The sequence below is a fragment of the Ceratotherium simum genome, chromosome 17 (assembly GCF_057802395.1).
Source record: "Ceratotherium simum simum isolate JZ-2026a chromosome 17, ASM5780239v1, whole genome shotgun sequence".
NCBI classification, from domain to species: domain Eukaryota; kingdom Metazoa; phylum Chordata; class Mammalia; order Perissodactyla; family Rhinocerotidae; genus Ceratotherium; species Ceratotherium simum.
The window spans coordinates 61,457,699-61,529,787 of NC_141916.1; the positions used below are offsets into that span (position 1 = coordinate 61,457,699).

Genomic DNA, 72,089 nt, shown 5'->3' on the forward strand with positions numbered 1-72,089 from the left:
AATCTTCTTTGAATGTTTGGTAGAATTCTCCAGAGAGCCATCAGGTCCTGAACTTTTATTTTTTGGGAGGTTTTTGATTACTGTTTCAACCTATTTACTTGTTTTTTTTTTTTTTTTTAAGGAAGATCAGCCCTGAGCTAACATCCATGCCAATCTTTCTCTTTTTGCTGAGGAAGACCAGCTCTGAGCTAACATCTATTGCCAATCCTCCTCCTTTTTTTCCCAAAGCCCCAGCAGATAGTTGTATGTCATAGTTGCACATCCTTCTAGTTGCTGTATGTGGGACGCCGCCTCAGCATGGCCGGAGAAGCAGTGCATCGGTGCACACCCGGGATCCAAACGCGGACTGCCAGTAGCGGAGTGTGCGCACTTAACTGCTAAGCCACGGGACCGGCCCCTCAATCTCTTTATTTGTGATTGGTCTATTCAGATTCTCTATTTCTTTTTTTTTTTTTTAATTTTTATTTATTTATTTATTTATTTTTCCCCTAAAGCCCCAGGCGATAGTTGTATGTCATAGTTGCACATTCTTCTAGTTGCTGTATGTGGGACGCGGCCCCAGCATGGCCGGAGAAGCAGTGCGTCGGTGCGCGCCCGGGATCCGAACCCGGGCCGCCTGCATCAGAGCGCATGCACTTAACCGCTAAGCCACGGGGCCGGCCCTCTATTTCTTCTTGATTCAGTTTTGGGAGGTTGTATGAGTCTAACAATTTATCCATTTCTTCTAGATTATCCAATTTGTTGGCATACAGTTTTTCCTAGTATTCTCTTATAATCCTTTGTATTTCTGTGGCATCTGTTGTAATTTCTCCTCTTTCATTTCTCATTTTATTTATTTGAGCCTTCTCTCTTTTTTTCCCTAATGAGTCTGGCTAAGGGTTTGTTAATTTTGTTTATCTTCTCAAAGAACCAGCTCTTTGTTTCATTGATCCTTTCTACTGTGATTTTTCTTTCAATTTCATTTATTTCTGCTCTGATTTTTTTTATTACCCTCCTTCTGCTGACTTTGGGCTTTGTTTTCTCTTCCTTTTCTAATTCTGTTAGGTGTAGTTTAAGATTGCTTATTTGGGATTTTTCTTTTTTGTTAAGGTGGGCCTGTATTACTATGAATTCCCCTCTCACGACCACTTTTGCTGCGTCCCATATGAGTTGGCATGACGTATTTTCATTTTCATTTTTCTCCAGATATTTTTTGATTTATCGTTTAATTTCTTCATTGGTTGCTCAGTAGCATGTTGTTTAGTCTCCACATCTTTGTCACTTTCCCAGCTTTTTTCTTGTAGTTGATTTCTAGTTTCATAGCATTTTGGTCAGAAAAGATGCTTGTTATGATTTTAATATTCTTAAATTTATAGAGGCTTGCCCTCTTTCCCAACATATGGTCTATCCTTGAGAATGTTCCCTGCACGCTTGAGAAGAAGGTATAATCTGCTGTGTTTGGATGGAGTGCTCTCTATATATCTATTAAGTCCATCTTGTCTGGTTTTTCATTTAAGTCTACCATTTCCCTATTGACTTTCTGTCTGGATTATCTATCCAGTGATGTAAGTGGGGTGTTAAGATCCCCTACTATTGTTTTGTTGTTGTTAATATCTCCTTTTAGGTTTTTATTTTTAAATAATTTATTTTTATTCATTTATTTATTTTTGTGAGGAAGCTCAGCCCTGAGCTAACATCTGATGCTAATCCTACTCTTTTTTCTGAGGAAGCTTGGCTCTGAGCTAACATCTGTGCCCCTCTTCCTCTACTTTATATGGGACACCTCCACAGCATGGCTCGACAAGCAGTGCGTCAGGGCACACCCGGGATCTGAACTGGCAAACCCTGGGCCGCCGCAGCGGAGTGCATGCACTTAACTGCTTGTGCCACCAGGCTGGCCCCTCCTTTTAGGTTTTTTAATAGTTGTTTTATGTACTTTGGTGCTCCTTTGTTGGGTGCATATATATTTATAAGTGTTATGTCATCTTGGTGGGGTGTCCCCTTATCATTTTATATTGCCCATCTTTTTCTCTCATTACCTGTTTCATCTTGAAGTCTACTTTGTCTGATATAAGTATGGCAATACCTGCTTTCTTTTGTTTGTCAATAGCTTGTAGTATGGTCTTCCATCCTTTCAATCTGATCTTGTGTTTGTCTTCAGAGCTGAGATGTGTTTCCTGGAGGCAGCATATTGTTGGGTCTTGTTTTTAATCCATCCCTCCACTCTTTGTCTTTTGATTGGATAATTCAATCCTTTTACATTTAGAGTGATTATTGATATATGAGGGCTTAATGTTGCTATTTTATTGCTCATTTTCCAGTTCTTCTGCATTTCCTTCGTTTCTTGTCCCATGTATTTCAGACTAACAATTCAGTTTGGTAGTTCTATATGATGGTTTTCTCTTTATTTATCATACGTGTCTATGTTCTGGTTTTTTGTTTAGTGGTTACCATGAGGTTTGTATAAAAAATCTCGCAGATGAGATAGTCCATTTTCTGTTGGCCTCTTATTTCCTTAGACTAAGTCGATTCCATACGTTTTCTCTTCCCCTTCTAAGTTATTATTGTCTCAACTTGTTCCTTCTTGTGTTGTGAGTTTGTGGTTAAAGTGATAAGATTATATTTATTTTTGGTGTTTTTCTTCCCTTTATCTTTGATGTTATAATTAAGTGTTTGCTAACCTATTCTGATAGAGAGCTGCAATTTTTGTATCCCCTTTCTCTCTTTTTTTCCTCAGGCATGAGGGGCTTCTTGCGTATTTCTTGTAATGGGGATCTTGTGGCAATGAACTCCCTTAGCTTTTGTTTATCTGGAAAAGTTATTATTTCTCCATCATATCCGAAGGATATTTTCACTGGATAGAGTATTCTTGGCTGAAAGTTTTTGTCTTTCAGAACTTTGAATATATCATTCCACTCTCTCCTAGCCTGTAAGGTTTCTGCTGAGAAATCTGCTGAAAGCCTGAGAGAAATTCCTTTGTATGTTATTTTATTTTTTTTGTCTTGTTACCCTTAATATTTTTTCTTTGTCATTCACTTTTGCCAGCTTTACTACTATATGCCGTGGAGAGTGTCTTTTCATGTTGATATATTTAGGAGACCTATTGATTTCATTCACTTGTATTTCCAGCTCCTTTCCTAGGAGTGGGAATTTCTCAGCTATTATTTCTTTGAATAAGCTCTCTGCTCCTTTTTCTCTTTCTTCTCCCTCTGGAATACCTATAACGCTTATGTTGCATTTCCTAATTAAGTCGGATATTTCTTGGAGAATTTCTTCATTTACTTTTAGCCTTAGTTCTCTCTCCTCCTCCAAATGGAGCATTTCTGCATTCCTATCTTCAATATTGCTAATTCTTTCTTGCGTATTGTCAGCTCTGTTCTTTACGATTCCAGATTTTTCTTTATCTCCTCCATTGTGTTTTTCATCTCCAACATTTCTGATTGGTTTTTCTTTATAGTTTGAATCTCTTGTGAAGAAGTTACCGATTTCATTGACTTGTCTATCTGTATTTTCTTGTGGTTTGTTGAGCTTTTTTATGATAGCTATCTTGAATTCTCTGTCATTTAGGCTATAAATTTCTGTGCCTTCAGGATTGATTTCGGGGTACTTGTCATTTTCCTTCTGGTCTGGAGATTTCATATATTTTTGCATACTGTTTGTTTCTCCTCATGCTGATAATATCTGCTCACAGCTTCCACCTGCTGCCACTCAGGGGGGGTCAAGAGCTGTGTATTCTAAGCATGCCACCATCTGTGGATGCTCTGGCTGACTGGCTGAGCTGAAGCACAGGGCAGGAGGAGGGGTGCTTTCTTTTGCCTGCCTGATCCTGGGTGCTTCTCACTCTTCCCTCAGTATCTACTTTCCTGGGGTGCTAGCTTGAATGAAGACACCCCCACAACAGTTCATTGCCCTCCATATGGGAATTTCCCATTGGCTATGAGGGAATGTGGAGAGTGATAGTGTTCCCGAGGAGGGCTTCTCCTCCCCCCACCTGAGAGCCGCATAGTCCCAGTCCTGGGGTTGCTGCCACTGGGGATGGAAAGGAGTTCGCCTTACCTCCTTCCACTTCCTCCAGGGGTACCAGCACCTCCACTTTCAGATGTAAGGCTGTGTGGGTCTCTCAGATGTCTTTTGTGTTGTGTGAGTGTTCTTTGTTGGTATATGAATGTCCTTTTTGTTGTATCCTGTGGGGGGGAGTCTAAGGGGAAAGCTCACTCCACCATGATGATGACATTACTCTTTCAATTATTTTTTACATTAAAAATATTTGAAACTTTAAAATTACAGAAAAGTTGCAAGTACAGTACAAAAATTTTTTCTTGAACTATTTGAGGGTAAATTTTTCATGATGCATTTCCCCCTAATACCTTAGTATGAAATTACTACTACCTAATCCTCAGACCACATTCAAATGCACCAGTTGCCTCAATATTGTCCTTGATAGCAAAAGGATCCAGTTGTAATTATCTCTTTTGTCTGGAACAGTTTCTCAATCCTTTCTTTGATTTCCATGACCTTGATGCTTTTGAAGATTACAGGCCAGCCATTCTGTAGAATGTTCTTCAATTTGGGTTAATCGGATGTTTTCTCATGAATGGATTCAGGTCCTGCATTTTTGATAGGACTATCACAGAAGTGATGCTGTGTTCTTTTCATTTCATCCTAACAGATGGCACATAATTTCAATTTTCCCATCACTGATGGTGTCCACCGCTAATGTGAAAGTACTTCTTTTCTCCTTTGTAATTAATATTTACATTATAATGTAAGATTACATATATGTAATATTATTAGTAATAATATATATTTTGTGGGAAAGTACTTTGAAATTGTGTAAATATTCTATTCCTCATGAAACTTTGAATTTATTCAATTATTTATTTTTATTGGTATGGACTACGGTTTCCTATTTTATTTAATGGGTTATAACCTGTTACTATTATTATTTATTTTGATGCTCAAATTGTTTCAGATTTGGCCAATGGGAGCACTTTTCATGCTGGCTTCCATGTCCTTTTGACATGTACCCATCCTTCTTTGAGCATTTCCTTACTTTCTGGCAGAACAAGATGTCCTAGGTTACTCTGGTTCCTTTTATTAGAGAATGGTAATTAGAAGCAAAGATCTGGGTGCTAGATGTACTCATTGCTATTGAGATGTCACTACTTCCAGGCCCTCTCAGTGGACAGAGTTAGGGAATATATGTATGCATACACACATTTTCCTCTGTATTTATTTATCTATCTCCATATACACACTGAAAATCATGAATCCACACTAATAACTCCAATCCCAAATCAACATTACAGGGTTCATTCTTTCTTTATTTCTTTGCAACTCCCTTCTCTGACAGTGACAAACTTGGTTCCAATTATCCTTAATATATTTACTTATTTATTTGATCACTCCCCCGTATGTAACCAATCTCTCATCTCCAACAGGGTCCTCTCCTGCATGGACACCCTCCTGACCCTGTCTATGCTCCAACACCACATATTGCACCACCCTGCCACATAGACATCCTCCTCAAATCACTTGGGCTTTGATGCTTAGGTCAGGCTGCACTTCTCCCACGTGAATGTTCTCCTCACCCTATTTAGGTTCTGACACCCACGCTTGGCAGCCCTCCTGGGCTGACACCCTCCTTACCATGCTTGGGGTATGATACTCTGTGCTGGGCTCTCTCCTCAACCATGTGTGGACACCTTTTTCATTCTACTTGGGGACTAACACCTTTGCTCAGGCAACTCCTCTATGTGGATGCACTTCTTATCCTGCATGGGTTCCAACACCCTGCTCTGGGTTACTGTGGAACCCTACTGCACAGATACCTACTTTGCTCGGCCCACTGAATTGTTTAGGAAGGTAAGGTAAGGAAAGGGAAGGGGAAAAGAAAGGGCCCTCATAATAATTGTGATGGATCCTTACATTACGTAGCCCAGTCTCCAGCCCCAAGATTGGTCCTTATCCATTCCACACTGGGATAGCAATGCCAATTATTTTTTCCACTGCATTCCTAAGATTTAAATAGAATGAGCTTATTGACTGGAAATAGCCATCTGCTAACAATCACTGGGAGCAAATACAACTTGTTCCCTAGAATTCTACTGACTTGAAATACTTAGCAAACTGTATAAAATTTTGCAACATCCTTTCCCCATTCCCCTCACTTCAGAGTTTATGAGGTTCCTGTTTATCCACAAGACTTAATAGATATATGATGTTGGTTATACAACTGATTGGTCAGCAAATATATGGAGGACCTACTCTGTGCTCACCATTATGTACCTGTGTAAACACCATGTTGTATACACTCAAAGTTCCAGAGAGAATGTGTGGTGCTGTGCACTATACTGCTTTCTATTCAGTTTGCAAGGAAAGGGGAGCCTTAGCTTATGTGAGAGGGTATGCATGCATTCGTGCACATGGAGGTATGTGGTTTAGCATGTACATATGTGTCTATTCTCATGCTTCTAACACACACATCCACACATATTATGAACACATATATCTTCACACCATGAGAGTTTGAACAAAATATGTACCTTGATGGAGATGGTGTCAAGATGGTGGCGTAGGCAGACTCTGAACTCACCTCCTCCCATGGACACAGAGAATTTACAACTATTCTTGGAACAATTACCCCTAAGAAGGAATTGAAAACTGGATATAAAGAACTCCCACAACAAGTGATAGTGTTGACTGAGGTGGAAGAGGCAGAAATTCCTTTCTGGAGAGAAAAAAGCCACCTTCTAGCAGTGAGCCTTCACAGCTGGCTGGGAGCAACCTTAAGGTGTGAAGCCTTCCCTGGAGGAGTGAGGGATCTGAGCGGGGGAGCCTTACCACAACAAGCAGCTTTTGGACTCAGCACAACTGAGATAAGTGTCATAATATCTGGCTTTGCTGGCTATTAACTACAATGGGGAATACCGCCAGAAAAGCTATCAGATGTGAGGGGAAAAAAAACCCCCTGCTCTTAAAGGGCCTATGCATAAATTCACCCATTTTGGAAAGCAACCTAAAATCACCAGAAAGAAAGGTGCACAATCCTTTGGTGAAAAGAGATTCACCTGATAGGCTCTGGGTGCATCTCGGTGAGAGGTGAGACCTCCCAGAGACTGAGACATGGCAGCAGCCATTATTGTGACCTGGTACAGATGTGCTGACACAGACACTGGCAGATGCCATTGGAGTTCTTCCTCTGGCCTGTTAGTGCAGAGGTCTGCCCCACCCATTGAGCACTGATTTAATCCAGCTCATCCAGGGCAGGCAGCCTGCCCTAAGGGTTGGCCTCATCCAAAAGCAAGCCCTCGGGCAACTTGTGGGCCTGTGTATGCAGGGTGCCTAGATCCTCTACAGCCGGGCATGTGGGTCCACATCTGCAGGGCAGGGCATGCACGAGGGGTGGGACAGCATTGGTTCAGTGTGTGGGGCCTCTACATCAGGGTGACTGGGTCTGCTTCAGTGGGTTGGGGCACACACACGGGGCAGGACTGTGTTGATGGGGTGGGTGGCCCTGTGGGCAGTGGGGCCTATCAGCTGCAGCAGACTTGTGCTCCTCAAACAGCCACATAGGGGATTGGCCCCACCTTCCAAAGCCTGAAACAACTGGGTGCTCCCATCCCTGGGGTTGGCCCCACTCAGCTGCAACCCTGAGAGAGCTGACAACAGCCTTGCAGGCCAGAGGCCCCTGAGCCTACCAACTAGCCATGCTGGGGGCCTACTCACTTAACAGAAAAACTGCAACAGGAATGTGCTATTAGACCCTGCAGCCAATTGTGCTGGGGGGTCCCCACACCCAATGAAGTGACTGAAAGGACAATAGCAGTCACATGCAGCTGAGCATTACAACCAGACAGCCTAGCCTCCCTGGGCACCTGCAGCAAGAGCAACCCTGCCACAACAGAAGGACACATGTAGCTCACACAGAGGACACTCCTGGAGCATTTGGAACTGGTGAGAGGGAAGTACACTGCTGGGCATCATAAGGCATCTCTTACATAAGGCCACCTCTCCAAGATCGGGAGGATGACCTACTTAATACATAGATATAAGCACAGAGAAAGAGGCAAAATGAGGAGACAACATGGAAACAGGACAAAACCCCAAAAAGAGAACTAAAAAAATCAGAAATAAACAATCTACCTGACAAAGAGTTCAAAAAGTCATAAGAATGCTCACTGATCTTGGGAGAAGGATGGATGAACTCAGTGAGAACTTCAACAAAGAATTGGAAAATATAAAAAAGAACCAATCAGAAATGAAGAATACAATACTGGAAAAGAAAAATTTACTAGAGGGACTCAATAGCAGAGTAGATGATACAGAAGAACAGATCAGTGAGCTGGACGAAAGACTAGAGGAAATCACCCAAGCTGAACAGATAAAAGAAAAAAGAATTAAAAAGAACAAGGATAGTCTAAGGGACCTCTGGGACAACATCAAGTGCACTAACATCCATAGTATAGGTGTCCCAGAAGAAGAGAGCGACAAAGGGGCAGAGAATCTAATTGAAGAAATAATAGCATAAAACTTTCCTAACCTAAGGAAGGAAACAGACATCCAGGTACAGGAAGCACAGAGAACACCAAACAAGATAAACCCAAAGAGGCCCACACCAAGACACATTATAATTAAAATGTCAACAATTAAAGATAAAGAGAGAATTCTAAAAGCTGCAAGAAAAAGGCAACAAGTTACATACAAAGGAAACCCCATAGACTATCAGATGACTTCTCAGCAGAAACTGTATAGGCTAGAAGGGAGTGGCATGATACATTTAAAGTGCTGAAAGGAAAAAAACCTACAGCCAAGAATACTCTTGACGGCAAGGTTATCATTCAGAGTGGAAGGAGAGATACAGAGTTTCCCAGACAAGCATAAACTAAAGGAGTTTATCACCAGGAAACCAGCTTTACAAGAAGTGCTAAAGGGACTTATTTAAGTGGAAAAGAGAAGACCACAAATAGGAACAAGAAAATTATCAAAAAAAAAAAAAAAGCAATAAAATCACTGGTAAAGGCACATATACAGGAATGGCAACAGATCAACCACTTATGAAGCTAATATGAATGTCAAAAGACAAAAGTACTAAAATTATCTATTTCCATGATAAAAGGGCAACAGACACACATGCACCAAAAAAAGGGTCAGATATGATATCAAAAAAATAAAATGTGGGAGGAGAAGAGTAAAAGAGTAGAGCTTCTAGACAGAGGTCAAAGTAAAGAGACCATCAACATAATATAGATTGCTATATAGGTAGGTTATTATATATGAACCTCATGGTAATTACAAACCAGAAACCCGTAATAAATACACAAAAAACTAAGAGAAAGGAACCAAAACATAATACTAAAGAAAGCCATCAAACCACAAGGGAAGAGAGCGAGAGAAGAAGAAAGGAACAGAGAAGAACTACTAAAACTCCCAGAAAAAAAGTAACAAAATGGCACTAAGTACATTCTTATCAATAGCTACTTTAAACATCAATGGACTAAATGCTCCAATCAAAAGGCAGAGGGTGGCCGATTGGATAAAAAAACAAGACCCATATATATGCTGCATGCAAGAGATACACTTCAGACTTAAAGACACTCACAAACTGAAAGTGAAGGGACGGAAAAAGATACTCCATGCAAATGGCAATGAAAAGCAAGCTGGGGTAGCAATACTTATCGCATACAAAACAGACTTTACAACAAAAACTGTAACAAGAGACAAAGAAGGGCACTACATAATGATTAAGGGAACAATCCAACAACAGGATATAACACTTGTAAATATCTATGCACACAACTTAGGAGTAGCTAGATATATAAAACAATTATTAACAGACATAAAGGAGAAATAGACAATAATACAATAATAGTAGCGGACTTGAACACTCCACATACACCAATGGATAGATCATCTAAACAGAAGATCAATAAGGAAACATTGGCCTTAAATGACACATTAGACCAGTTGGACTTAGAAGATATATACAGAACATTCCATCCAAAAACCACAGACTACACATTGTTTTCAAATGCACATGGAACATTCTCCAGGATAGATCACATATTAGGCCCTAAAACAAGTCTCAATAAATTTAAGAAGATTGAGATAATACCAAGTATCTTTTCTGACCACAATGGTGTGAAAATAGAAATCAACTACAGGAATAAAATCATAAAAGCCACAAATATGTGGAAATTAAACAAAACGCTACTGAACAATGATTGGGTCAATGAAGAAATCAAAAGATAAATAAAAAAATACCTGGAGACAAATAAAAATGAAAATACAACATGCCAACCTTTATAGGATACAGCAAAGCAATTCTAAGAGGGAAGTTTATAGCAAATACAGGCCTACCTCAACAAACAAGAAAATTCTCAAATAAACAATCTAACAGTGCACCTAAAGGAACTGGAAAAAGAACAACAAACAAAGCTCAAAATCAGTAGAAGTAAGGGTATAACAAAAAATAGAGCAGAAGTAAATGAAATAGAGACTAAAAAAACAATAGAAAAATCAATGAAACTAAGAGCTGGCTCTTTGAAAAGATAAACAAAATTGACAAGCCTTTAGCTAGACTCACCACGAAAAAAAGAGAGAAGGCTCAAATAAATAAAATCAGAAGAGAAAGAGGAGAAATTACAACAGACACCTCAGAAATACAAAAGATTATAAGAGAATACTATGAAAAGTTATATGCCAATAAATTGGATAATCTAGGAGAAATGGGTAAAGTCTTAGAATTATACAACTTTCCAAAACTGAATCAAGAAGAAATAGAGAATTTGAATTGACCAATCGCCAGTAAGGAGATCGAAACAGTAATCAAAAATCTCCCCAAAAATAAAAATCCACGACCAGATGGCTTCCCTGGTGAATTCTACCCAACATTCAAAGAAGACATAATACCTATCCTTCTCAAACTCTTCCAAAAAATTGAAGAGGCAGGGAAGCTATCTAACTCACTCTACAAAGCCAACGTTACCCTGATACCAAAACCAGACAAGGACAACACAAGAAAAGAAAATTACAAGCCAATATCACTGATGAACATTGATGCAAAAATCCTTAACAAAATACTAGCAAATTGCATAAAACAATACATTAAAAAGATTATACACCATGATCAAGTGGGATTTATTCCAGGGATGCAGGGATGGTTCAACATTCACAAATCAATCAACGTGATACACCACTTTAATAAAATGAAGAATAAAAATCACATGATCATCTCAATAGATGCAGAGAAAGCATTTGACAAGATACAGCATCCATTTACGATAAAAACTCTGAATAAAATGGGTATAGGAGGAAAGTACCTCAACATAATAAAGTTCATGTATGACAAACCCACAGCTAATATCATTCTCAATGGAGGAAAACTGAAAGCTATCCCTGTAAGAACAAGAACCAGACAAGGATGCTCACTTTCACCACTCTTATTTAATATAGTATTGGAAGTCGTAGCCAGAGCAATCAGGCAAGAAAAAGAAATAAAAGGGATCCAAATTGGAAAGGAAGAGGTGAAACTGTCACTATTTGCAGATGACATGATTTTTTTTTTATTGATGTTTTAATGGTTTCTAACATTGTGAAATTTTGGGTTGTACATTTTTGTTTGTCCATCACCATATATATGACTCCCTTCACCCCTTGTGCCCACCCCTCACCTCCCACCCCCCACCCCCACTGCCTCTGGTAACCACAGTCCAGTTTTCTCTGTCCATGTGTTGGTTTATATTCCACATATGAGTGAGATCATACAGTGTTTGTCTTTCTGGCTTATTTCACTTAACATAATACACTCCAGGCCCATCCATGTTGTTGCAAATGGGACGATTTTGTCTTTTTTTATGGCTGAGTAGTATTCCATTGTATATATATACCACATTTTCTTAATCCAATCGTCTGTCAAGGGACACTTAGGTTGCTTCCACTTCTTGGCTATGGTGAATAGTGCTGCAATGAACATAGGGGTGCATAAGCCTCTTTGGATTGTTGATTTCAGGTGCGTTGGATAGATTCCCAGTAGTGGGATGGCTGGATCATAGGGCATCTCTATTTTTAATTCTTTGAGGAATCTCCATACCGTTTTCCATAGAGGCTGCACCAATTTGCATTCCCACCAGCTGTGTATGAGGGTTCCTGTTTCTCCACATCCTCTCCAACATTTGTTGTTTTTTGTCTTGGTGATTATAGCCATTCTAACAGGGGTGAGGTGGTATCTTAGTGTTGTTTTGATTTGCATTTCCCTGATGATTAGTGATGCTGAGCATCTTTTCATGTGCCTATTGGCCATCTGTATATCTTCCTTGGAGAAGTGTCTGTTCATTTCCTCTGCCCATTTTTTGATCGGGTTGTTTGTTTTTTTGTTGTTCAATTGTGTGAGTTCTTTATATATTATGGAGATCAACCCCTTGTCAGATGTATGTTTTGCAAATATTCTCTCCCAGCTGGTTGGTTGTCTGTTCATCTTGATTCTGGTTTCATTTGTCTTATAAAAGCTCTTTAATCTGATAAAGTCCCACTTGTTTATTTTTTCTTTAGTTTCCCTAGTCTGGGTAGGCAGCAGATGACATGATTTTATACATAGAAAACCCTAAAGAATCCACCAAAAAACTTTTAGAAATAATAAATGAATATGGTAAAGTTGCAGGGTACAAAGTCAACATATAAAAATCAGTTGAATTTCTAGGGGCCGGCCTCATGGTGAAGTGGTTAAGTGCGCGCCCTCCGCTGCTGGTGGCCCGGGTTTGGATCCCGGGTGTGCACTGACGCACTGCTTGTCTGGCCATGCTGTGCTGGCCTCCCACATAAAGTGGAGAAAGATCGGCACAGATGTTGGCTCAGGGCCAGTCTTCCTCAGCAAAAAAGAGGAGGATTGGCATGGATGTTAGCTCAGGGCCGATCTTCCTCACACACACACACAAAAATCAGTTTAATTCTATACACTAACAACGAAGTAGCAGAAAGAGAAATTAAGAATACGGTCCCATTTACAATCACAACAAAAAGAATAAAATACCTAGGAATAAATTTAATCAAGGAGGTGAAAGACCTATACACTGAAAACTGCAAAACATTATTGAAAGAAACTGAAGGAGACATAAAGAAATGGAAAGATATTCCAGGCTCATGGATTAGAACAATAAACATAATTAAAATGTCCATATTACCTAAAGCAATCTACAGATTCAATGCAATCCCAATCAGAAACCCAAGGACATTCTTCATGGAAATAGAACAAAGAATCCTGAAATTTATATGGAACGACAAAAGACCCTGAATAGCCAAAGCAATCCTGAGAAAAAAGAACAAAGCTGGAGGCATCACAATCCCTGACTTCAAAATATACTACAAAGCTATTGTAATCAAAACAGTATGGTACTGGCACAAAAACAGACACACAGATCAATGGAACAGAATTGAGAGCCCAGAAACAAACCCACACATCTATGGACAGCTAATGTTTGACAAGGGAGCCAAGAACATACAATGGAGAAAGAAAAGTCTTCTCAATAAATGGTGCTGGGAAAACTGGACTGCCACATGGAAAAGAATGAAAGTAGACCATTATCTTACACCATACACAAAAATTAACTCAAAATGGATTAAAGACTTGACTCTAAGACCTGAAACCAAGAAACTTCTGGAAGAAAACATAGGCAGTACACTCTTCGACATAGGTCTTAGGAGCATATTTTCAAGTACCATGTCTGACGGGGCAAGGGAAACAATAGAAAAAATAAACAAATGGGACTACATCAAACTAAAAAGCTTCTGCACAGCAAAGGAAACCATCAACAAAATGAAAACACAACCTAACAACTGGGAAAAGATATTTGCAAATCATATATCTGATAAGAGGGTAACATCCAAAATATGTAAAGAACTCATACATCTCAACAACAAACAACCCAATTAAAAAATGGGCAAAAGATCTGAACATTTCTCCAATGAAGATATACAGATGGCCAACAGGCACATGAAAAGATGTTCAACATCACTAATTATCACGGAAATGCAAATCAAAATGACAATAAGATATCACCTCATTGTAGTTTCAACTCCCGTCAGAATGGTTATAATTAACAAGACAAGAAATTACAAGTGTTGGAGAGGATGTGGAGAGAAAGGAATTCTCATACACTGCTGGTGGGAGTGCAAACTGGTGCAGCCACTGTGGAAAAGAGTATGGAGATTCCTCAAAAAATTAAGAACTACCATCCATTCCAGCTGTTCCAATGCTGGGTATTTATCCAGAGAACGAGAAAACACGAATATGTAAAGATATATGCACCCCCATGTTCACAATTATTCACAATAGCCAAGACTTGGAAGCAACCTAAGTGTCCATCAAGGGAAGAATGGATAAGGAAGATGTGGTATATATACACAATGGAATACTACTCAGCCATAAAAAGGATGAAATCTGGCCATTTGTGACAACATGGATGGACCTTGAGGGTATTATGCTAATCGAAATAAGTCAGAGGGAGAAAGTCAAATACCGTGTGATCTCACTCATAAACAGAAGATAACAACAACAACAAACAAACACATAGAGACAGAGATAGGATTGGTGGTTACCAGAGGGGAACCACGGAGGGAGGAGGGTGAAAGGGGTGAATTGGCACACGCTTATAGGGATGGGCTGTAATTAGTCTTTGGGTGGTGAACACAATGTAATCTACACAGAAATTGAAATCTAATGATGTAACCTGAAATTTACATAACATTATAAACCAACGTTACCAGAAGGAAAAAAACCAATATGCACCTTTTAAAAAAAAATTTTTTTTTTGAGCAAGATTGGCCCTGAGCCAATCTATTGCCAATCTTTCTCTTTTTCCTTTTTTTCTCCCCAAAGCCCCAGTATGTAGTTGCATATCCTAGTTATAGGTCCTTCTAGGTCTTCTATGTGGGGCTCCACCCCAGCATGGCTCAATGAGTGGTAAGTCTGCGCCCAGGATCAGAACTGGGGAACCCCAGCCGCAAGACAGAATGTGTGAACTTAACTGCTATGCCACCAGGCGGCCCCGAGAATATGTGCCTTCTTGCACACCATACCAGCGCCTCAGTGAGATCCTGGAAGCTTTGGGTTTCTGGAGCCTCTCACTCCTGAAGCCTCTCACCCTCACCTGTGGCCGCTGGATGGCTTTCAGAAAGGATGAGCACTTGTGAAGAGATTTCATTCTGCTTCCCAAATTTACCATTGTCCAGCAGCTGGAATCTGAGGCCTCTGGCAGATAACCCTTCTGTCCCACCCCACTGCCCCACTATACATGAAATACATTCTAAAGAGGCAACAAGCATTTCATGTGTGCGTGTTATAGATCCTTTAACTTTATATGTATTATCTGCATGCCCACCTGTTGAACTCCTAATTTCACTGATCTCTTATTTTATATGAAGGGGTGAAATTAAAGTCAGAGCTGCTGGCAGTGGTAGTTACAACTGAAGGTTGTGGAGTCAGACCCCTTTGGCATCTTGGCTCCACCATTTATAATCTTGTGACCTTGGGCAGGTCATTTAACTTCTTTGAAACTTAATATTCCCTCCTATAAACTGGGGTAAAAATAGAGCCTACATCAAGAGATTGCTGTATAGATTGAATTAGATTTAGAATTCAGTAGAGAGCCTGGCATATCTCAGGGATCCGGTAAACGGTAGGTCTAAAAGTTAGGCCCACATTTTAAGTTCTAATGAGGAAGGAACAGTTCACTTTCTTTTCCCTGTCTGCTCTGTCATTCACCACGTGGGTCCTCTTCTGCTGTCCGCAGAACAGAGTAACGACGCTACACCTAGGTGCCGTATTTACCGACGTTACATGGCATCGATTTCAAGACACACAATTCAAGAAATTATAGCATTAAATTATAGCAAAAAAAAAATGCTGCCACGTATACTACGAAACGCCAAATGATTGTAAGACTTATCTTAATTCCAGGGATCTCAAAATATCACGTAAGAGAAGCGTCCGCAAACGGCGTGTACCGAGAGGCAGCGCACACGCTCACGCGCGGAGACGCACGTGGGGCGGGCCTCACCTGCGCCCCTCCCCGCCCAGCCCGCGCTGAGTTTCACTTTCCATTCGGCGGGAAACGAAAGCCGGCGGCGGGCGGCCGGGGCGGGGCCGGGCCGGGGCGGGGCGGGGCGGGTGACGGAGGACGCCCGCCGCCTGCCGCCCACCCTCCCCGCGGCCTCCGCCGGCTCGGCCCGGCGCGGGCGCAGCAGCCTGGTCGGAGACTGCCCGCGTAGAGCTGCCCCGTGGAGGTCGGACGCCGGCGCGGCGCTTGAGGCAAGTTTGGTGCTAATGTTGGAAGCTTTCTTTCCAGGAAAGACGTCTAACGGGGCTCTGCTCGGATGCCGCCTTAAGAATTAAGAAATTTGTTTGGGCTCTGCAAATTACAATGGTCTGTACTCATTACGTACATATGTTGCACCAATGAATTTTTTCCAAGCTAATATGTTTATTTGGACTTTTTGCATGAGTTTGTGTTTAATGAGAAAAGAAATTACAAAAGTGTTGCATTTAAAAAAAATTTCAAACAATGCAGACAAATGTGTGATGTAGAAACCGAAGTTCTTGATGCTCAGCCTCACTTTCGTGTATACCTTCCCAGGAACTTTCAGATGCACAGGTCTTTAAATTGTTCCGTGATTTGCTTTTGTCCACTTAACAGTGTATTATGGACATCTTTTCATGGCAAGACGTATAGATATGTCAACCTCATTTTTAAAAATTGGTGCATAATATGAAAAGTCCATTATTTATTTAAACAGTTTATGGACATTTAGGTTGTTTCCAGTTTTTACTGGTATAGATGGCTGCAGCAGTGAACATCATTTTATGTACTCGTTCATGCGGATATACAAATAGATTCGTGGAAAATTCCTCTAAGTGGAATTGCTGGGTCAGTGGGCATCCATATTAAGAAATTTGAAAGATTTTGTCAAATTGTGCAAATCAGAGTATTTTGGTCTTAATCCCCCTCATCCCTCCTCCCCCTTTTTCCTGGAAGAAAGCTAAATTTAAACCTTTTAATATAAAACTCCATTCTGTGACCCCTGAAAATCTAGGTTCAAAGTGTTTGAAAATTAAAGCAGAGGCTTTGCGTGCTTTACAGCATGGAGGTAGTTATGCTTTGAATTGTTTCAGAAAACAAGGCAAATATTTTAAAACATTTAAAAATATTTCTTAGTATTACATTGTGCGGAGTGAGGTGGAGGGTTAACTCTAGACATCCAGTTTACCTCACATGTTCATAGGGAAAATAGGAGAGGAGCACAGGTGTACAGCTGCATCTTGCTTTTGGAGCACTGTCAGAGAACTAAAAAAAGTCTTTTTTGTTTGTTTTTCTTTTTCACTGTTAAAAAATGTGTTGCCCAGTTTTGGCACTTTTACACAATGATGGGCTTGCAAAGGGGAAAATGTTTAACGTGTACACAGCCTCAAAGATGCTAAGTCCTAATGCATTCCACAGGGGTTGTTTCTTTTGGTGAGAGTAGCCCCAAGAGTCCCTCTTATTTTGGGTTTCATCTGGTGTGTTCTAATCTGTGTGCCCAGCACATTACTGGTACTCAAGAAACACACAACAAAGGACAAAGAATGAGGTCTAAACTTGTTGCCATGATGGGTTGGATTTGGAAGACTGCGAGGTGGCGTGAATCATGTTCCAGGCATGTTAATTTTGTTCTTCTTAGGGCATTTAAAGACGAGTCCGTTTTCCTTGCAGGCAGTCTAGTTGTGAGTGAAGAGCCCAGTTAGAGACTGGGACCACCCCAGGTTTCCTGCGTCACGTGTTTTTGCTGTTTCTCCGAAGACTGATTGATTCTGTGGCTGCAATGGTGGTAGGCCTACACCAGCTGCATCTGCCATTCATGTCTCCCACATATTTTAAGGGCAGACATTTTGGGAAGGGTCGGAGCTAAGTTAGTTTAGTTCTTTGAAATCAAACTTTGTTTTTTAAATACTAGACTTTATTTTTTAGAGCAATTTTAGGTTCACAGCAAAATTGAGTGGGAAGCATAGAGTTCCCATATGTCCCCTGCCCCCACACAGGCACAGCCTCCCCCACTATCAGCATCTTGCACCAGAATGGTACATTTGTTACAATTGATGGACTTGCATTGACACGTCATTATCAGACAAAGTTCATACTATACAGTAGGATTCACTCTTGGTGTTGTGCATTCTATGGTTTTAACAAATGTATAATGACACATATCCACCATTATAGTATCATACAGAATAATTTCAGTGTCTTAAGAATCCTCTGTTGGAGCCAATTTTTTGAGTCGGGTTGAGTTTGAAAATTTGACTTCCTTGGAATATATCCATTCTCTTTTCTCTGGTGGGTGCTTGTTGCCACCTGCTTAGCTCAATTGCATGCTCTCTGCCCACTCTGCCTTTCCCCATACTTCTTAGATCTCTAAGTTTCACTTTCTTTCCTTTTGTTGCCCCACCTATCTGTCTCCCTCTGTGATCAGCTCTGAAGGTTGCTGCCTTTTTCTGTTGCCCCTTTGGGCTCTGGCCTGCCCGCCTCCCCAAATGATACACTATGGTTTACTGCCATATTTGGCTGTATTTGCCGTGTTTTCGAGGTCTGGGCAGAGTGCAGAACAATGTCTCTGGAAAACACAGGCTGGTCCCTTTCTACTCTGTTTCAGCCGATTTCCCTCAAAGTGGTCTTAAAATCCTTTTTCTTGCTCATGGAATTGTCTACTGCCCTCAGTTGTCGTTCAGCTTGACTCTCCTAGGCTGAGCCTCATAAGAGGAGCAACTGTTTATGACTATTGAAAATAAATATTTACTAAGAAAAGGAGGTTGGTTGTTATCTGAGCCGTTTAACATGAATTTAATAATATATGCCATTTATATTGAGTTGTTTCCCAACTTCACATGTTCTCCTTTCTGTCACATTTTTAGAAGAGTTAGGAAGAAAATTCTAACACTTTTCATCCATAATTCATTAATTTTTTGAATCTTGAAATAGGAACACTATTGTCAATAAAGGTTGCCTTAAAAGATATTAAATCTATCCCCTAAATCAATTACTGCTTATTTAAAAATTACATATTAATTACAGAAAATTTGAAAATTAAAGAGAAATAATCAAGAAAAAGACAAAAATAATTTGTAATCACACCAATAAGAGTTACCCTTTAATGACATTTTTGGTATAATTTGTCTGTCTTTTTTCTGTGTATGTGTGTGTGTGTATAGTTACATTTATGTTTTATAAAATTAGGTTCATACCGTATGATTTCTTTATAATTTCTTTTTTTATTCAATGAAATAGTCTGGTCATTTCCTCATCTTTATTAAACTGTCTAAAATGATTTTAATGTTACCATGGTATTCCATTTTATGAGTGTGTTATAATTTACTTAACTCTTATTGTTGCATTTCCATTTTTTTTTTGGCCATTGCAAATAGTGCTGAAGCCCTTGAATTTGAAAGGATACTTTTATTTTTTGGCAGTTGACAACAACAAAAAATCTCCCTTTAAAAAATCATCTAGTGTTAATTAAGGAGGAACAAAAAGATGTTTAAAAGAATGGACAAAATGGTAATGGAATGATTTCACCACCATGTCCTAAATGCCGTAATTTTTCTTATTAACGTTTCATTTTACTTTACTTGTAAAACACATAAAATAGGCCATAAAAACGAATTTTGGTAAAGCATCTCTTACATAGATCTTTGTATGTATCTCTGATTATTTCCTGAAGATAGAGTCCTAGCAGTAGAATCAGTATTAATCAGTACTCTTCCAGTTACGAGTGACAGGAACCCATTTCAAACTAATTTTAAAAACAGCAGAGGAGACTCCGAGTGGAGAAGTGTGGTGGGCAGGCAGGTTGAGGCTTGGTTGGATCTGGGCCTGAAGCTGGTGGCTTCAGGATTCTGTCTCTCTGTCTTACTCCATCTCTTGGCTATGTTTCCTTTCATTGGCCCTTTTCTTTGGCTGGTGAGTTTTCTTCCTGTGTTGGGACAGATGGTCTGATGGATGTCCTTCCAGTGTGAACCCCATCTGAGAAATCTAGGTGCTGATGGTGATCGGCCCTGATTGGGTCGCATGACCTTTGCTGAAACAGCCACCTGCGCATTCTGCAGCCAGGCCTGGGTCATGTGACCGCCCTTGGTGTCAGGGCTAGGTATGGGCGGTTGCGGTGAGCCCCACCCTGTCCTCATAGTCTGAAAATGGAGATCGTTTTTTAAAAGAAAAGGTGAGTCTGCTACCAAAAGGAGAGGCACTGGGCTGGCAGAAAGGACAGCTGTCCACTATGATCGTTTTTGAAGTTGTGATACATGGTACCAAATTGGCGTCCAGGCTGGCTGTGGCAGCGCCACTCCCAGTGGCAGTGTGTGGAACGCTAGGGCAGTGGGGTAAGTAGGAAAAGCTGGCTGCTGCTGCTAGACCTGCACTGAGAGGTTTCTATTGTCCATAGCTACGCAAATAAGCAACATGAGGTTTTCACTAATAACCTCCTCAAATGGAAATAAAGCTGCCGGGAAATCACGCACCTTGAGGGAGACTAATGCTGAAAACAGTCTTCATGAATCTCATTGAAGGTAGTTGCTCTGCATTAAAACCTATGCGCCCCCAGTCAGCCCTCGGCACCCGGAGCTGCTTCAGTGCTTGTTGTCTGGAGCAGCTTTTCAGACTCTGATGCACATACTGACCAGCTAGGAATCTTGTCAAAATGCGGATTCCAGTTCCGTAGGTCTGTGGTGGGGCCTGATATTCTGCCTTTTTAACAAACTTCCGGGTGCTGCTGGTGCTGTGGTCCACAGACCTGCCTTTCTAGTAGCAAGACATTAGACCAGTAGTTTCCAGTATTTTAGGAAAACAAAACAAAAAAATTCAGGACCCCATCCCCCTCAAGATAATAATTGTACTTTTAGTATCCATTAATTGAGAAAACACTGAAAATTCCTATGCATTTGGAAAAGTTTTTATATGAGCTTGTGTTTTTATAGTCTTGACAGCATCTGCCTACATTTTGGCACCTTTTGGCAGAACACTAAAGCCTGAGTGTTCAGGTCAGTCTTTGGGTACAGTTGAGGCCATCATCTTCTCGCCTTCACTTAAATATATAGCAGTTCAGCATCTTCACTGGAGCTGAAGGAGCAGAGGAACGTACAGCAGGTGTCGCGTGAGAAATATTGGGCTTCTCAGGCAGACTTTTAGTTTGGTTACTTCTTCAGTAGGTTCCAGTGAACAAACTGCAGGCACTAAGTTCTGCCACCTGTGGTGTGAAGGTTTTTTGGGTGGTTGTTACTGTTTGAGTTGCCTTTTAAGCACATAATGTTTGCTATTCCACAGTGTTTGAACATCTAAGCACCCAACAAAACAGTTCTGGCATCTCTCTGGTGTCAGGTTGTGTGCTCGTCACTGATGAAGAGTGATGGCACCGTCCTCCTGTCATCTCCTTTGGCCGGGATTTCTGTGCTATAATTATTATATTATATTATATATATTATATATTATATTATTCTGTGCTATAATTACTCCCTGAACACAACTGAAGGATGTGAACAGAACACTGTATGCAGGACAGGCTGCGTACCGTGGGTACGCGGTAAAAGGTCCCGTGGTAAAAGAAAAACATGAAGCTCCTTATTAAAAAATTAAGAATTCACAACCGCAGCAGGAGAGCATTAAACCAGGCCAAGGCTTTTCTGAGTGCAGGTCCTTGCAGCTACCCAGGCTGCACACTCAAGAAGCCGGTCCTGACTGCACGTTTGTGACTCCTAAACCATTCGGAGCCTTCATCTTGTTTGTCCCACTGTTGATGACAATTGTATGGCATGGACATTTTAAAAACTGGTTTTCCAGTCTATAAATATTTCTTCTATCAGATTTGCAAGGAGAGAATCCTGGCTGAATTCACCATTAATCCACCATACTGTTAAGATTAGAAGAGACTCTGGGTGTTTCTGCCAGTTCAGATGCTTGATGTACATGATATAGAAGTAGCACATTTAAAATGATCAGGTTTTTTTTGTGTGCACAGCAGAATATAATTCAGGAAAATTATTTTTAGGAACATATTTTCCAGAGCAATTCTAGGATTCCTAGGAGTCATAGTTTGGGCAACTCTCAAAAGTTGAGAGTTTCATTTCCAACTATTAAATTGGGTGACAGTCTAAGGCAATCATCTGGACAGAGTTGTTAGCTTCCATGACTACACTAAACACTACAGAGAGTGGTGTGCTTGAGCTGTGTGTGGAGTCTGTGATGTTTGAAGTTGGACTAGTGAGAACAAACTGTGTATTGGGTACCTTGTATTTCTCTACACTTTTCTTCTTTTTTTTTCAGTTTTTTTATATTCTGTATTACACCTGGATTGAACGATGATTTATTATTGATTTTTTAGTATATATGGTTGGGGTTTTGCCGCCTCATGATAATTTGAGGTGGTAAAGTTGACATTGTGCTTTTAATTCATCTTCACAAGATGTGAAGAATTTGCAAATAGGCTTTTTCTTGAAAGACTCATGGCTTAATTGGGATTAAATAATTAAAACTTAAATACAATTCTTAAAGATTATTTTGTTTAATATTGGGAATGCTGCTATGCCAAACAATTTTATAAAGCATAGAATTGATACAATCTTAACTCTATTATTTTAAATTACTTTTAAAATTTAATAAATAGTTGTAAGCCCCCAAAATATATTATTCATAAACTATTCAGAAAATTTATTCTCTCTTTAATATATGAATTAATTTTAATTTCTTTTTCTTTGTAATATTTTTAAATAATAGTTTTATATGTAAAATTAATGGCCCAAACTGTTCATTATTGCAGCATCTTACTTTTGCAGTAAAAATTATGTTTTTATATCTCACCATATAAAACAGATGAGATTTTCTACCCTCAGTTATGTATGAGATATTTGCAACTGGATATGCAGATATTATTAACTGTTAGTCCAAATGATCTCCCTTTTTGTTACATTGATTACATATGGTGGTAACCAAAGTGATCACTTGTCGTGCACGAGTGCAGGGACCCCAGAAATGCCAGTGAAGTGGGCATTTGGTTATTTGGCCTTTCAAAGGCTGAGGCCAGATATGAAGCCAAGGAGCAGATCTTGGCTAAATAATGATGTCGAAGCCACACTTTGAGGTTTTCCTACTTCATCTGAAAAATTTCAGTCTTGATACAATGTTTAGAATGCATTTGGATACAGTGCCACTTTCATTAAGTGCCCTGGCCATGGATAACAATGACTCATCTTTCCATATGAGTTCGGGTTTTCATATCATGTCTTTTACTATTTATGTTTAATGTGTGCTCATTTTTATTTACTTGGTATACCGCTTGGCAGTCTTTCTTCAGCTCATTTCTACCTGGATATTCTTCATATATTTCACTAGGGGACAGTGCCTGCATACCCAAACTTCATTTAGCTTCTGCCTTTCTCTACCAGAAGGCTTTACAGTAGAAGCTTTCTGATGGCACTGCTGCCTTTAAGGTCTCCTCATAACAGTCAATTAAAACTGAGTGTTGGGGCCGGCCCCGTGGCTTAGCGGTTAAGTGCTCGCGCTCCACTGCTGGCGGCCTGGGTTCGGATCCCGGGCGCGCACCTACGCACTGCTTGTCAGGACATGCTGAGGCCGAGTCCCGCATACAGCAACTAGAAGAATGTGCAACTATGACATACAACTATCTACTGGGGCTTTGGGGGGAAAAATAAATAAATAAAGTTAAAAAAAAAAAAAAAACAAAACTGAGTGTTGTTGGGGAGAATCCATGAAGTGATTTGTAATTCAGATTTGTCATCAGTTGTGTTAGCTCTGCCTTACTGCTTGAGCTGTTCATATGTTCTGCACAGAGAGAGGAATGATTCTCTTAGGCCTGTGTGAGGACCCTGTTTCTTTTCCTCAGACCATGAGCCTTGACTCCAAGTTCCAATTAATTAATTAATTAATAATAAAATAAACAGATATGAAACTCCTTCACCCCCAAACTAGAATATTCCTAGCAATTATGTGCTCTCCACTTGTCTCATCCCTCTGTCTCCCCATCAGAGGTAATCATGTGATCTTGTGATTTTCGTTATTTATTTAAAAAGCTTTATCACATACACACACACATATTGATGCCTAAACAACATAATGTTCCATTTTCCTTCAGTTTGAATCTACAAAAAGAAGTATGATATATTGTCTTCTAAGAATTGCTTTTTTGACTCAATGTTATGTTTCTAAGATTTACCGTATTGTGACATGTGCTATAGTTCACTCATATACACTGATAAATACTGTTTCATTGTGTAAATTTATTACAGCTTATGCACTCATTCTTCTGTCGACTGGGTTGAACGCTTGGGTTGTTTCCATGTTTTTTTCTATTATAAACAGGGCTGCTATGACCATTGTATATTTCTCCAGGGACACATGTAAGAATTTCTCTTGGAATTTTTGTGTTGAAGTTAAGTGAATGTTTAACTTGACAAGATGATGCCAAATTGTTTTCCCGAGTGATTTACCATTTCACACCCCTCCCCTAGTGGTATATAAAAGATCCTATTTATCCAATCCCCTCCAGCACGGTTCAATCAGAATTCTTAATTGTTGCCAATCAAGTAGTGTAAAATAGTACTCATTGTGGTCAGGATTTGCATTTCCCTGACTACTAGTGACCAGTAACTTTTTATAAAAATTAAAATTCAGGAACTTTTACACTTTATTCCAGTCCTAGTTTGGATTCACCTATGCAAATCTTACAGTCCTTTGCATACTGTTCCCTGCATCCTGCTTCCCCAACCACTGATCTTTTTTGTACATCACCTGCCTTGCCTGAAGATGCCCCTTATTTCAAACCATACTCTTTCCTTTTAAGTAAACGCAGTTCCAGACTCACCTTTTCCATGAAACCTGTTCTTGTAAACATCAGTGAACTTGGGTTACTTCATTAACCACTGTGTCCTGTTGCGCCTCTCACAGTACTGGTCAGGGTATAAACTGGTGCAAGGCATTTAGCAACATATATTAAGAACCTTAAACTTTGTGTACTTAATTTCTCCTAAACCTTGACTTAGCGCCTGGTTGCGTCTGACGGTCAGATAAGTTAGAGGGCTGCAGGTTTATTTTCATGGGAACAGGGGAACAATTGAGGAAATCTTGCATATATGCCTCTGAGTGGAGAGAAGGGAGACATAGAGAAGACAGTATGGTTTATGCTTCTCAGCTTAGACTTGGGGACAGGACTGAGAACCCTGGAGAGATAGTGGCTGCAGGCAGAGGTTGAAGCCCTTTCAGAAGGAACTTGGTGAAATCAGAAGGCATGAGGCAGTGGGAGGAGCTGGGCCTGTATCCCACTTCCACACTGAGCCCCTACTTGGAGATACAAGGGAGTCTTCGTGCACTGATTGCCGCGTCTGGCAGTGCCCTGCAGATACCCGGTGGATGTTGAGAGGCAGGTAGAGGCGGGGTACAATGGTTGTGACCTCGTTCCAAAACACATGAGAGACTCCTCCTGAGATTCCAAGGCACGCCTGGGGAGAACTACAGGGGGCTGAAGTCTGTCGTCAGGAGTCAGGAGGAGACTAGGGAACTTGGGTATTGTGGTGAACGTGACCTCGTTTACAGCTATGGTTTTCTTGTGTCCAGGGACCTTTAGTTTGCATGAGGAAAAATCAAATAGGTAGAGAAAAGGTTTATGCCTAAAAATGTTCACTTTAGTATTTTTATAATTGTAAAAAATGGAAAACAACCAGAGTATTCCCCAATGTTTTGTTACTATATCAGGCATCAAAAAAATATTTATGAAGACCTTATAATGACTTGGGAAAAATCTTGTTATAATGTGAAATGGGAAAAGCAGTATAATATCAACCATGTCAAAAATACGTAGGAAAAAAGAGTGAGAAGATACATACCAAATGGTAGTTATCCCTAGGTCCTGGGATTATGAGTAATTTATATTTTCTTCATTATACGTTTTTGCATTTTCCAAATTTTCTTCATAAGTTTGAATTATTTGAAAAATAACAATCTTAAAAATTGTAACACAAATCTTAAAAATATATATATATTTTTTTCTTGGAGGCTATTTTTATGTGTGTAAGGGGACTGTCTTCACCAGGAACAGCAGTGATTGCTCTTTCCAGCTGCCACGGTAATTCTCCAGAATACGCAGTTCAGTGGGACACATTTGGATGCTTCTACTTGAATTAAAATTAATATCTAGGTGGAAGAATTACAGGCTTCAGGTTTGGAAGGGAAATGAAGGATCTCACCCCCCATTTACTGTTCAGTTCCTTCCTTCAAGGGCTGGCCCAGCCTCTGCTTGAACACTTCCTTGAGGGACAAATTACAGCTCCTGAAGCTGGCTCACTGGCTGTGAGCAAGTCCTCATTTTCAAGTGAAATCCGTTTGTTGGTAGTTTTCACACATTAGGTAGTTTGATCCCCCGACCCCAAGGCCCAAAGACAAGAAGTCTCTGTCTATGTCTCTTCCATATTGTGGCCTTTTAGTTATTCGAGGACACCTGTTTTATTCCCTGTAAGTACTCAGTCGTTCATTCAATGGTTATTTGTTGAATGCCCACTATACACTGTGTAACGGAAGCAGTTGAAAACATGCAGTCCCTGCCTTCCAGGTGTTCACAGTTTAGGGTCTCAGGGCAGAGGCTGAGACTCTGAGATGTGCATGCGGGAAGTTCATTGGGGAGCACCCCTGGGAACAGCACCTGGAAGGGGTGACAAAGCAGGGATGGGCAGAGGGAGGAGCTGAACTGCCAAACAGTTGCAGCAGAGGCCTCAGCTCATCCTGAGGGGAGCTCTGGGGCTGGATGACCCTTCAGAGCTATTTCACCTTGAGGCAAGGAGGTAAGGCCTTTATGCCCCCTCACTGGCCAGTCACTGGACAGAGATTGGGCCAGCTTTCTTCTCTGGGGTCAATTCCTGGGGAGGGACTCAGTTGGGAGCTGTTAGCCTGGGGTGTGGCGTCTGTCCTGCAGGAGGGGTCCACCACAGTGGAGAAGCAGTTTTTCCCCACGTGAGAGCACAGTCAGTTATTTGAGTAACTCTGTGTACAAAGTATGTGGGAGCATAGCAACACCCAGGCCTGCCTGAGGAGCCAGGACAGGCTTCCTGGGAAGTCAAGGGCATGGAGAGCAAGGAGAGTGCTGTGAGCCGCCTTTAGGCAGCAGAATTGACAGCCCTCAGTGATTGTTCGGACCTGGGTGTGAGGAACAAGGAAATACCCAGGTTTCTGGCCTGGACCCTGTGGGTGAATGTCGTGCCATTTCCCAGATAGAGAACCTGGGGGGAGAGTATATGGCAGTCCACTCTGATAAAGAAAAAAGTGGAAATGTGGGACAAAGGGTAGGGGTGTCTAGCCTCGGTGTCATTTCTAGCCCTGGAGCTTCATAAGCCAGTCTCCCCATTTATCTCCCTCCAAGACTTGGCTCTTTGGAATCAACTTATCACGTGAATATGCTTTCTCCCTTCTCTTCTCCTTACCTACCTGCGGTGTGTTTTCACAGGGGTCCCACCAAGGCTGGCCCATGTGAGCTCTTCCAGGAAGTGAGGCTGTGCTGTCCTGAAGACGGGCCGGGCAGCTGGCGGCCTGGAGATTTTGGAATGATCACTAATGGGCAAGGAGTTTGAGTTCCTGAGGATATTTGCCGGTCAGTCCTGGCTGAGTCTCAGCATTTCTCGGCAGAACCCATTGAGAAGAAGGAAGAAGACAACAACATGAGGAAGAAGAGGGAGCAGCCAAGAGAACGGTTCCATGCCTGGGACTGCCCTCACGGTCATTAGATCCCTCCCGTTTTTTTCTTTTTGACCACATAGAAATGCTTTACTTACCCACTGTACTCTGAAACAGTAGAGCTTTGTGGCTGACGACTCCTCATCTCTTGTGCCTCCATTTCTGCATCTGTAAAATGGGAATAATCATAGTACTGAGTGCATAGGGTTGTTGGGAGGAATAAATGAGATAATCTGTGGGAACTACTTTAAACCAACGCTTGGCATATAGGGACACTCAGCATTAGCTCCCGTTTTAGTGCCTGTGTGCTTTTGTGTCTAGAGGCAAAGTGCTTCTGCTGATTCGAGAGTGGAAATCTGTGATTACCTGCTACCCTTAGATTTTTCTGTTCCTGTTGCCCTGTCTCATATACACCAAAAGCCTTTCCCCAGGAACTCTGAGATTAGTGGTACTCCCTCCTTCTTAAATTACTCACCTTGTGGGGTCTGCTGAGCCCAGGCTTGGGTTGGGAAAGGACGGGTTGGTTGCTAGTGAGTCAGAGAATTACTGTCTTTTGGTTTTCTCATGTCCTCATAAGTTTCTTCTGGCTTCCAGCCTCTTGAGGTGGGTTTAAATTAGTGGATCTCCCTAAAAGCTTTCTTCTGATTTTCTCCAACCATGTGGTGGGGCCTGGGGAGGGTCCTTACCACGGGAGTTGCAGATGGACTAGCTGGGAAATTACCCTTATCCCTCAGCCCCATAGACGCCCATTCTGACTCAACTCTGAAAGGAGCAATTTGAATGAGAGAAATTCACAGTTCTCCCAGTTATGCTTTCTGTCATGTTTTTTTCTTTTCCTTTGCTCTTAAAACAATTGCTTGTACTACTCATTTGACAATGGGTAATATACTTTCTTGTGACATCTCTTGTTTCCTAATAGACTGTTAAAACTTTTACTGCCATTTCGCTTTTCAGAAGTTCATGTTTTATCTCTCCTGTCCGATTTGTTTGCAAGCTCCTTAATGAATTCTTTGTACCTCTTTATAGGATTTCATGTCCTTAGTAGAGTCTAGGAAAACATTTGATTTTTGTTAAATCCCTTAGCTGGGCCTTGCCCTCAGTATTGTTTTCTCTTTTCTTTATAGGCCTAGTTGGTTTACACAACATTGGACAGACCTGCTGCCTTAACTCCCTGATTCAGGTATTGATTATGAACGTGGGCTTCACCAAGATATTGAAGAGGTAAGACTGTTATGCATGCTGATTAACATGTATATTATTTTACGTTTTCACATATTCAGTTATTCACAGGGACTTGGAGTTTTAGAAACCTTCTTTCAAAAGTTTCCAGAGAAAAGATCTTGTTCTCCACAATTTGGACTACACATTATTTTATAATCACCTAAGAAGTTTTAAAAAAATATAAATGCCTAGTCCCACTCCCAGGTGTTTGGTTTCCGTTGGTCTAGGGTGGGGCCCAGGCATTGGTACTTTTAAAAAGACTTAGCAGGTGATTTTATTTATTAATTTCTTTTCTTTTTTTTTCTTTTTAATTTTTTGTTTATTGCAGTAACATTGGTTTATAACATTGTATAAATTTCAGGTGTACATCATTATACTTCTATTTCTGCATAGATTACATCATGTTCACCACCAAAATACTAATTACAACCCATCACCACACACTTGTGCTGAATTATCCTTTTCACCCTCCTCCCTACCCCCTTCCCCTCTGGTAACCACCAATCCAATCTCTGTCCCTATGTGTTTATTTATTGTTGTTATTATCTACTACTTAATGAAGGAAATCATACGGTATTTGACCTTCTCCCTCTGACTTATTTCACTTTGCATTATACCCTCAATGTCCATTCACCAGGTGATTTTAAAATGCAGCCAGGATTGCCAGCTACTGACTTGGTTAAAAGGAGGTTGGAACTAGACCAGTGTCAAATGAGGAGTAAATCAATGGCTAGGTCCACAAGTGTCTCCATTTTTTCGCAAACAAAACACACACACACACACACACACACGTACTTTATATATATACACACACACGTATATACTTTATCACACATTCTTTTCTGCCCTGTGCTTTCTCCTGTTTCCCTTCCATTGGCATGGGCAATTGAGAGATGCCTAGAATTAAATAAATCATTATCAAGATACACTGACATGGCTTCGTGTTGCTCTTTCTTCCCAGGACCTAGATCAGTGTTTGTGTTTTCAGTGTGGAGTGCTTCAGGCTGGCCATTTTGCCATGGACCCAGCACCTGCTACATCTGTCCTTCATTTAGTGTCATTGTTGGGCAGGGTAGGGAGGGGGTGAGGCAGCAGTTGTGCTGATTCCCTTCTTGAGAGAGTGCTCTCTATAGCCAATTTGCAAACATGGTGGTACTCAACCTTATCTGTATATTTAAATCATCTGGGAAACGTAAAAATTTTGATAACTGGGCCCCTCCTCCAGAAATTCTGACTTAGTCTGCAGACATGGAGACTGGCCTAGACATGGGGATTTGTGAGCATTCCCCCAAGTGATTCCAGTATGCACCTAGCGTTGAGAACCGTGGGGTATGGAGGTTCATGGTGGTTCTGATTCGGCAGGATAACAGTGCCAAGGGGAGTGGAGGAGCAGAGGAGAAGTGTCCCCTTCCAGCTGCTCCTGCTGCTGGAGAAGATGCAGGACGGACGGCAGAAAGCAATACGGCCCATGGAGCTCGCCTGCTGTCTCCAGAAGTACAACGTACCACGTAAGACGGTCCTCCCAGCTCTGGCTCCGGGCCTAGGCTCTGAGGAGGGTGGGAGCTCGGGAGAGGGGGAGGGACAGGGACTGATGGTCATGAGCGAACCAGGAGGAAGTTAGGCAGATGGTGGACCCTTTGTATTGGAGGCATCGTGTAGGTCTGAAATGTTTTAAAGAGCCTGCGTTTTTACAGGTGCAGAATTGGTATTATTTATGCGTATGTTACTTTCACACTCACTCTTTTTCTGCCTCTCAGTAGAGTAAGGCTAATAGTCTCCTCAAAGCTGATTCAGCTGCAGGTAAAGAATCTGAGGAAAACAGAGTAAAGGATTAATAAGGAGAAACCATGTTCTACAAAAGAAAACTTATTAATAGGTTAGTTTTTTTTTTTTTTTTTTGAAAATATAGTCTGTTTAATCTTGTGTAATTTTATGTTATTTGGTTATCTCATCGCTCATGTCTTGAACAGTAATTCATTTATTATGATAGCAGAAAGCAATAGAAACATCCCATCCTGCTCCCAGTGAAAACATCTCCCTCCCCTGCCTCCACTCCGTTCCCAGAAGACCTTTTTTTTTAATTTTTTTATTTTTTATTGATGTTTTAATGGTTTCTAACATTGTGAAATTTTGGGTTGTACATTTTTGTTTGTCCATCACCATATATATGACTCTCCCTTCACCCCTTGTTCCCCCCCCCCCCCCCCCTCCCCCCATCCCCACTACCCCTGGTAACCACAGTCCAGTTTTCTCTGTCCATGTGTTGGTTTATATTCCACATATGAGTGAGATCATACAATGTTTGTCTTTCTCTTTCTGGCTTATTTCACTTAACATAATACGCTCCAGGCCCATCCACGTTGTTGCAAACGGGACGATTGTGTCTTTTTTGATGGCTGAGTAGTATTCCATTGTATATATATACCACATTTTCTTAATCCAGTCGTCAGTCGAGGGACACTTAGGTTGCTTCCACTTCTTGGCTATGGTGAATAATGCTGCAGTGAACATAGGGGTGCATAAGCCTCTTTGGATTGTTGATTTCAGGTTCGTTGGATAGATTCCCAGTAGTGGGATGGCTGGATCATAGGGGATCTCTATTTTTAATTCTCTGAGGAATCTCCATACCGTTTTCCATAGAGGCTGCATAATAGGTTAGTTTTTTAAAAAACAGTTTTATTGAGATGTATATCACATACTATAAAATTCACCCATTGAAAAATGTGCAGTTGAGGTTTTTAGTATATTCACAGAGTTGTGCAATCATCATCACAATCTAATTTTAGAACATTTTCACTACCCCCGAAAGAAACTCCATACCCGTTCATAGTCACTTACCATGCTTCTAGATTTTATGCTTTTAGCTCTTACATTTAGATCTGTGTTTCATTTCGAGTTAATTTTTGTGAATAGTGTGAGGTAGGCTTCCTGCTTCATTCTTTTGCATGTGGTCCTCCAATTGTTCAGCACCATTTGTTGAAAAGACTGTTCTTTCCTCATTGAAGTGTTTTGGTGCTCTTGTTGAAAATCAGTCGACCATAAAAGTACGTGTTTATTTCTGGACTCTAATTCTGTTTCCTTGATCTATCCTTATTCATTGTCTATCCTTAAGCTAGTACCACACTGTCTTGATTACTGTAGCTTTGTAGAAAGTTTTGATATTGGAAAGCGTGAGTCCTCCAATTTTGTTCTTTTTCAATATTGTTTTGGCTATTTGGGGTCCCTTGCATTTCCATACAAATTTTAGGATCACCTTGTCAATTTCTGCAAAAAAGCTAGCTGGGATTTTGATAGGGATTGCATTGAATCTGTGTATTAATTTGGGGAGTATTGCCAGCTTAAGAATCTTAAGTCTTCAGAACCATAAATATGGAATGCCTTTCAATTTGTTTAGGTCTTTTTAAATTTCTTTCAAAGATGGTTTGTAGTTTCAGTGTACAAGTCTTGCACTTCTTCTGCTAAATTTAATAAGTGTTTTTTGATACTATTGTAAATGCAATTCTTTTCTTAATTTCATTTTTGGATTATTCATTGCTAGTTTATAAAAATACATGTGGTTTTTGTATATTGATCTTATATCCACAACCTCCCTGAACTAATTTATTAGTTCTAATACGTTTTTATTAGATTCCTTAGGAATTCCTACGTACAAGATCATGTCATCTGCAAATAGACTTTTACCTCTTCCTTTCCAGTCTGGATGCCTTTTATTTCCTTTTCGTGCCTAATTGTTCTGGCTAGAATCTCCAGTATGCTGTTGAATAGAAGTAGCAAGAACAGATATCCTTGTCTTGTTCCTGATCCTAAGGAAGAGCATTGAGTGTTTCATAAATACATGTGATGTCAACTTGTTTTTTCATAGGTGGCCTTTATCAAGTTGAGGAAGTTCCATTCTAGTCCTATTTTGCTGAGTGTTTTTCTTAGGAAAGAGTGTTGGATTTTGTCAAATGCTTTTCTGTATCAATTGAGATGATCATGTGCCTTTTGTCCTTTATTAATATGTTGTGTTACATTGATTTTTTTATTGAGATAACATTGGTTTGTAACACTATATAAATTTCAGGTGTACATCATTATATTTTGACTTCTGTGTAGACTACATCATGTTCACCACCAAAAGTATAGTTTCCATCTATCACCATATGGATGTCCCCCTTTACCTCTTTTGCCCTCCTCCCACTCCTCTTCCCCTCTGGTAACCACCAATCTATTCTCTGTCTCTATGTGTTTGTTATTTTTTTTAATCTTCCATATATGAGTGAAATCATACTATATTTGTTTTTCTCCATCTGACTTATTTTGCTTAGCATAATAACAAGGTCCATTCATGTTATTGCAGATGGCAAGATCTCATCTTTTTTATGGCTGCGTAGTATTCCATCGTGTGTGTGTGTGTGTGTGTGTGTGTGTGTGTGTGTGTGTATGTGTGTGTGTATGTATGTATGGGTATATATGTATACCCGTTCATCTGTTGAAGGGCACTTAGGCTGTTTGCAAGTCTTGACTACTGTAAATAATACTGCAGTGAACATAGAGGTGTGTATATCTTCTTCAATTAGTGTTTTCATGTTCTTTGGATAAATACCCAAAAGTGGAATAGCTGGATCATATAGTAGTTCTATTTTTAATTTTTGGAGGAAACTTCGTACTCTTTTCCATAGTGGCTGCACGAACTTACATTCCCATCAGCAGTATACGAGGGTTCCCTTTTCTACACATCTGCTCCAACACTTGTTACTTCTTGTCTTTTTAATAATAGCCATTCTGACGAGCATGAAGTGATCTCTCATTGTAGTTTTGATTTGCATTTCCCTAATGATTAGTGATGTTGAACATCTTTTCATGTGCCTGTGGCCATCTATATATCTTCTTTGGAAAAATGTCTGTTCAGATCCTCTGCCCATTTTTTAATGGTTTCATTTTTTTGTTGTTGTTGGTGAGTTGTATGAGTTCCTTATATATTTTGGATATTAACTCCTTATTGGATATATGATTTGCAAATATCTTCTGCCAATCAATAGGTTGTCTTTTCATCTTGTTGATGGTTTCCTTTGCAATGCAGAAGGTTTTTAGTCTAATGTAGTCCTATTTGTTTATTTTTGCTTTTGTTTTCCTTGCCTGAATAGACAATGTATTTGAAAAGATACTGCTAAGACAGATGTTAAATAGCGTACTATCTGTGTTTTCTTCTAGAAGTTTTAGGGTTTCAGGTCTTACATTCAAGTCTTTAATTCATTTTGAGTTAATTTTTGTGTACAGTGTAAGATAATGGTCTACTTTCATTCTTTTGTGTGTGGTTGTCCAGTTTTCCTAGCACCATTTATTGAAGAGACTTCCCTTTCTCCATTGTATGAACAGGCTTCTTTGTTGAAAACTAGCTGTCCATAGATGTATAGGTTTATTTCTGGGCTCTCAATTCTATTCCATTGATCTGTGTGTCTGTTTTTCTGCCAGTACCATGCTGTTTTGATTACTACAGCTTTGTAGCATACTTTGAAATCTGGGAGTCCAGCTTTGTTCTTTTTCTTCAGAATTGCTTTGGCTATTCAGGGCCTTTTGTTGTTTCATATAAATTTTAGATTCTTTGTTCTATTTGCATGGAAAATGTCATTGGGATTTTGATAGAGAGTGCATTGAAACTGTAGATTGCTTCAGGTAACATAGTGATTTTAACTATGTTAATTTTGTTTTTTTTTGTGAGGAGGACCAGCCCTGAGCTAACGTGCGATGCCAATCCTTCTCTTTTTTGCCGAGGAAGACTGGCCCTGGGCTAACATCTGTGCCCATCTTCCTCTACTTTATATGGGACACTGCCACAGCATGGCTTGACAACCAGTGCGTTGGCGCGTGCCCGGGATCCGAACTGGTGAACCCCAGGATGCCGCAGCAGAGTGCGTGCGCTTAACTGCTTGCGCCGCCAGGCCAGCCCCTGTTAATTTTTTTAATCCATGAGCAGGGAATACCTTTCCATTTCCTCTGTCTTCTTTCATTTTTTTCAACAATGTCTTATAGTTTTCAGTGTATGCATCTTTCACCTCCTTGGTTAAATTTATTCCTAGGTATTTTATTCTTTTTGTTGCGATCGTAAATGGGGTTGTATTCTTGATTTTTCTTTCTGCTAGTTCATTATTAGTGTATATAATTGCAACTGATTTTTGTATGTTGATTTTGTACCCTGCAACTTTACTGTATTTGTTTACTATTTCTAATAGTTTTTTGGTGGATTCTTTAGGGTTTTCTATATATAAAATCATGTCATCTGCCTATAGTGACAGTTTTACTTCTTCCTTTCCAATTTGGATACCTGTTGTTTCTTTTTCTTGCCTAATTGCTCTGGCTAGGACTTCCAATACTATGTTGAATAAGAGTGGTGAGAGCGGGCATCCTTGTCTTGTTCCTGTTTTTAGGGGGAATGCTTTCCATTTTTCACTACTGAGTATGACGTTAGCTGTGGGTGTGTCATATATGGCCATTATTATGTTGAAGTACTTTCCTTCTATGCCCATTTTATTGAGAGTTCTTATCATAAATGATGCTCAGTCTTGTCAAATGCTTTCTCTGCATCTATTGAGATGATTATGTGATTTTTATTCTCATTTTGTTAATGTGGCATATTAGATTGATTGATTTGCAGATGTTTAACCATCCTTGCATCCCTGGAATAAATCCCATTTGATTGTGGCATATGATCCTTTTAATGTATTGTTGTGTTCAATTTGCTAATATTTTGTTGAGGATTTTTGCATTTGTGTTCATCAGTGACATTGGCTTGTAAGTTTCTTTTTTTGCATTTTTCTTGTCTGGTTTTGGTATCAAGGTAATGTTAGTCTCATGAGTTAGGAAGTGTTTCCTCCTTTTCCGTTTTTTGGAAGAGTTTGAGAAGGATAGGTATTAAGTCTTCTTTTAGTGTTTGGTAGAATTCACCAGGGAAGCCATCTGGTCCTGGACTTTTGTTTTTTGGGAGGTTTTTGATTACTGATTCAATCTCCTTACCAGTGATTGGTTTATTCAAATTGTTTCTTCTCAGTTCAGTTTTGGAAGATTGTATGATTCTAAGTTATCCATTTCTTCTAGGTTATTCAATTTGTTGGCATATACCTTTTCATAGTATTCTCCTTGAATCCTCTGTATTTCTGTGGTATCCATTGTAAATTCTCCTCTTTTATTTCTGATTTTATTTCTTTGAGGCTTTTCTCTTTTTTTCTTAGTGAGTATAGGCAAAAGTTTGTCACTTTTGATTATCTTTTCAAAGACTCACCTTGTAGTTCGTTGATCCTTTCTATTATTTTTTTAGTCTCTTTTTCATTTATTTCTGCTCCACTTTTTATTATGTCCTTCTACTGACTTGGGGCTTTGTTCTTCTTTTACTAGTTCCTTTAGCTGTAATGTTTGATTGTTTATTTGGGATTTTTCTTGTTTGTTACGGTGGGCCTGTATTGCTATAAAGGTCCCTCTTAGTACTGCTTTCGCTGCGTCTCATAAGAGTTGGTATGCTGTGTTTTCATTTTCATTTGCCTCCAGGTATTTTTTTATTTCTCCCTGTGATTTCTTCATTGATCCAGTGGTTGTTCAGAAGCGTATTGTTTAGCCGCCACATATTTGTGACTTTTCCAGCTTTCTTCTTGTAGTTGATTTCTAGTTTCATAGCATTGTGGTTGGAAAAGATGCTTGATATGATTTTGGTCTTCTTAAATTTAATGAGACTTGTTTTGTTTCCCACCATATGGTCTATCTTTGAGAATGTTCCATGTGCACTTGAGAAGAATGTGCATTCTGCTGCTTTTGGATGCAGTGGTCTATATATATATATATTTAGCCCATCTGGTCTAGTGTTTCATTTAAGACCAGTCTTTCCATATTGACTTTCTGTCTAGATGTTCTATCCATTGATGTAAGTGGGGTATTAAAATCCCATACTAATATTGTGTTGCTGTCAATTTCTCCCTTTAGGTCTGTTAATAATTGCTTTATATACTTTGATGCTCCTATGTTAGGTGCGCATATATTAATAAATGTTATATGTTCTTGATCAATTGTCCCCTTTATTATTACGTAATGTCCATCTTTGTCTCTTATTTTTTTTGGCTTGAAGTCTATTTTGTCTAAGTATGGCAACACCTGCTTTCTTTTGTTTGCCATTTGCATGGAGTATCATCTTCCATCTTTTGACTTTGAGCCTATGTTTGTATTTAGAGCTGAGATGTGTTTCCTGGAGGCAGCATATTGTTGGGTCTTGTTTTTTAATCCACCCAGCCACTTTGTGTCTTCTGATTGGAGAATTCAATCCATTTACATTTAGAGTGATTATTGATATATGAGGGTTTATGACTGCCATTTTATCACTATTTTCTGGTTGTTCTGTATTTCCCTTTTTTCTTGTCCTGTGTATTTCTGACTGCCATTTCAGTTTGTTGTTTCTCTGTGATGGTTGTCTCAGTTTTCTCTTTATTTGTCATTTGTGTCTCTGTTCTGATTTTTCATTTAGTGATTACTGTGAGGTTTGTATAAAAGATCTCATAGATGAGATACTCCATTTTCTGATAGATGGATAGCCTCTTATCTCCTTAGTCTAGGCAGGTTCCCTCCCTTTCCTCTTCCCCATCTAAGTTATTGTTGTCACAACTTATTCCATCTTGTGAGTGTGTGATTAAAATGAAGTGATTATAGTTATTTTTGATGCTTTCCTTCCCTTTATCATTAATGTTATAATCAGGTGTTTGATAACTTGTTCTGATAGAGAGCTGCAATTTTCTGATTTTGTCTCTTTATTTATATGCTTGCTCAAGGCTTTGTAAACCGGTTGTTTTTTTCCAAGTATGAGGGCCTTCTTGATCATTTCTTATAGTGGGGGGTCTTGTGGTGATGAACTCCCTCAGCTTTTGTTTATCTGGGAAAGTTTTTATTTCTCCATCGTATGTAGAGGGTAGTTTCACTGGATGGAGTATTCTTGGCTGAAAGATTTTGTCTTTCAGAATTTTGAATATATTGTTCCACTCTCTCCTAGCCTGTAAGGTTTCTGCTGAAAAATCTGCTGAAAGCCTGATAGGGGTTCCTTTGTAGGTTATTTTCTTCTGCCTTGCTGCCCTTAATATTTTTTTTTTTGTCGTTGACTTTTGCCAGTTTTACTAATATATGCCTTGGAGGAGGTCTTTTTACATTGATGTAATTAGGAGTTCTATTAGCTTCGTTTACATGTAATTCCAGCTCCTTCCCCAGGTTTGGGAAGTTCTCAGCTATTATTTCCTTGAACAAGCTCTGTGTTCCTTTTCCCCTCTCTTCTCCCTCTAGAATACTTATAATCCTTATGTTGCGTTTCCTAATTGAGTCAGATATTTCTCGGAGAATTTCTTCATTTCTTTTTAGTTTTAGTTCTCTAGCCTCCTCCATCTGCAGCATTTCTGTATTTCTATCCTCTAAGTTACTGATTCTGTCCTCCATAATATGAACTCTATTTTTTAAGGACTCCAGATTTTTCTTTATTTCATTCATTCTGTTTTTAATCTCCAGCCTTTCTGATTGGTTTTTTAAATAGTTTCAATCTCTTATGTGAAGAATTCTCTCTGTTCATTAATTTTATTCCTGAGATCATTAAACTGTCTTTCTGAGTTTTTTGGTAACTTGTTGAGTTTCTTTATGATAACTATTTTGAATTCTCTGTCATTTAGATTGTAAATTTCTGTGACTTTAGGATTGATTTCTGGGTACTTGTCATTTTCCTTGGGGTCTGGAGTGTTCATATACCTCTTGATGCTATTTGATGGGGTGGACTTGTGCCATTGCATTGTGGTATGATCTGGTCTCAGATTCCACCTGCCACCACTAGGGAGGCAGGAGCTGTGTTTTCTGAGTCCTCTGCGACCCCTGGAAGATGTGCCTGTCCATTGGAAGCTGTGCTGACAGGGCCCGTCTGCATTTGCCCGCTGGTGACTGCTGCTTTACACACGTATGCATAGGTGTTGTGGTGGGGATCCCCTGTTCTAGCTGACTGGCCAAGCTTGTGTGCCAGGTAGGGTGGGGGGAGGGACGCTTTCTTTCACTAGCGTGATTCCACGTGTCCCCGCTCTGCATTCACTGTCTGCTGGCTTGGGCTGCTCAGCTTGGTGTGGACGCCCCCATGATTGCTTAGCTGTCTCAGGTGTGGAGCGTTACCACAGGTTGGGAGGCAACTCCGAGAGCACGAGTGTTCCTGCGGAGGGCTGCCTTTTTTCCCTTCTCCTCTCCGTGTCATGCGCTGGCCGCCACATGAGGTCTTGCTGTCTACATTGCTGCCTCTTGGGAGGGAGAGTAGATCACCTTACGTCCTTCCATTGTCTCCGGGGTCATCCAGCACCCCCACCTTCAGACGTATGGCTGTGTGGATCTCTCAGACGTCTATTGTGTTGTGTGAATGTCCACTGTTGGTATTTGAATGTCCTTTTTGTTGTATCTTAGCGAGGAGAGACTAAGGGACGAGCTCACTCCGCCATGATGCTGACATCACTCCACCTCTCCCTCACTTTTGAAGGACAGTTTTGCCGGATATAGGATTCTTGGTTGATAGTTTTTTTATTTTAGTACTTTGAATATATTGGCCCACTGTTTTTTGGCTTCCAGAGTTTCTGATGAGACATCTGAAGATAATCTTACTGAGGATCCCTTGTATGTGGTGATTTGCTTCTCTTTTGCTGCTTTTAGATTTGCTTTTTTTTTTTTTCACTTTTGTAAATTTGATTATAGTATGTCTTGGGATAGGTCTCTTTGAGTTTATCTTATTGGACTTTGTTGAGCTTCTTATTTGTTTATATTCATGTCTTTCATCAAATTTGGGAAGTTTTCAGCCATTATTTCTTCAAGTATTCTCCCTGTTCTTTCTATGTACTCCTTTTGGGACTCCCTCAGTGCATATTTTGGTCAGCTTGTTGGTGTCCCACGGGTTCTTGGGGCTCTGTTGAATTTCTTTTCAGCCTCAGTAATTTCCATTGTCCACTCTTCAAGTTCACTGATTCTTCTGCTTTTTCAAATCTTCCTTTGAATATCTGTAATGAATTTTTCATTTCAGTTATGGTACTTTTCAGCTCCAGATTTCTTTTTGTTTCTTTTTAGGTTTTCTGTATCTTTATTGATATTTCAATTTTGTTCAAATGTCAATTTCTTGACTTTCTCCACATCTTCCTTTAGTTCTTTGAGCATCTTTAAGACAGTTGTATTAAAGTCTTTGTCTGGTGTGTTTACCGTTAGGTCTTTTTCAGAGGCAGTTTCTGTTGATATTTTTTTCTTTTAATGGGTCATACTTTCCTGTTCTCTTTGTATACCTTGTGATATTTTGTTGAACACTGGACATTTAAATCTATTAATGTTGCAACTCTGGAAATCAGATTCTTCCCCTTCCCCAGGATTTGCTGTTGTTATTTTGTTTGTTGATTTTGGTTTTTTGATTGTTGTAGGCTGTCTCTGTACCAAGAATCAGCCTGAGGTGTAAACGTAATGTCTTCCCTGGTCTTTCTGAGCCTTTCCCATTGCATGCATGGTCAGTTTCTAATTTTCCCTGTACATGCTGTTGTTTTTGGATGTCCTAGGCTTTAATGTCTTGAAAGGGGAAAAGCGAAACGTGAAGGGGGAAAAATCAGGTCACTGGCCCTTTAAGTCCCCTGGAAGTCACTTGAGCCAGAGGGGGAGGGGCTTGCAACAATGGGGAGAGGTGCAACAACAATGGCTGCCTGTTTCTTTGTCTGCACCTCTGTGATCAGAAGCATCAATGAATGACCAGAGCACAGATCCTCAATATTTGGAGGAAAAAATCCTTTCTTCCTACCCCAGCTCTGACGTGCTGCGTACAAGCTTCCCCAGGAACATGTGCCCAACTACCTGCCACGTGGCTGGGTGAGAGATGGGTAGGTGGCTGCTACTGTGCTAAGAGCTGATGTTGACTGAAATTAACCGCAATTTATCTTCCAAGGCTTCCTCTGAAATTGCAAGCCTTCAACAGACTCCAGAGTTCCAAAATAATTATATTAGACAGATTCTGCCTTGTGCAGTTGTTGTCTAAATGGGGAGACCGATTCGCGGTGCTTCCTATTCCTCCATATTCCTAGAATCCTCTGCAGCTCTTTTTAACACTGAATAATATTTCATTGTCTGGGTGTACCATAGTTTATCCTTTGCCTACTGAAGGACATCTTGGTTGCTTCCTAGTTTTAGCAATTATGAATAAAGCTGCTATAAACATGTGTGTGCAGGTTTTTGTGTGGACATGTTTTCAACTCCTTTGAATAAATACTAAGTAGTGCAGTTGCTGGATCCTATTGTAAGAGTACATGTAGTTTTGTTAAGAAACCGCCAAACTGTCTTCCAAAGTGGCTGTACCATTTTGCTTTCTCACCAGCTATGAAGGAGAGTGCCTGTTCTCCACGTCCTCACCAGCATTCGTTGTTGTCAGTGTTTCAGATTTTGGCCATTCTGATAGGTGTGTAGCAGTATCTCATTGTTGTTTCAATTTGCAATTCCCCAATGACATACGATACTGAGTATCTTTCCATATGATTATTTGCCATCTGTATATCTGCTTAGGTGAGGTGTCTGTTCAGGTTTCTTACCTATTTTTAAATCACATTGTCTGTTTCCTTATTGTTGAGTTTGAAGAGTTTTTATATATTTTTGGATAACAGACCTGTATCAGATATGTCTTTTGTAAATATTTTTTCTCAGTCTGTGCCTTGTTTTCTCATGCTCTTGACAGTGTCTTTTACAGAGCAGAAATTTTTAATTTTGATGAAGTCCAGCTTATCATTTCTTTCCTTTATTGATTGTGCATTGGTGTTGTATCTAAAAAGTAATCACCAAACTCAAGATCATCTAGATTTTCTCCTGTATTATCTTTATGAATTTTGTAGTTTTGAATTTTACAGTTAGGTCTGTTATCCATTTTGAATAAGATTTTTAGAGGATGTGAGGTTGGTGTCTAGATTCTTTTTTTTTTGCATGTTTATGTTCAGGTGTTCCAGCACTGTTTAGTAAAAAGACTGTCTTTGCTGCATTGTATTGCCTTTGCTTCTTTGTCAAAGAGCAGTTGACATTGTTTATGTAGGTGTATTTTTGGGTTCCCTATTCTGTTCCATTGATCTATTTTTCTGTTCTTTTGCAACACCACATTGTCTTGATCACTGAAGCTTTGTAGTAAGTTCAGAATTAGTCCTCTGACTTTGTTATTTTCCTTCAATATTGTGTTGGGTATTCTGAGTCTTTTCCTTTCCAAATAAACTTTAGAATCAGTTTGTCAATATCTACAGAATAACCTGGTGGGATCTTGATTGGAATTGCATTAAGTCTATAAATCAATTTGGGAAGAACTGACACCTTGACAATATTGAGTCTTCCTATCCATGAACATGGAATGTCTCTCCATTTATGTAGTTCTTCTGATTTCTTTCATCAGTTTGTGGCTTTCCTCCTATAGATTTTGTATGTATTTGGTTAGATTTATACCTAAGTATTTCATTTTCATGGGTTCTAATGAAATTATATTATGTTTTTAATTTAAAATTCTACTTGTTCATTGCTGATATATAGGGAAGTGATTGACTTTTATATATTTACCTTGTATCCTGCAACCTTGTTATAATCACTTATTAGTTACAGGAGTTTTTTGTTGATTCTTTTGGATTTTCTACATGGATGATCATGTCATCCTCAAACATGGGCATACTTAGTTCTTCCTTTGCAATAAGTATACCTTTTATTTCCTCTTCCTGTCTTATTGCATTAGCTGAGACTTCCAATATGATGTTGAAAAGGCGTGATGAGAGGGGATATTCTTGTCTTTATTCTGATCTTAGTGGAAAAGCTTCTAGTTTCTCACCATTAAGTGTGATGTTAGCTTTAGGTTTTATGAAGATGTTCCTTTTCAAACTTAGAAAGGTCCTCTCAGTTCCTAGTTGGCTGAGAGTTTTTATCATGAATGAGTGTTGAATTTTGTTAGATGCTTTTTCTGCATCTAATATGATCATGCGTATTTTCTTTTTAGCCTGTTGATGTGATGGATTACATTAACTGATTTTGAAATGTTGAACTAGTTTTGCATACCTGGGATAAATCTCACCTGGTTGTGGTGTATAATTATTTTTATATTTTGTTGGATTCTATTTGCTAATATTTTCTTATGGATTTTTGCATGTATGTTCACAAGAGATATTGATCTGTAATTTCCTTTTCTTGTAATGTCTTTGTCAGATTTTGTTATTAAGGTAAATCTGGCCTTATAGAATGAGTTAGGAAATATTCCTTCTGATTCTATCTTATGAAGAGATTTTGAGAATTGGTATGATTTCTTCCCCAGATGTTTGGTAGAATTCATCACTGAACTCATGGATGCTCTGTTCATTTTTCCTCATTCATTTTTTCTTTCATTACTCAGATTGTATAATCTTAATTGACTTATTTTCAAATTTGGTGATTCTTTCTTTTGCCAGCTCAAATCTGCTGTTAACCACCTCTAGTGAACTCTTCATTTCTGTCATTATACTATTCAACTCAAGAATTTCTATTTGGTTCTTTTAAATAATTTTTTCTTCTTATTGATATTCTTTATTTGGTGAAACATTGTTTTCATACTTGAGTTATTTTGACATGGTTTTCTTTAGTTCTTTGAACATATTATAATAACCCGTCTAAAGTCTTTGTCTAGTAAGGCCAATACCAGGGTCTTCTCAGTGACAGCTTCTACTGATTGCTTTTTTCCTGTGTATGGGCCATACTTTTCTGTTTCATTGTGTGTCTTGTAATTTTTTGTTAAAAACTAAACATTTTAAATAATATAATGTGGCAACAGTGAAAATCAGAAATCCCTAGAATGGGTTTTGTTGTTGTTGCTGTTTGTTTAGTGACTGTGCTGGACTAATTCTGCAAAGTCTGTATTCCCCGTAGTGTGTGGCCACTGAAGTTTCTGTTTGGTTAGCTTATGTGTCAGGTAGTGATTGGTCAGAGATTTCTTAAAATGGCTTGAACCAGTAAGTCTGCTAGTCTTTGCTGAGGGGCTCTGTGTGTCTGTTGTGGCACACCTTCAAGGCTTACGTGGTTGATGATACTTTTAGCCTTCATTTCTTGCTTTTTCAGCCAGAGGTAAGAGATTGGGGCCCTCTCAGGTGTTACCTGGGCATGCAAATGGCCTTCTAGATCACCAGGAATATGTCAGAGCTTCTGAAAGTCCCCTATGGACATCTCATTCCCCAGATCTCTTTTAAGTTTTTGGCTAGGCTCTTTTTTGCCCCAGCTGATATTGCAGCCTGAGGTAACCGTGATATTAACTGTCACTGGTTGTTTTCCACAAATGCCCTGAGAAGAGGGCTTTGAGCTCTGAGTCTGGTCAAATAATGACAGTCTCCTTCAAATGAGGCTTTTCCACAAAGCTGTAAGACATAAAATAATGAAAATGCTCTTGTGATGAGACTTTTTGAGGAGCTGTGGTCCCAGTCTGCTCGCTTTGGCAGTTGTAAGGTTTCTGGTTTTCAGGGCTACCACAGAGTGAGGAAGGAGGAAATGGGAACAGGCCAAGTTGAAGAAGGCTCAAATCTTGCTCTTCTTACTTAGGTTTTGCAGTTTTTTTGAATAAACATTCCTTAGATTTTTATAAACTTTTGGTTAATTTCCAGAGTCCTGAAAAAATTGATTTTGACAATTTCTGCCAGCATTTTCATTGCTTTTATGGAGGAATAGATTTAGGGAGACCCTCACTCTACCATTCCAGTTGTATTCTCACCTTCCTTTAGCTTTCCATAGCAGTTTGTACAACTTAGGGAATTTTTCTTATTCTTCTTTGAATTATGATTATAGTCATCTCTCAGTATTCACAAGGCATTAGTTCTGGGACACCCTCCCCACCCCACGAATACCAAAATCCACATATGCTGAAGTTCCTTATAGAATATGGCATAGTATTGCGTATAACCTATGCACATCTTCCCGTATACTTTATTTTTTTAATTAATTATTTTTTTTCCCTTTTTCTCCCCAGAGCCCCCGTAGATAGTTGTATGTCATAGTTGCACATCTTTCTAGTTGCTCTATGTGGGACGCTGCCTCAGCATGGCTGGACAAGCGGTGCGCACCTGGGATCTGAACCCGGGCCACCAGCAGCGGAGCACGCGCACTTAACTGCTAAGCCACGGGGCCGGCCCCCTCCCGTATACTTTAAATCATCTCTAGATGACTTATAATATCTAATGCAATGTAAATAGTTGTTATACTGTTTTGTTTAGGAAATAATGAGAAGAAAAAAAGGTCTGTACATGTTCAGTACAGGCGCAACCATTGTAGGTGTTTCGGTCCGACAGTTGACTCTGTGGCTGTGGAGCACGCGGATATGGAGGGCTGACTGTACGTGGATACTGGTCCTCCATTAGAATATAGGTCTCCTGGGGACAGGAACTTTCTCTGGCATGCACAATGCCTTGCACACAGCAGGCGTTAATTAAATTATGGGTTGGGCAAGTATCCCTATATTTCTTAGGTGAATTGGGACTCTTGGTTCTGTTACGGTCAGACAAGAGAATGTCTTCACATGGCAAGGTGATCCAACTTGTTTTACGTCCAGTGTTGGCTCTGTGGCAGGCAGCCTTCTGTAAATAATTCCCTGGGGACAGCGTCAGTTCAGCCCTGCTGCTAGCCTGTTTGTCTCTAAGTTTTGGGATTATTTTAGAATATGGATTAACTAATCTATTTAACTAATATATAATGTTCACCTGTTATGTGCCAGGTATTGTGCTGTTGCTGTAGGTAAGGGAGAAGGCTGATAGAGTCTTTACCTCCATGGAGCTTACAATTTAAAGGAGAGATGGGCCAAAACAAAAATAAAACAAAACAAAATAAAACCCAAAAATATTAAGTACAAATTGCGATAAGTATCATGAAGGAAATAAAATGGTGTTGAGATAGCAGATATGAATATTTAGTACATTTACAATAACCACCTTTTCTTGAAATGTCTTTGCATTTTGCCAGACATCTGGCCTTTTGTAAAATAGTCCTCAGTGTGTTTTTCATTTTCTGTGTCTTCCTAGGTTTCTTTTGAACAACACAAATTGATTTATATCTGTACACAACACTTTTAGCCTTACATTTACTTATATAACATATGTAGGAATCACTGCTTAATTCCTGCCTCCTCTTAGCTAACACCATCTCATACTGAGATGGTCTTTTCCCTTCTTGTTCTCCTAGACACCTTTGGGGAAGAACTGGGTCAGATATGAGTGTTGGGAAACTGGTCAATTTTTAGGGAGGTGAATAAAAAAAATACATAAAGGCACAGAGAAGTGAATGACTAGAGGGGTCAATTAGAGTATTGGCTTGGCATAGACATAGGAGAGAATCCACTGCTGACTATTAGTTTTATCTAGCTGGGTCCCCCAGTGAGGACCAGTAGGGGTGGGTGGCAGGTCAGAGGACAGAAAACTTATGTGATACAGTGGAACTGGATTTTAAGTTTTAAGAGGAGTTTTCAAAAATCAACACCAAGCTTATTTTTCATTTTTAGCACCTAACGTCTAGTAGAAACTTAGCTTGAAAAGAGGGGGAAGGCTAGGAAAAGACAGAGTGATGAGTGCTTACGTGCATCTAGGTGGCGAGGGCACATGTTCATGAGAAGTGTCCCTGGCGACCTCACTAACTCTGCTGTTACTTTTCTCTTTGGCCAGTGTTTGTCCAGCATGATGCTGTTCAACTCTACCTCACAGTCTGGAACCTAATTAAGGACCAAATCACTGACGTGAACTTGGTAAGATCCTAGAACTAGAGAACGCAGAAGTTTAAGATGCTGCTCATTTAACTCATTCAGCTTTCTTTAATGTAATGTGTAGAGAGGATTAAAAGAGAAAATCCACATAAAATGTTTATCACAATTCCATAATAGTACCACTGTTATTATTTTTCACCTTTTTGAGTAGAGCAAAGAGCGTTAGTGGCTGCCATTTTTGGAACTTCTGTCTAGTGGCTTCAACTTCTGGGAGTTGGCCTGACCTGTTTATTCCTGGCTTTGTCCCCTTCTGACCTCTCCGCTCCTCTCTCTTGCAGGTGGAGAGGCTACAGGCCCTGTATACGATCCGGGTGAGGGAGTCCTTGGTTTGCCTCGAATGTACTGTGGAGAGCAGCAGAAACAGTAGCATGCTGACCCTCCCCCTTCCTCTTTTCGATATGGACTCAAAGCCCCTGAAAACACTGGTGAGGGATTTCTCTTGGTGAATTTGCTGTTCTCCCACAACCCAATGTTGCCAATGTCCTCTTGCTTCTTTAATCCACCCTTGGGTTTAAAAAAATCATTTCTATTCCCTTTGCATGGCTCTGGCTAAGTTCTCCTTTGATTTGGCAAAAAAAAGAAAAAAAAAGTTTTTTCTCCTACTTTCCCCTTCCTCACACTGCTCCCTTAACAAGCGTCCCTCCTGTTTTTTCCCTGCGATCAGTAGGTACTTTTTGAGATCCTGCCATATGCACCACGTTGGGCCAGACGTTAATGGGGACATGGAGATAACCAGAAGAAAGACTTAAATCACCATCTGCAGGGTGAGGGGTTGTGCTCTAGAGGGGAAATACCAACCCTGCTCTTGTTCTCCTGGGACAGGAGGATGCACTTCGCTGTTTCTTCCAGCCCAGGGAGTTATCAGACAAAAGCAAGTTCTTCTGTGAAAACTGTGAGAAGAAGACCTGTAGGAAACAGGTACTCACTCCCTGAAACCAGATACTTCCCTAGTCTGGGGTTGCCCCAAGTGGATTTCCTGAGAGTCTTCACGCAGTCCCCGAGGGCACCTCATGATGAGTGAGGGAGGGAGTCCATATCAGGCTAGTATCTGGGATCCTGGGGCTTCAGAGCTGTGGGTGTGCTCATCACTGAGAGGGACCGAGCCTTTGAAGGACAAGAGGAGAAGGTCCAAGAGCAGCGGGCAGAGTTTTTCCCTCAGGGCTAGACTAGCTCCCTAGAGCAGACTCCGTAGTTCCCCTGGGTTCCAGCACCTGTGTAGAACCCTGGGGCTGCTTACGCCTTCTGTGGGAGAGCTCAACAGATTCAGCAAACGGGAGCCCTAAACTCTGTATTGTATCTTTCTGCTCCCCTCTTTTTGGGAAGAAGAACATACCATCAGCCCTGGTATTTCTTTGAATGTACCCATGTCAGGTGCCTTAAGACTTCATCTCCGTAGGGATTTTGCTTTTTCAGGTCTTGCAGCTGACCCATTTGCCCCAGACCTTGACAGTCCACCTCATGCGGTTCTCCGTCAGGAATATGCGGACAGAAAAAATCTGCCACTCACTGTATTTCCCCCAGAGCTTGGATTTAAATCAGGTCCTTCTGACTGAGCGAGATGCCTGTGATGCTGAGGCACAGGTGAGGTGCTCCTCCCCTCTCTTCCATCTTCCGTCTCTCGGACACCACGTCTGTTCGATTTTGTCTCCCCTTCCCCTGAGCTGCTTGAAGTCACCCACTCATCAGAGATGGCATTTCTGGGTGTCTGATCTATGTCATTCTCTTGTTTCAGAAATCATGTCCTCTGCTGACCATGCTCAGGATACACAAAGGGAGTAAAACTCACCAACATCTTGGTGTGATTGATAGAAACATTCATATATTCAGGAAACACTTATTTTTTAACAATATTTTAATGATGGAAACCTGTGTGTTCTCTGACAATGATGGGTTGTTATCACCGTACTACCACCACCATTTGCTGTTTGTAGTTGCTTTTCTTTTAAGATTCAAAAGGTTTTATTTCTAAATATTATGTTTGTGCTCATATACCTAACAGCACTGAGGGAAAAAACCCATAATTCGGGACCTTCCTTTTAAATAAAATGTGTAATGCTTACATATACACAGGTAAACACGACACCTTGGGTTCTAAATAGAGTACCAATCTAGCTTTATTCTTAAAACAGCTTATGCCCACTTTGAGGATAATGAGAAAGTAGCCATTCATTGGGCCAAATTTAATCAAAGTGAAGTTGAATTCAGTTGTCCTGAGCCAATAATTTATTGGCAGATTCTGAGAGACAAAATGACAAATATTTTTTCTCCATAGGTTTGAAATGCTACATTTAGCAAATTCTGTATTCCCATATATATATGGGTCCATTTTTGGACTGTCTGTTTTGTTCCATTGGTCTGTTTACTATTCGTGCTCTAGAACCATGGTATTTTAAAACTGATCTTGATAATATGTTGTAATAGCTCCTATTATTCAAGGTTTCTTTACCTATTCAGGGCATATGCATTTCGTAGGACCCTCATTTTCTTTGCTTTTAGTTTTCCTTATTTCTGCTTGCACAGTTTACCTGATGAAGTAGGTCCTAAAATTTTTTTCCACTTAAAAAGACTTTGTTATGGAAAATTTTGAATATATACCAAGGTAGTGAGGAATTATACAGTGAATCCCCAGGTCCATCAAGCACCTTAAGCAGTTATAAAAATTTGTGGCCAGTCTTACTTTACTTACACCTCCATCCTATTCTTTCTCCGAACCTCTACTGGGTTATGTTGAAGCAAATCCCAGACACCATACCATTTCATTTGTAAGTATTTCATTATGTCTTCTGACTGTTCTATGAGTTGTTTGGTTTGTTTGACTCTAGATCCAAACAAGGTCTACACTTGAATTTGCTTAAGTTTGTTTCCCCCATCCCTACCTCCCTTTCTTCTTTTATGTTAAGTTTCTTTTATGTTTCCTCTCCTTTTATTTTCCTTGCAATTTATTTGGTTGAATATTGGTTGGTGTTGGTGTCATTTAACATGTTTCTCTATCCCTTGTGTTTCTTATAAACTGATAGTTAGATCTAGATATTGCCCTGCATTTTTAAAATCCAGAGTAAGTCCTCAAATGAAAATAGAGAATAATTTGAGCCCTCCCTTTTGGGTGACTGAGCTTCATTTGCTCTACCCTCACCCCTGTACCCCTCTTATTGATCCTGTTCAATGTCTTAGGTTAGGGACGTTATTTGACAGTATTGAGAAAAAAGAATAAAGTATTCCTGACTGATGTGGAGATCCTGCTCACAGTCAGTCAAAACTCTGTCTCTCCCATCACTATTCCCTTTACAGAGAATTGTCTCTTATCTCGACTTTCTAAGATTTGAGGGAGTAGAATGACTTACTGCCAAATCTAGTGGATACTTGTTGGTCTTTCCTTTACTTGATCTTTTTGTGATATTCTGTGTTATTGATCCTATTCTCCTTCAAAATCTGTCTACCCTAGGTTTCTCTCCCAGGGTTCCTTTCTCCATTGCTGGAGAAAGTGCCCATCCTCTTATTGGTATTTAGTTTTAATTACATTTCTTCTTCTCTCCATTTTTTAAATATCTTCCCATTAATTCTCATGGTTCCAATGAAGATTTCCAAATCTACATCTTCTGTCCAGGTCTTCCTGTTGTGCTCCAAAGCAGTATATTTACCTCCTACTGAATGTTGTCACACAGTCCCCAGATTCATTATTTTCATTCCCAAACAGCTGTGTTCTATATTTAACTTGAAGGTACCAACATCTTCCTAATTTCCAAGCCAGAAATCTGGGATTTGTTCTTATAGTGCCTCCTACTTGTTTCCACCACCACATCCAACCAGTTACAAAATACGTTTAGTTATTTCTCCCTAATTTTGCACAAAGCTGTCTCCTCATCTCCACCTTTCCTCTCACTTCCTCGGTACAGTGTAGGGATTAAGAGCTTGGGCTTTGCGGTGGCATAGTGATTAAGTTCACGCGCTCTGCTTTGGCGGCCCGGTGTTCACGGGTTCAGATCCTGGGCTCGCACCGACGCACCGCTTGTCAAGCCATGCTGTGGCGCCGTCCCATATAAAGTGGAGGAAGATGGGCACGGATGTTAGCCCAGGGCCAGTCTTCCTCAGCAAAAAGAGGAGGACTGGTGATGTTAGCTCAGGGGTAATCTACCTCACGAACAAAAAAAAAAGAGCTGGGGCTTTGAAGCCAGGCAGGCCTGGCTTGAAATCCTGCCTCTTCTGTTTGTAAGCTCTGGCCCTTGGGTAAATTACTTTATCTCCCTTAGCTCAGATTCCACCTCTGTAAAATAGGATTTATATTAGCACCCAGCTTATAGGATTGTTGTGAATATTAAATGAAATAATACATGTATAAGACTTAACTAAATGCATAGTGAATGCTAAAAGTCAGCTAATAATTATGTTAATAATAATGATCATTTTAGTGACTCCTGCTGAAAGTAATTAATCAGGCTGTCACCATTTCTTCCTTGCACTATTGTGGTACCTCGTTTATCTCATTGTTTTCTGTCTCACCTGATTTCTCAATCCATTTTTCAAACCACATTATTTCAGTGTTTCTCAAACACAAGTCTGATGATGATGTTCCTCTGCTTAAAACCTTCTGGTGGCTCCCAGTCACTCATGGGATAAAGTTCTAATTCTTGACTTGACCTTGGTAGCCTGATCTCTTGTGACTTCCCAGCACCCTCCCTGACTTCCATTTCCTCGATACGTTCTGCTCTTTTATGCTGCTGAGCCTTTGTAATTTCTGGGTCCACCCTTCCCATAACTTGTCTGCCAGTCTTGTTCATCCTTCAAAATCAATTCAAGCATATCTTCTCTGGGGAGCTTTCCTCAGCTGGTTGTTCCTTCTCCTTTTTGGGGCAAAAGTTGGGTCTTCCCAAACTCGCCTGTAAATAAATCTGGTATAAAACATGGCTTTATAATTCTGGTTTAATTAGCTGTGAGATTCTTGAGGTCAAGGACTATTTTCTAGTCCCCTTGAAGCACCAGTGTGTAGCATACAGTAGGCACTGAATAAATGTGTGATGAAATAATGTTTCCTTGTTCTAGATGAGGGTTAGAAGAGGAGGGATGATGGATGAGTCATTTTGTGCCTTCTGTCCTTCCAGCCTGGAGGACAGTATGAACTCTTTGCTGTGATTGCCCATGTGGGGATGGCTGGCTTTGGTCATTACTGTGCCTATATCCGGAATTCTGTGGATGGAAAATGGTTCTGCTTCAATGACTCCAATGTTTGTGGGGTGAGGAACATTATCCAAAATCGCCTCTTGCCCTGGATTAGCCACTTCTAATAAATTCTGAGCCCAGGACTAGATGGGTCCTCAATGCCAAGACACAATGTGGTCCTGTTCTCTCTGTGCTGGGGGCCTTTTATGAGGTTTAAAGCCCTTCTGCATGAAGTCTCCATCTGGCTCACAGCTCTGTAAGAGCCCATTTAGCTCAGTGTCTAGGTTTTTGGTGTCCTAGGCCCAGTGCCCTGCAGCTTCATGCTCTGTGGGAAACTTAGGGAAAGCAAGAAGAGTTAGAAATACATAAGTTAGAACTCTGGGCTAGGCATAACCAAGGTGAAACAGAGGGACAGGGGTACTAAAAGAGACTTCACATACATGGCATCCTATCACCGAATGATCCAAGTCTTGGGAGTTACTAGGGGTGGGTTTGCCTGGATGAGTGAGGGAGGGCAAATTGTAGCACCCTGTACTCTCTGGATGCTTAGCAAATGCCAGCTGGCTGCTTCACTTCATCTGTTTATGTACTTCCAGGTGTCCTGGGAAGACATCCAGTGTACCTATGGAAATCATAACTACCGCTGGTAAGAGAAGTGTTTGAGTGATGGAAATCCAATGAGTTTACATAGGGTTCTTGTTACTGTATGAAACTCTCATGGATTCAGCTGCAACTCTCCAGTGACTAACTGCTCAGCCTCCTCTTTCAATACCCATCCCACCGCATCATGCTTTTCTCACAATTTAGACTCCAACAATACGAAAGTATAGGTAGCTCCCCAAACATCATATCCTCCATGGCTTTGTACATGCAGTTCCTGGCCTGTGTTGCCCTCTGCTAATTTATCATCGAGGCGAACTCCCACTCATGCTTCAATACTTCTGCTCATGGCCTCTTCCTGCTTGGTAAAACTTTCCACTGATTCGCCGAGGTGGGTTTGCAGGGGCTTCTCATATGCTTTCACTGCATTTTGAGCATACCTCCTTTATAGCAAGGATCACACTGTTTCGTAATTGCTTATATAACTTTCACATTAGACCATGAACTCTTTGGGGGTAAGGGTCACTCTTTTCCTCTTTCTTTGTCTGCTACAGTAGCTTGCATTTAGTAAATAGCAGTAGGTATATTTTTAAAAATAATAACTACAGAGGGGAAACTGAAGAGAAAAAAGCTGGATGAAGTTAAAGCAGAGAGACTTTGTAAGTTTTTCCAGCTGAGTTTCAGGGTTAGAGGTGATATTGTATACTAAAGGTGATATTTGAGATGATTTCAGTGCAGAAGTAGGCCCGATCATTTGAAAAATAATAAATTAGGTGAAATTTGTGTTTGAAATCCTCCTCCAGTCTTCTACTGTGGGGCCTGGGCCTTGCCTGCTCAGCAAGAGCCTACAAGCCCATTGCAACCATGTGTCCTTCTGGCTCCTTCTGGACAGAACGCCCAGCTGCTGGGATCTGTAACAATCCAGGGCCTGGCCAGCCCAGATCCTACCTTATGTCACTTAAAGAACATCATGTGTTAAAGGAACACAGAGCCCCTCCACGTGAGCTGCTATTCCTGGGAGTAGCTGGCGATACCAGGGAGAGCCCCCTTGGCAAGCACATAGCCTTTGTGCTCCCCCGCCTATATAAACAGCCCCCTCCCTGCCCACGGTAGTGGTGCGCACGTCCATCCAGCCGGTCACCACTGGACATTCCCTGTAAGTAACTCCCAATAAATCCTTATGTCTCGTTCACTGCCTCTGGGTCTTTTCTTCAGTCTCTGCAACCTGTCCCACACTGCTTACCCAACTAGGCATGTGGCCAGACATCTACGTGTCATCTTCCTCTTCTCTTTCTTCTAAGCATCTCCTTTAGATGCCCACTCTTTAGATTAGGGTTTGGCAAACTTTCTCTGTAAAGTGCCAGAGAGTAAATATTTGAGCTTTTGTGGGCCATGCGGTCTCTGTTGCAACTACTCAACTCTGTCCTTGTAGCACAATAGCAGCCATAGGCAATACATGAAGGAATGAGTGTGGCTGTGTTCGGACTAAATTTATTTGCAAAAACAGAGTTGGATTTGGCTCATGGGCTCGTAGTTTGTCAACCACTGATTTAGGTGTTAACTAATAGCAACTTAGTGGTTATTTTCCCAGGTCGCCTGTTTTGTTCCCCTCTGAGGTATTTTATAGACAAAGAATTGAAGAACACCTTGGAAAGTTTCCCAGGCTTGTCCTGTCATGAATTAATAATGTATCATTTAACTATGAATGTTTCATTTCTGTTATGCTGTTGCATTTTTTTTTCTTTCTAGGGGGGAAATTGCTTATCTTCTAGTTTACATGAAGATTGAGTCTTAATGGATGTGCCCTAAACCTCCAGAGACTGACGAAGTATCATTTACCTTTTCTGTTCCTGGATCTGCTCTTAAGAGATTTTGCAATGAGGAGAAGCATCGTTTTCAAGTTGTATAATTAAACTTTATTTATAAATCAGGGGTGATTATCAAAATATTTAACAGTGACACTGCACAGGTCTAGATGAGTCAGAATAGATACTTCCAACAGTGGACCCTAGCCACACATCTGGAGTAGGGTCCTGAGTTCCCACTGTGCAAGGCATTAATCCTTTAGTGGGAGATTATGGGAATCCAGGTGCCCCCAGGGGACGAGAGACCCGGCCAGCAATGGTAGTGGAAGGCATTTGGGTGGCAAGGGCGTAGGGAAGTATTTAATATTTTACAACTAGCGTGACCATACTGGTATGTACCAGGTGAATATTATGAAAAAAATTTTAGAGCCCATATTGTTTCCATAAAACTCAAGTGTTTTGTAACTGTTATTCATTTATTTGACAAATATGTATTGATCACCTGTTCTCCATAAGATAGTGTGCTAGGCACAATAATCAATAAAGTTTTTCTCTCAAAAGGAGTTTGCAGTTTAATGGTGGTAATTAAAATACATAAGATACTGTGGGTTTGTGCTACAGGAATTCAAAGGAAAGTGAAATCGCTTCTGTTGTGGGGCCATGAGAGAAGCCTTTTAGAGTGGAAAGGAGGTGAGGGTGGAGGATAATCTGTTTACAGGGAAAAGCATACTCAAAGGCATGGTTGAAAATGGCAAGGCTCAAGGTTCAAAGATCATTCACAAACCTGGCTTCCCTCTACCAAGGAAGCAAGTGGTGAGTGATAAGGATAGAAGGTAAGTGGGGCTCAGAATGTAGAGGATCTTGAACTAGGCTAAGAAGTTTGGATCTAAATAGGTAATGAGAAACTGTTGAAGGGGTTCAAAAAGGAAAGAAACATTTAGTGGTGTTTTGGTGAAATTAATCTGGGGGCTGGTGACATGGATTAGAGACAGGGATGGTAGTGTGAATGGAAAGGGATTCACAGTCTATGGAGCCATTTTGGAGGAAGAATGGATGTAGACAGTGAAAGAAGAGGAGTCAGGGAGACTCCAATACCAGCCTGGGAGGTGAGCAGGGTAAATGTTAACATCCTCATTTTACAGATGAAGCAATCAAGACATTTATATGTTTAATGACTCGTTCAAGATTTCATACTTGATAAGTGGCAGAGCCGAAAATTCCAACGTAAAACGTGGGTAATTTCTTTATTATTTTATTGGAAAAAAATTAGCTGTGAAAGAATAAATTCTCACTGTAAAATATTCAAACAATATAGAAATATATAGAATCTCTTCCGTAAAGCAAACCGTTGTGAAACAGGTGTGTGTTAGTTTCCTGTGGCTGCCGTAACAAATGATCACCAACTGGGTGGCTTAAAACAAGAGAAATTTATTCTCTCACACTTCAGGAGGCCAGAGTCCAAAATCGCGGTGTCCACAGGGTTGGTTCCTTCGGGAGGCTCTGAGGGAGGATCTGTTCATGCCTCTCTCCCGGCCTCTGGTGGCTGCTGGCAGTCCTTGTCACTCCTTGGCGTGTAGCTGTGTCCCTCCGGTCTCTGCCTCCATGTTCACAGGGCCTTCGTATAAGGACACCAGTCACTGGGCCTACCTAATCCAACGTGACCTCATTTTCACTTGGCTAATTACTTCTGCAAAGACCCTATTTCCAAATAATTTCACATTCTGAGGTTCCAGGTGGACATGAATTTTTTTGGAGACACTATTCAATGCAGTAAAAGGTGTGTATCCCTCTAGGCCTTATTTTTATGTATTTGCATACATATATATCACAGATATAATTTTTACATCATAAATTATACTGTATAAATTATTCAGCTCATTGCATTTTTCACTTAATGTCTTAGAAAATTTTCCAAGTCTATATATAGGTGGATAGTATTCTTTTAAATTGTTGCATTTAATTCCATAGATAGATGTACTATATTTTCCATTCCCATACTGATAAATATTTAGGGCATTTCCATTGTTTTTCACCATTTAAAAAAATGCAGAGTGAATGAACATCTTTAGAAATATTTTTGTGCATCTGTAAAGATTTCTGTAGGTACTGAGAAGTGAAATTTTGGGTCAAAGGGCTTGAGTGTCTAAAAATTGTGGTAGAAGCTGCTAAATTGACTCCATTTAACACAAGTTACTGTGCAAGTTTTAACTTTGGTCAGTCTGATAGGTAAAAAAAATCTCATTATTGGTTAAATATGATCTTTACCAATTATTAATACAGTTGAGCCTCTTTCCATATATTTGTTGACCATTTATATTTTTCTATGAATTTTCTATTATGTCTTTTGTCCTTGTTGTGGTGTTCGACCTTTTCTTCTTGACTTGTAGGAGTTTTTATACATTTTGGAGAATAGATGGCAAATGTTTCCTCCCAGCCTGTTGTTTGACTTTAACTTTATTATTACTTAAGTTGCAGAAATTAAAATTTTTACTTAGTTATATCTGCTAGTGCGTGGAGTCACTACGGGGAGTTAAAAGTTGGGGGTGCATGTGAGTAGGGTCTTTTTGGACAGTTCCATGGTAGATAAGATGTTGGAGGCGGTTCCCATCTGGGAGTTCTGTCCTTTCATACCAGGTTTTGGGCAAGCTTGCTCTGTTTCTCTCTCCCTCTTTTCTTTGGTTCTGGAAGATTGATAAGAGCTTGGATTGGACTTCAGGGTGGAAATAGAGTGGCTTTTGACCTTCTGTGAACAGAGGATACAGAGACCTGTCTGATATCATGAAAATGAGTCGTCCATGTAGCGTGGCTTGGTTCTCTGGAGTTCTGTATTGGTGTTTGGGGCCGAAGCTCTAGCTAATAGTGAAAAGTTACTTTCCTTTGTTCATTTTGCATAAATCTCTTTTGGGCTCCTTGAAGAGAGGGGAGTGGATCCAGGTATTCATGAGTCCCTGGTCAAATACCATCAAAATTCCACCCTTCAAGAGCATCCTATTTTTCTTATACTCAATGGAAATAGTGTCAAAGTGTCACCGACTAGGCACCTGGAGAAACTTAACGGTGGGTTTGGAAGCATTTAACTGTTTTTCCAAGTTGTTTCTTTGCCTTTTTATGTTAAGGAGATATAACCACCAACCATCCTGAAACTGACCAAGCAAGAAACTCAAGGGAGATGTAACCACCAGCCATCCTGGAACTGACCAAGCCTCACCACAAGAGCTATGCCCATGACCTTTGCCTTCTTTTTAATGCAAAAATCTCTCCAGGAGGAGCTTAGGCCTTCTTATGTGGAAGCATGTTCTCCAACTGAGCCTGCGCAAGCAAATACCCACCTCTCCCTTTTGAAGACTCATTCCCCAACCAAATAAAAGTTCCTCCTTCCCTTTGTTCGGGACACCATGACTTTGGAAATGATTCCTCATGGCCTCCTATTTGCTGCAAATACACTTTACTTTGTGAGACAGCTTCTACTGGTGTAGAGTTTCATTTAACTCACCAGGAGGGGAGCCCACTTGGTTCGTTATCACAAGGTGACGTTATTATTTTAATAATTTCTTGTCAGTATGATAACCTCATGCAACTGAACCTAAACTGTGATGGGCACAGACTTTTAGGCCACAGAGCCAGATATGCACTAATGTAATGTTTATTTTCTTGTAATTTAATTTGATTTGAATTTCTAGTTTCCATGCTTTATTGAGAGAGAATTTGCATTCCATGAGCTCACCAGTTTAAAGTGTATGAATCAGTGTTTTTTTTTTTTTTTCCAGCAGGTTACAGAATTGTGCAGCCATCACCATAGTTTAATCTTAGAACATGCAGATCACCTCTTGTATGAGGTGGTTCTGTGGGTCCTCGAGGTTGGGTACTATGGTCACAGCACCAGCACAGTGCCCTCCCTATGAATCAATAATGATTCTGAGATCACTGCTTTCCACACACCCACCAGCCTGCTGCAGGGCCAGTGTACCCCATGGCAGAGCTGCCTCCAACCTTTTTCTTTTTTCTCCCTTCTCACCTCCACAGTGTCAGCTCCTCCCCTGACTGCATCCCTATGGTTTGCGTTTGTGAAGCCAGTGTGTGTATTTGTGTGTGTGCGTGCGCTGGATGGGGGATGCCAGGAGTAAACAGCCCCACAGAGGAGGGGGTGGGCAGTGGTTCCCCAGGATTTAAAGGCTGTCATTCTCAAAGCAAACACCATAGGAGAGTTCAGCCCTGGCCCTAGGAGGCCAGAACCCTCCCTTCTCTGGATTCTGCCCATCTCTGTCTCGGGCCAGTCCCTGCCTCTCTCCTGGCCTCACTTTCCCAAGTGTTCAATGCCGGGTTGGACACGCAATTGCATTTACAACTCAGGAGGAGACCCGCCGGACTCCCTCCACCCTGGTGGGTGTGGCGGGGTGGACATTGCGCCACGCGACCGGGCGCACACTGGGGGCCCTGCGCCGACTCGCGGAAGCGCGTGCACGTGAGCCTCGCCGCGCGCTCGCGCAACATACCCGAGACTCCCTGCGCGCCGGGCCTGCGCTGGTCAGTCTGCTGCCCCTGGCTTTGTGCTCTCCAGACCCCCTGGTTCGCCGTCAGGCGCTGGGCTAGTTGAGTGTGGACTCCTGGAGGCATGCCTCCCCCCCGCCCCCACCTCCGCCCCTCCGTATGAGTTCACTGAGGGAACTGGGAACTGGCCACAGTTGCCCTGCTGGTCACTGGTCGGGCTGGGATCCCTGAAATCTGACCCCCAGTCCTCTGGCTCTTCACCACAAATGGTCCCCTGCTGTGCCTTTCCTCTGGGCTTCTCAGAGCATGCTCTGGAGTATTACCGGGAACAAGGGGGGTTGCGGGGTGTGGTTGAGTAAGTCTGGAGATCTGCGGACCGAGGTGGGGGTCGCCGGGCGCCAGGGCGGGATTCCGCAGACTGACTCTTCAGGGTGAGGGGAATGGTGTTTGCAGAGCTTTCTCTGCTCCAGAACCTGCGAAGGGGGCTCCGCAGGGTGGAGGCAGGCCCTGTAGCCCAGTGCTTTGGACTTCACGTTCCTTACCTTCCGGAAGAATCAAGAGCCAGCATACTCCTGGTGCCGAGAGGGTGTCTCTGTAAAGCTCGGTTTAGACCTAGACGTTGATCTTGGCCTGGGTATGGGCAGCAATAGAAGATAGTCTTGAGGAGCAAAGCCTGACGGAATTTGTTACCGAACCTGAAGTGGGTTTGCTTACCAGTCGGCAGCAAGCCAATCTCTGATATAGGGTGTAGCGGAAGAAAGTAGGAATTTAATTGCAAAGCGCTGAGCAAGGAGAACGAGCAGTTTACTGCTGTAATCCCGAACTCAGCAAAAAGCTGCAAGCAAGGGTTTTTATTTGAGGTTTTAGATGGGGGAGGGGGAGCATGTGACCTTGGGGGCTGAAGTTCTAAGAGTCCTCTGTGCATGCGCGGCTGTCTTTCATATTTCTTCATGGGCTGAATGTGCAAATTAGGGGAGGGGGGTTCTGTGTTGCATGTGGTGGATTTTTAGTCTGTGCCGCCTGAAGGTTACCATTGGTCGTTTTAGCTTCTCAGTGTTGGGGGGGGGGTTACTTAGGCAGGTGGGGTTGGGCTGGGGGTGGGGGAGGCTGTCAACAAGCTGCTCTCTTATCAGCAGTCCTCCTGTTCTGCAAAACAAGCTCAGAAACTTTGGTTGCTTTGTCTCCCATGTTAACGTTCTGGGTACAGGCACCGTTTCACCCTAATCCAGGGAAATTTTAGCTCTTTCATCCTCGGTTTCAAATTCTTAGCCCAGATGTCCGGGGCTCTTGGATCCCTAGTTAGATCTGTCTCTGATTTGCTGGGTGAGTTGGACAAAACCTCAGTTTTCTCTGTTTTTGAACGAAAATCAATTAATGTAATACAGTATGTCATTGGAATTAAAAACAAAAACCACATTTATTTCATTTGACAGAGAAAAAACATTTGACAAAATCTAACGCCCTTTCATGATAAAATCACACACCAAACCAGGAATAGAAGCGAACTCATTCAACCTGCTAAAGGGCTTCCATGGAAAGCCCACAGCTATATCTTAGTGGTGAAAGACTGAATGCTCTCCTCCTATAGTCAGGGACGAGACAAGGGTGTCGTCTTCTCACTTTGATTCAATATTGTACTGGAGTATCTAGCCAGGTATCCTTTTTTTTTTTTAGTGAGGAAGATCAGCCCTGAGCTAACATGCATGCCAATCCTCCTCTTTTGCTGAGGAAGACCGGCTCTGAGCTAACATCTATTGCCAATCCTCCCCCTTTTTTCCCCCAAAGCCCCAGTAGATAGTTGTATGTCATAGTTGCACATCCTTCTAGTTGCTGTATGTGGGACATGGCCTCAGCATGGCCGGAGAAGTGGTGCGTCGGTGCACGCCCGGGATCCGAACCCGGGCCGCCAGTAGCGGAGCGCGCATCCAACCACCAAGCCATGGGGCTGGCCCTTTAGCCAGGTATCTTAATCTGTCATGGCTGCCATAACAATATACCACAGACTGAGTGGCTTAAACAGGACTTATTTTCTCACAGCTCTGGAGGCTGGAAGTCCAAGGCAAGGTGTCGGCAGGCTTGATTTTTCCTTCTTGCTGTGTCCTCACGTGGCCTTTTCTCTCTGTGTAGGCACCTTCCTCTCTGTTCTTCTTAAAAGAACACCAATCCTGTTGGATTAGGACTCCACCTTTATGACCTCATTTAACCTTAATTACCTCTTTAAAGGCCTCATTGCCAAATACAGTCACGTTGGGGGTTAGGGCTTCAACATATGAACTGGGGGGGGACACAATTCAGTCCATAACACCAGGACAATTAGGAAAGAGAATGAATTAAAAAACATCCAGATTGGAAAAGAAGATATAAAACTCTCTCTATTCTCAGATAACATGATCTTATATATAGAAAATTCTAACGAATACACTAAAAACTATTAGAACTAATAAATGAGTTCAGCAAGCTTGAAAAGTACGAGATTAATATACAAAAGTCAGTTTTCTGTATACTTGCAAGGCACAATGCGGAAATGAAATTAAGAAAACAGTTGCCTTTGGCAGGGCATCATAAAGAAAAAAATAATTAGAAATAAACTTGACAAAAAAAGTGCAAAACTTATACTTTGAAAACTATGAAACATTGTGAAAGAAATTAAATGAATAGATATCTCACATTCATGGATCGCAAGACTTTGATAGTGTTAAGATGCCAAGACTCCCCAAACTGATCCACAGATTCTACATAATGCCTATCAGAATCCCAGCTGACTTCTTTGTAGAAACTGACAAAGAGATCCTAAAATTCATATGGAAACTCAAGGGATCCAAAATAGCTACAACAGTCTTGAAAAACAGGAACAAAGTTGGAGGACTTGCTCATTATTTCACAACTTCTCAGTAAGCAACAGTAATCAAGACAGTGTGGTACTTGTATAAGGAAGGATGTACAGATTAATGAAATAAAATTGAGAGTCCAGGTATACATTCATGTAGCGATGGTCAGTTGATTTTTGACTAGAGTGCTAAGGCCATTCAAGGAGGAAGGAACAATTTTTTCAACAAATGGTGCTGGGACAACTGATAGCCACAAGCAAAATAATAAATTTGGACCCTTTCCTCACACTACATACAAAAATTAACTCAAAGTGGCTCAAAGACCTAAATGTAGGAGCCAAAACTATAAAACTCTTAGAAAAAAATATTGATGTAAATCTTTGTGACCTTGGATTTGGCAGTGGATTTTTAGATATGCCACCAAAAGCACAAGCAACCAAGGAAAAAAGATAAGTTGGATTTCCTCAAAATTGAAAAGACAACCCACAGAATGGGGTAAAATATTTGCAAATCATATATCTGGTAAGGGTATAGTATTCAGAATACATAAAGAACTCCTACAATTCAATGACAAAAAGACAACCCAATTACAAAATGTACAAAGGATTAGAATAGACATTTCTCCAAAGAAGATGGCCAAAAAGCGCATGAAAAAATGCTCAGCATCATTAGTCATCAAGGATATGCAAATCAAAACCACAATGAGATACCATTTTATACCCACTAGGATGGCTATAATTAAAAAGTCAGATAATAACAGGTGTTGGAGAGGATGGGCAGAAATGAGAACCCTTACACACTGCTGGCGGCAATGTGAGCTGATGCAGGCCTTTGGAAAACGGTCTGGCAGTTCCTCAAACAATTAAATGGAGAGTTACCATTTGACCCAGTAATTCTACTCCTAGAGTATACTCAAGAGAAATGAAAACGTGTCCACACAAGAATTTGTAAATGAATGTTCATAGCAGCATTATTCATAAGACTCAGAATGTGGAAGAAGAGGTGTTGGGTTCCTTCAGTGCTTGTCAAGCTATCCTGCTAGGAACCCTAAGGGAGCCATCAGGACGTGTGTATGGGGGAAGAGGGAAGGAGTCCAGGCCTCATCACAGCCTCACCCAGAGCAGCTCTGTCCTGTATTTGATACATTGGGATTCTGCATCGGTGTTACCAGAACAAAGTTTCCCTGTCAGAAAAGAAATAAAAACAAACCAAGGGCCAGATGACCTCTGTGTGCCCTTTGGGCTCCCTGTGTCTCTATTCCTCTTTTGACCTGGTTGTTCAGGAGGACAAGTGGGTTTATACCCTATTGTCTGACAGAGGGATCTGGTGTCCCTGGCAGTGGGAACACACTGCAGCCATTTAAAATGACAGTGTCCCACAATTTCTCACACTGCCTTCAACATCCTTTGGTGGGCCATGAACCTAGTTAGTGGGTTAACCTGGGTTTTTTAAATAAGATAGAAAACATTGGAGAGCATCCCTACCAGTAAGGGTCAAGTGTTTTGTGGATTGTTGGTCTTAGTTGTGTGTGTGTGTATGTGTGAGGACACTGTGTCAGATGTGAAGTGTATTCTAGATGGTGGTCAGAGTCATGAGAATAGGAAAACCAGGGGTGAAATGAATAGTGAATGATATGGAATAGGGTTTACTGAGTTAAATATTTAAAAGCAGTTTACACAACCAGACAAACATTATGATTCCATTTTGTAAAAATAATGCACGTTTATGGAAATATGGTGTAGACAGTGGCTGTCTCTGGATGCAAGGATTTTTATAGTCTTCATTTTGCTTACTTTGTAAACTCTTTTTTTCCACACTGAACACATATTGCTTTTGGAATAATAAGAAAACAATGAAAGTTATCATATTAGGGAAAAAAATCAGAGAATAATGGCAATTGCTTTTGAATAACAGACAGGGTCTCCCCCCTCTCCTCACTTCAGTGCACCATGTGTGGGCTCTGTCTGGGCTGTGCTGGGCACACAGTTCCTACTGCCCTACCTCAGCCTCAGGGAGGGCTCAGAGGGCAGATACTAAACCACTTCTGACATGTGAACTAGAGAACTGGGCTGGAACCAAAAGGGCATGGGCCAGGATACAAGAGACACAGGCCAGGGATGTCTGAGGTATGCAAGAGAGTGTGGTGTGTTGGTGGTAGGCTGAGTAGGTCAGGGTAACTGTGCAGGGGCCTCCTGGGCCTCTGCCGTGACTGCTCCGGGCTCCATGTCCCTGGGGGGTGGCTGAACCAGCTACAAAAGTTGGGGGGAGAGGGCTGGGAGAAGCCTTGTGCTGTGTCCCTGTTCTCCTATGCTTGTGCCCAGCACCCAGCAGGAGGGGGACCACGTGGAGACTCCAGGGGTGCAGAGGGAGAGGTGGCCCCCATATGGTGCTGGTGTTTTCCTACTTACACAGCGCTAGGTGCATGCTCTTCAGGCTGCATCTCCGGCAGCGGCACCAGAGGGCAGCAGGAGCTGGCCTGGAACTGTGGCTGTGTCACTCTCTGGCTGGGAGACTTTGGAGATGTCTCTTCACCTGCCTGAGCTTGGGGTTCCTCGTTTACAACATAGAGGACACACAGTGACGGCCACCCCTGCGAGGGAGGACTGAATGAAATGACATTCATGCAGAGCGGGCTGTAAGCTGCAAAGGGCTCTGCAGGTGGGAGGTGTTGCTTTGAGGAAAGAAGGTGGTGTGGCAAAGGACTGCCAAAGGTCCTAGACTGGAATTTGTGAAACCTGGAGTGGCAGTGCTGCAGATGGTGTGCTCAGTCCACTCGGCGCACCTGAGCTCACCTGCAGCTGGGGGAGTTGGGCCCCACAAGCTGACAGCATCCCCTGGGATGCCACATTGGTAGAAATGCAACTGATTTTTTGTAAGTTGATTTCGTACGCTGCAACTTTGCTGTAGTTGTTAATAATTCCTAATAGTTTTCCAGTGGATTCTTTTGGGATTTCAACATATAGAATCATGTCGTCTGCAAACAGCGAGAGTTTAACTTCTTGCCAATTTGGATACATTTTATTTCTTTTTCTTGCCTAATTACTCTGGTCAAAACCTCCAGTACTATGTTGAATAAGAGTGGCGAGAGTGGGCACCCTTGTCTTGTTCCTGTTCTCAGAAGAATGGCTTTCACTTTTTCCCATTGAGTATGATGTTGGCTGTGGGTTTGTCATATATGGCTATTATGTTGAGGTACTTTCTTTCGTTCTTTTTTTAATTTATTTTTTTATTGCAGTAACATTGGTTTGTAACATTGTATAAATTTCAGGCATACCTCATTATACTTCTATTTCTGCATTGATTACATTATGTTCACCACTCACATACTAATTACAGTCCATCACCACATACATGTGCCTAATCATCCCTTTTGCCCTCCTCCCTCCCCTCCTCCCCTCTGGTAAGCACCAATCCAATCTCTGTCTCTATGTGTTTGTTGTTGTTTTTATCTTCTACTTATGAGTGAGATCATACAATATTTGACCTTCTCCCTCTGACTTATTTTGCTTAGTGTAATATCCTCAATGTCCATCCATGTTGTCACAAAAGGCTGGATTTCTTCATTTCTTATGGCTGAGTAGTATTCCATTGTGTATATGTACCACATCTTCTTCATCCATTCGTCCCTTGATGGGCACTTAGGTTGCTTCCAAATCTTGGCTATTGTGAATAATGCTACAATGAACACAGTGGTGCATGTATGTTTACATGTTGGTGTTTTCTTGTTCTTTGGATAAATACCCAGCAGTGGAATAGCTGGATCATATGGTAGTTCTAGCCTTGATTTTTTGAGGAATCTCTATACTGTTTTCCATAGTGGCTGCGCCAGTTTGCACTCCCACCTTCTGAGAGTGTATGAGAGTTCCCTTCTCTCCACATCCTCTCCAACACATGTTGTTTCCTGTCTTGTTAATTATAGACATTCTGACGGGCGTGAGGTGATATCTCATTGTAGTTTTGATTTGCATTTCCCTGATAGTTAATGATGTTGAACATCTTTTCATGTGTCTGTTGGCCATGTGTATATCTTCTTTGGAGAAATGTCTGATCAGGTCTTTTGCTCATTTTTTTAATCGGGTTGTTAGTTTGTTTGTTGTTGAGATGCATGAGTTCCTTATTTATTTTGGAGATTAACTCCTTATCAGATATATGGTTTGCAAATATCTTCTCCCAATTGTTAGGTTGTCTTTTCGTTTTGTTGATGGTTTCCTTTGCTGTGCAGAAGCTTTTCAGTTTGATGTAGTCCCATTTGTTTATTTTTTCTATTGTTTCTTTTGCCTGGTCTGACACGGTGCTTGAAAATATGTTGCTGACACCAATGTCGAAGAGCATACTTTCTATGTTTTCTTCTAGAAGTTTCATGATTTCAGGTCTTACATTCAAGTCTTTAATCCATTTTGAGTTGATTTTTGTGAATGGTGTAGATAATGGTCTACGTTCGTTTTTTTGCATGTGGCTGTCCAGTGTTCCCAACACCATTTGTTGAAGAGACTTTCCTTTCTCCATTGTATGTTCTTGGCTCCTTTGTCGAAAATTAGCTGTCCATAGATGTATGGGTTTATTTCTGGGCTCTCAATTCTGTTCCATTGATCTGTGTGTCTGTTTTTGTGCCAGTACCATGCTGTTTTGGTTACTATAGCTTTGTAGTATATTTTGAAATCAGGGAGTGTGATACTTCCAGCTTTGTTCTTTTTTCTCAGGATTCCTTTGGCTATTCAGGGTCTTTTGCTGTACCATATAAATTTTAGGATTCTTTGTTCTATTTCTGTGAAAAATGTTGTTGTAACTTTGATAGGGATTGCATTGAAACTATAGATTACTTTAGGAAGCATGGACATCTTAACTATGTTAATTCTTCCAATCCAAGAGCACGGAATATCTTTGCATTTCTTTGTGTCTTCTTCAATTTCTTTCAGCAAGGTTTTATAGTTTTCAGTGTACAGATCTTTCACCTCTTTGGTTAAGTTTATTCCTAGGTATTTTATTCTTTTTTTTGCAACTGTAAATGGGATTGTATTCTTAATTTCTCTTTCTGCTGCTTCGTTAGTAGTGTATAGAAATGCAACTGATTTTTGTATGTTGATTTTGTATCCTGCAACTTTACCGTATTCATTTATTAATTCTAAAAGTTTTTTGATGGATTCTTTAGGGTTTTCTATATATAAAATCATGTCATCTGCAAATAGTGACAGTTTCACTTTTTCCTTTCCAATTTGGATCCCTTTTATTTCTTTTTCTTGCCTGATTTCTCTGGCTAGGACTTCCAATACTGTGTTAAATAGGAGTGGTAAGAGTGGGCATCCTTGTCTGGTTCCTGTTCTTAGAAGGCTAGCTTTCAGTTTTTCACCATTGAGGATGGTATTAGCTGTGGGTTTGTCATATATGTCCTTTATTATATTGAGGTACTTTCCTTCTATACCCATTTTATTCAGAGTTTTTATCATAAATTGATGTTGGATCTTGTCAATACTTTGCATCTATTGAGATGATCATGTGTTTTTTATTCCTCATTTTGTTGATGTGGTGTATCACATTGGTTGATTTGCAGATGTTGAGCCATCCCTGAATCCCTGGTATAAATCTCACTTGATCATGATGTATGATCATTTTAATGTATTGCTGTATTTGGTTTGCCAGTATTTTCTTGAGGATTTTTGCATCTTTGCTCATCAGCAGAATTGGCCTGTAATTTTCCTTCTTTGTGTTGTCCTTGTCTGTTTTTGGTGTCAGGATAATGTTGGCCTCATAAAATGAGTTAGGAAGTGTCCCATCCTCTTCAGTTTTTTGGAAGATTTTGAGAAAAATAGATATTAAATCTGCTTTGAATGTTTGGTAGAATTCACCAGAGAATGCCATCTGATCCTGGACTTTTGTTTTTTGGGAGATTTTTGATTACTGTTTCAAGCTCTTTACTTGTGAATCATCTATTCAGATTCTCTATTTCTTCTCGATTCAGTTTTGGGAGGTTTTATGATTCTAAGAATTTATCCCATTCTTCTAGGTTATTCAATTTGTTGGTGTATAGCCATTCATAGTATTCTCTTATAATCCTTTGTATTTCTGTGGTATCTGTTGTAATTTCTCCTCTTTCATTTCTGATTTTATTTTTTTGAGCCTTCTCACTTTTTTCTTAGTGAATTTAGCTAAGGGTTTGTTAATTTTATCTTTTCAAAGAACCAGCTCTTAGTTTCATCGATCCTTTCTATTATCTTTTTAGTTTCTATTTCATTTATTTATGCTCTGATTTTTATTATTTCCTTCTTTTTGCTGACTTTGGCTTACCTTTGTTCTTCTTTTTCTAGTTCTTTTAGGTGTAGTGTTATATTATTTGAGATTTCTTCCTATATCTTAAGGTAGGCCTGTATTGCTATAAACTTCCCTCTTAATACCACTTTAGCTGCATCCCACAGATTTTGGTATGTTGTATTTTCATTTGTCTCCAGGTATTTTTTGATTTCTCCTTTAATCCAATACTTGTTCAGTAACATGTTGTTTAGTCTCCACACATTTGTGACTTTGCCAACTTTCTTCTTGTAGTTGATCCACTTTCATACCATTGCAGTCAGAAAAGATGCTTGATATGATTTTGATCCTCTTAAATTTATTGAGACTTGTTTTTTTTCCCATTATATGGTCTATCCTTGAGCATGTTCCATGTGCACTTTAGAAGAATGTGTATTCTGCTGCTTTTGGTTGGAATGTTCTATATTTATCTATTAAGTCCATCTGGTTCTAGTGTTTCAATTAAAAGGCCAATGTTTCCTTGTTGACTTTCTGTCTGGATGATCTATCCACTGATGTAAGTGGGGTATATAAAGTACCATACTATTATTGTGTTGCCATCAATTTCTCCCTTTAGGTCTTTAATGCTTGCTTTATATACTTTGGTGATCCTATGTTAGGTGCATATATAATAATAAGTGTTATGTATTTTGGTGGAACTCCCCCCTTTGTTTTTGGTGAGGAAGATTGGCCCTGAGCTCACATCTGTTGCCAATCTTCCTCTCTTTGCTCCAGGAAGATTGCCCCCAAGCCAACATCTGTGCTAATCTTCCTCCACTTTGTAGGTGGGATGCCACCACAGCATGGCTTGATGAGCGATGTGCAGGTCCATGCCCGTGATCTGAACTTGCAAACCCTGGGCAGCTGAAGCAGAGTGTGCAAACCCAACCACTATGCCACCAGGCCAGCCCCAGGGAATATCCCTTTTATAATTATATATTGTCCATATTTGTCTCTTGTTATTGTTTTTGTCTTGAAGTCTGTTTTGTTTGATATAAGTATAGCTGTATCCACTTTCTTTGGGTTGCCATTTGCTTGGAGTATCATCTTCCATACTTTCACTCTGAGCCTATGTTTGTCTTTAGAGCTGAGATGTGTCTCCTGGAGGCAGCATATTGTTGGGTCTTGTTTTTTAATCCAACCGGCCACTCTGTGTCTTTTGATTGGTGAACCCAATCCATTTACATTTGGGGTGATTATTGATATATGAGGGATTAATACTGCCATTTTATCTCTTGTTTTCTGGTTGTTCTATATTTCCATTGTTTTTTTTTTTTTCCCTTGTATTTCTGTCTTCCATTTCAGTTTGGTGGTTTTCTGTGATGTTTTTCTGTTTTCTCTTTATTTATGATTTGTGACTCTCCTCCGAGTTCTTGTTTTGTGGTTACCATGAGGTTTGTATAAAAGATCTCATAGATGAGATAGTCCTTTTTCTGCTGATAGCATCTTATCTCCATTTGCCTATGCAGGTTCCATCCTTTTCCTCTTCCCCTTCTATGTTTTTGTTGTTGCTAATTATCCTTTTTGTGTTGTGAGTTTGTGCCCAAATTGAAGTGGTTATAGTTATTTTTGATGCTTTATTTCCCTTTAGCCTCTATGCTATAATTAAGTTTTTGCTAACCTATTCTGGTATAGAGCTGCAATTTTCTGATTCTCTATCTTTATTACTTTGCTCAAGTTTCATAAACCTTTGCCTTTTTGTTTCAGGTAGGAGGGCTCCTTTCAACCTTTCTTGTAAGGCAGCTCTAGTGGCAATGAACTCCCTCAGGTTTTATTTGTCTGGGAAAGCTTTTATTTCTCCTTAATATCTGAAGGATAACTTTGCTGGATAGAGTATTTGTGGCTGACAGTTTTTATATTTCAATATTTTAAATATAGCATTTCACTCTGTCCCAGGCTATAGAGTTTCTGCTGAGAAATTCACTGAAAGCCTGATGGGAGTTCCTTTGCAAGTTATTTTCTTCTCTCTAACTGCCCTTAATATTCTTTCTTTGTCATTGAATTTTGATTGTTTTAATATAATATGTCTTGGAGAAGGTCTTTTTGTGTTGAGATAATTAGGTGTTCTATTAACTTCACATAGTTGTATATCCAGTTCCTTCCCCAGGTTTGGGAAGTTTTCAGCTATTATTTCTGTAAATAAGCTCTCTGCTCCTTTTTCTCTTTCTCCTCCTTCTGGGATACCTATTGTTCTTATGTTACTTTTCCTAATTGAGTTGGATATTTCTCATAGAGTTTCTTCATCTTTAAAAAATCTTATTGCTCTCTCCTCTTCCACCTGAATCATTTCTATATTTATGTCTTTGAGCTTGCTAATTTTCTCTTCCATATGGTCTGCTCTATTTTTAATGCCTCCTACTTTATTTTTCATCTCATTCATTGTGGTCTTCATCTCCATAATTTTTGTTTGTTTCTTTTTCAGAGTTTCAATCTCTTTGGTGAAGTCCTCCTTCTGTTCATTAATTTTATTCCTGAGCTCATTGAATTGTCTTTCTGAGTTTTCTTGTCACTCAATGGTGTCTTCATGACAGCCATTTTGAATTCTCTGTCACTTAGATTGTAATCTTCTGTGACTTAAAGTTGGTTTCTGGAGACTTGTCAGATTCTTTCTGTTCTGCCGTGTTACTGTAGTTTCTCATGGTACTTCCTGAGTTGATCCTCTGCCAGTGTATTTGTGGTAGTAACCACCTTTCTTATTTGGGTACAGCTTTGGTTACTTTGGTTCTGAGCTGCTTCTGGTTGTATATGAGAGCGTGCACCTTCCACTCGCACTGTCTCTGCTAGAGGCATTGTCAGTGTGCACCTTGTGCTGCTCATGTGTCTCTGAGGTTGCTGTTGCCTTGCTGCTTATGATGTTGCTGCATCTCAGGTGTTACCACTGGGGTCACCAGGCTTTGAGCCCCTTTGCTGCTTCCCAGGTCACCTGGGTCTCATTGTTCCTCGCTGGCTGTGGGCTCTCCATGGGCTTGGACGCTGCTGCCCCATGCACCACCTGTGCTGCTGCTCCTGGGTTGTCTGGGGCTCATGGTTTCATCGCTTCCAGGGTTGCTGGGTTCATGGGTGTCGCTGTTGCTGCTGGGGGCCAAGGAACCCAGGGACTTGTATGCAGCGCCCCCACTCCTGGTAGAGCTGCCACTGGAAGCTGGGTGATGGGTTCTGCTGTGGTTCCTGAAGCCTCAGGTCACAGTTTCCACCTGTCATCTCTGGAGGGGGCAGGGGCTAAGCATGAAGTGATTGTCATTGCTGCTCCCTTGTGCAGCCTCTGGTCACTGGGATGAGTGGATGTGTTTTGAAAATTCAAGTGAGGGTGCCCTGCCTTAGCTGGGAAAATTCATGTTTTGTAAATTGTCCCCACTGTTGGAGGGACTGGGCCACTGCTGGGGGCGGGGGGGAGAGTCACTGGTTCACTGGCTCTGCTCTGTGTCCTGAATCCTAAGGACATGTGTGCCACCCGCCAATACTGGGTGGGGGGCAGAGGCTAAGCCATGAGTGCCATGTCTGCCCCTGCAGCCTGTGTTCATAGGTGTGTGTGCCAGATCTGCTGGTGGATCAGGGGTTAAGCTGCGAGTGCCATGTCTTCCCTTGCAGCTTCTGTTCACAGGCCCAGCATGCTGGATCTGCTGGTGGGTAGGGGCTAAGCTGCGAGTGCTGTGTCTGCCCCTGCAGCCTTTGTTGGCAGGCACACATGCCAGATCTGCATTATGGATTGCCGCTGCCGGGGGAGGGAGCTGGGTCACTGACTCCACTCTGTGTCCTAAATCCTCAGGGTGTGTGTGCCACCCACCACTGCTGGGGGCCAGGGACTAAGCTGCGAGTGCCTTGTCTGCCCCTGCAGCTTCCTTTCACAGGTGGATGTGCAGGTGTGAGGATTGCTGCCGGTGGGGGAGGAGGAGGCGGTTGTTTCCCTAGTTCCCCTGCCTCTTGGAGGTCCAATCCACCTACCTTCAGACGTACAGATGCATGGATCTCTTAGGCATTCGGTTGTGCTGTGTAGGGAGTCCTTTGTTGTTCAATGGGTGTCCAATTTGTTGTAACTTAGCGGGGAGAGACAAAGGGAACAACTCACTCTGCCATGATGCTGATGTCACCAAGAGAAGGTCTTTTTGCATTAAGATAATAGGGTAATCTATTAGCTTCCTGAACTTGGATGTCTAATTCTCTTTCCCACGTTTGGGACATTCTCAGTTTTATTTCTTTAAATAAATTTTCTCATTCCTTCTCCCTC

General features: G+C 40.8%; 1 protein-coding gene across 3 annotated transcripts; it reads left to right on the top strand.

Moving 5' to 3' along the window:
* The first annotated feature begins 16,179 nt into the window (after window positions 1–16,179).
* USP18 (ubiquitin specific peptidase 18) lies at window positions 16,180–54,829 on the top strand. Of its 3 annotated transcripts, none has more exons than XM_004438813.3 (11): window positions 16,180–16,282; window positions 27,496–27,764; window positions 28,847–28,943; window positions 30,306–30,451; window positions 46,610–46,689; window positions 46,986–47,132; window positions 47,530–47,625; window positions 48,121–48,288; window positions 51,804–51,935; window positions 52,458–52,507; window positions 54,211–54,829. In XM_004438813.3, exons 2-11 carry the CDS (start codon window positions 27,707–27,709, stop codon window positions 54,254–54,256), a joined length of 1,020 nt encoding a protein of 339 aa, XP_004438870.2. In that variant the 5' UTR covers window positions 16,180–16,282; window positions 27,496–27,706; the 3' UTR covers window positions 54,257–54,829. The 3 variants fall into 3 exon arrangements, with proteins under 3 accessions (XP_004438870.2, XP_087299132.1, XP_087299133.1); XM_087443006.1 differs by having other exon boundaries at window positions 46,986–47,018; XM_087443007.1 differs by lacking the exon at window positions 51,804–51,935.
* The last annotated feature ends 17,260 nt before the right edge of the window (window positions 54,830–72,089 follow it).

Coding starts and splice junctions, on each gene's coding strand:
- USP18 (XM_004438813.3), top strand. CDS start 27,707: ATGAGGAAGAAGAGGGAGCAGCCAAGAGAACGGTTCCATGCCTGGGAC. Junction 28,944..30,305: donor TTCACCAAGATATTGAAGAG/GTAAGACTGTTA, acceptor CTGATTCGGCAG/GATAACAGTGCCAAGGGGAG. Junction 46,690..46,985: donor AAATCACTGACGTGAACTTG/GTAAGATCCTAG, acceptor TCTCTCTTGCAG/GTGGAGAGGCTACAGGCCCT.